This window comes from Rattus rattus, chromosome 5 (genome assembly GCF_011064425.1).
Source record: "Rattus rattus isolate New Zealand chromosome 5, Rrattus_CSIRO_v1, whole genome shotgun sequence".
NCBI lineage: Eukaryota > Metazoa > Chordata > Mammalia > Rodentia > Muridae > Rattus > Rattus rattus.
In genome coordinates this window covers 4,716,390-4,786,591 of record NC_046158.1, presented here as the reverse complement: position 1 = coordinate 4,786,591, position 70,202 = coordinate 4,716,390, and the positions used below count along the sequence as shown (strand labels likewise).

The window sequence follows — 70,202 nt, the reverse complement described above, 5'->3', positions numbered from 1 at the left end:
CAGGGCTGTACAGAGAGCAGGCTGGGAGGCTGCCTCTGGGGTGATTTCTGCTCCCCTTAAACCCAATGCAGCTCCTAAAGACCAGTTCCTTCTGTGGCCTCCTTTAGAACAGCTTTGTGCCCGGCAGAGATACTGACCTCAGGGGAGCACCACACATCCGACAGCTGGGGCCCTCTCTTCCGGGCCAGAGTGGCTCCAACCTGACACTGCTACTCTGCCTGGTTCCTCCCCGAAGTGTTCCCCTGCCCAGCCCACAACAGGCACTGGACTAAGTGTTCATGGTGTGGATGGATGCCCAGGATCTCGGTGTTAAAGGACGAGAGACTTTTAAAGGTCACCTGAGCTCTCTGTTGTAGCAGGGAATGTAAGGCACAGCAAGACGTGACCAGGATGAAAACAACTGACTGCACTCGCCTGGGGCGAGTAGGCCTAGCTGGTGCTCTGTGGGTCTGTCCTGAGCTAAATATCCCATCTGGCTGCTCCTGTCCTAGTCCTCTTTGCTGGATGCTGCTTGTTTACAACATGACACCCCGACCCCAACCTTCTATCTCCTTGGTTCCTTTACTACAGGCTCAGCGGGCCCTGTCCCCAACGCCAAGTTGAAGGCCCTTAATAGAATTGTTGATAAGTGCTGGGCTTGGTGGCACACACCTTTGGTGCCAGCGCTGGGAGCAAAGACAAGCCAGTCTCTGAGTTTGAGGCTTGCTTGGTCTTCTTAGTGAGGCCCTGTCTCAAAACAGATAACACAGACCACAAAACTCTGTGGCTGGTTACTAAGCACAGGATTCAGAGGCAGGGCATTTGAGCCTGCCAAAGGGAAGGGGGCCAGCAGCAGCTGGTACAGTGGACGCACACCACAGGGGAGACCAGGCAGGTCTCTACCACAGTTCTCATCAGAGGGACTCTTAGGAGGAGAAAGTCCGAGGGAATCTGGGAAGCCAGCAGCAGTAGCCAGGAAGCAAGAAGCCCCAGACCAGACTCAATTCAAATCTGTACTGAGCTATGTGTCCTCCTGGGGGTGGGGAGGAGGGTCCCCCCTCTGGAATCTGGGGGCCAGGACTGAGTGTGTAGACAGGCAGGGTAGGAATGGAGGTGAGGAACTGGTACTGAGGAATGTGGGTGATCAGATGGGTAAGGGCGGTGGCTATGTTTGGGTGCACAGGGAGCAGTTGCCAAAGCTGGCTTAAGGTTCCCCGGGAGGATCTCACGAGGTATGGGCCAGTGGCCCTACCGCAGGCTAACCTCTCGGACACTTGAAACAAAGGCCTCACCCCGGCTCCTGTCCCAGCCCTGACAAGGTGATGATGTACAATTTTAAATAAACCGTCCTCCTTAGCTACACATTGTTTGCTGGGAGAAAAATGATGCTGTCCCCATGAAGAGGAGGGAGAAAGGAGGAAGAGGGGGAGGAAGGAAAGGAGGAGGAGGAAGAGGAAAAGGAAATTTCATTAATACAGATTGTTTTATTTAAAAGTCCTCAGGCATTTTCCCTTTGCGGAGATTGTGTTTATGGTCCCGAAAGTGTGGGAGGGATTGGGGGTAAATCAAGGCTCCCAGCAGAAGGACGCGTTAATCTGCATGCCTCAAGAAATTCGAGCAGACCACTAAATCCCACTAAATCGGAGGAAAGGAAAACTGGAGGGATCTCCTCTCGTCTCTTTTCCCGTCCCCCCCCCACTTTAGAAGTCTGTTCTTTGATCGTAAAAAATAGTCATATTTCACCCCCCTCCAAATATCAGCAATCAGGGAACTAAGGAAGTGGAAGCCCTCCGGGAGTTTTCCCCAGATTAGACCTTTGGTTTAATTATTTAGCGCCTGCCTGGATGGGGTAGGCGGGGAATGAGCCCTCCTGGCGAGGGCTCAAGGGTAAGTTACAAATGAGAGGAACAATTATAGCCCCAATTAGCCATCAAGCTGGGAGCCTTGTCCACAGCCTTGCCCCACCAGGCCTCTCTGCACCCCAATTTGATTCCCGGTGCACTGCGGGGCCTCCTCCCAGGCACCTCCTCCCCCCACCACAAGAATAATCATAGCAAGATGTTGGGCCCAGGCAAGATCAGGGTAGAAGACCCCCAGGGCTTCAAGAGGGTCCTGAAAATGTACTACTTAGGAACTCCCTTTCCTGATTCCCTGAAGTCATAGAGGAGGCAAAGTTTGCTAGGAGGGCTAAGAGCTGAGGTGGGGGCTTGATCCCAGGCTTAGCCCTAGTCCCTGGGCACCAGAGTTTGTCTCCTAGAGCCTACCCAAGCTTTATCAGGGTACAGTAGGTGCTCAATAAATCACTGTGGAGTGAGTCACTTGGGCCGTTTTTTCCCTTTCCTCCCTCCCTCCCTCTCTCCCTTCCTCCCTTCATCCTTCCCTTCCTTCCCTCCTGAGAGACTTTGGCTTTTAGGGTTCCTAATGGTCAAGAAAAAAAGGGAAATAACAATGGTTCTCATTATTTGGCTGTTTGATTTATGCACTCATTTGGTTTAAAGGATAATTCTTCAGGAAGAAAATATACATCTCCGCCCTTAAGTTCCCATAGAACCCCTGGCATAGGGGTGTGGCCAAGCATAGGGTGACAGAGCTGAAGCTCTTGGAGCCTTTGTCCTCTGAGGAGGCTGAGGTTAGGGAGTTGTGTGACTTAGAGTAAGGCCCGTATGGTCGAACCCTTGCTACAGTGACTGCATCTTAATCTTCAAATCTGTTTAAAAAGGTACCCTGTCCTCCAGTGTCATGGCCCACAAATGCCCCCTTAGCAGGTGGCCAAGTCCCCTAAACCAATAGTCACATCTGCTTATAAGATTGTGCACACCCACTCTGCCGTAGATGGCAAGGACTCCCTAACGCAACAAAACACTGGGGAATAGTCACAGGAAAAATAGTCTGTACCTTGTTCAACACAATTGTTTTAATTTTTTAAATTTAAATTAATTGTTTTGCAACGGTGTCTTGCTATACGTAGCCTGGGCTCGTCTTGAACTCAAGATGCCTCTGCCGTCTAAATGCTGGGGTCGCAGATGTGTACCAGCATGCCTCACTAGAGATACAACCTCTATCTTTTTGTCTATCTCTCTATCATCTATCTGTCTGTCTATCTATCTACCTATCTGTCTGGCTGTCTATCTATCTGTCTGTCTGTCCATCTGTCTGTCTGTCTGTCTATCTATCTATCTATCTATCTACTATCAATCTATCTATCTACCTATCTATCTACTATCTGTCTGTCTATCTGTCTGTCTGTCTATCGATCTATCTATCTACTATCAATCTATCTATCTACCTATCTATCTACTATCTATCTGTCTATCTGTCTGTCTGTCTGTCTATCTATCTATCTATCTATCTATCTATCTATCTATCATCTATCTATCTATGGGTTGGAGATATAGCTCAGGTGCTAGAGCTCTTACTTTGAAAGAACAGAGCCTTGGGTTCCACCTCTGGCACCACCTCACCAGGCCTGGTGAAGCCCACCTATAATCCCAGAACTTGGGAGGTGAACGCAGGAGGAAGAAGCAGTCAAGGCCGTCTTTGGTGACAGAGCAAGTTGCAAGCCAATCTGGTGTAGGTAAGCCCCCTCTCCCATGTGTGTATCTTCTGATTCCCAGCTGACTGACTCCAGGAGGAAGTGTTGTGCAGATGGAGAGAACTGAGCCCTGGCTACAAACTCAGAGGCTCTCACGGAAGCCAGGGACCCCCCTAGAAATCCCCATGAGAGAAACTGAAGCTCAGAAAGTTCGGGAAAGCAAGCTGGTTGAACGAGAGACAACCATCTCGCCCACTCAGCCTTGCTCCTTGTCTCACAGTGAAGATCAGAGTTTTGGTTGCTCTGAGTGTCCCGCTGTGAGCCCAGCCTGACACAATATTGACAGAGTGCTGTGATCTGTCATGGTCATGCCTGGGCGCATCTCTATGGTGTTTAGGATTCCCCAGATGAGCAGCAGGGAGCAGGGTTCCTTCTGGAAGCTGCTGGGAGCTCTTCCTGCTCAGTGGTCTCTCACCTGCCAGGCTATTGAGGTTTCCAGGTGGAAGAGAGCTGCAGGGACCCACCTGGGACCTCTTCCATTCCCGTCTGCGAATGGAGTTTAATCTTTGAGTGATTGACAGCTAAGTATCTGGAGGAGCCGTTGCCATGGATAAAAAGTAAGATAAACGTAATTTACAAAGGCACAGAACCGAGGTTCCAACTCGGTGACTGCAAACAGTCAAGCAACAGAGGGACACAAAAGGGCTGGGGAGTTCAGGAATCCTCCAGAAGACCCGGTGGGTCCCCAGCACCTACGTTGGTGTCTCAGAGTCACCCACACCTCCAGCACCAGGGATCTGAAACTTTCTTCTGGCCTGCTTGGGCACCTGCAGGCATACAGCGAATGTAAACTCACACAGGCATGCCTGGATATCAAATAAAAGTAAATTAAAGTATACAGCAAATCTTTAAAAAAATGAGTTGAGAGGTGGCTCGGTGGTTGAGAGCACTGGCTGCTTTTCCAAAGGGCCTGGCTCCAAACCCCGGCGCCCACACAGTGAGTGGCTCACAGCTGCCTCTAACCCCAGTTCCAGAGAATCGGATGTGCCCCTCTGGCCTCCTAGGTCACCCTGCATGGTGCACAGACATTCCTGCAGGCAAAACACCCATTATATACATCAACCGAAATAAAAAAAAAAAAAAAAAAGAATTGGAAACTTTTTCCTGGGAAACCTTTGATCCACTGTGTGACTTTTCTGAATTTCCAGTTTTTTTCCCGTTGGTTACTGGAGCGGCTCGTCACCTACTTTCTCCGTTCCTCTGACACAGCTGGTGACAGAGCAGAGTCCAGCCCAGGCTGCACATGAGCTCTCCTACTGAGTCAGACTCGGGCCCAATGGTATTTTCTTTTTTGTATTTTTTTTTTTCTCTGAGACAGGGTTTATCCTTGTAGCCCTGGCTATCCTGGAACTCACTCTGTAGACCAGGCTGGCCTTGACCTCAGAGATCCGCCTGCCTCTGCCTCCTGAGTGCTGGGACTAAACACATGCACTACCACCAGCAGCAACTTGGAGCTGTATTTTCAAACAATGTATTCTTGATAATTTGTAGCTCTGACAGTCAGAATTTTTCTCCTTACCACCTCTACCTTCTGTAGGCTCCCACAGCCCTTGCGGTGGCTGGTCACAGTTCTCCTGCAAAGCCAGAGGCAGCCACATTGACTGTCCTGTCTCTTCCATTTTGGAAGACCCTTTGTGCCTAAGCCCAGATAGATAATCCAGCCCCAACTCCCCAGTTGAAGATCTCCTGGTCAGCAGCCCCCAATCAGCCTCTGCCTGATTTCCTCCATGACATAGCCATGTCATGCTGCCAGCACGTTTGGAAGTCCATTACCTATCTACCATATCCAGCTGTCTTATCTCTAGACATTTTTTAAACATGGATACAGAGCAATAGGGGGAGGTAATACGTAGTTAGGCTCTCATTTAAACTTATGCGGGGGGAGGGGCTGAAGAGGTGGCTCAGCGGTAAAGAGCACTGGCTGCTTTTGCAGAGGACCTGGGTTCAAGTCCCAGCACCTACACAGTGGTTCACAATGGTGTAACTTCAGCCCCAGCGGATCAGATCTCTTCTGACCCCAGTCACCATACAGTGCGTATACATATAAGCAGGCAAAACTCTCACAACATATAAAATAATAACGTGTTTTTAAATTACAGTTAGGGAGGCTCAGGGGATGATGCTTCAGGCTGGGGATGGCTTAGTAGGTAAATGTGCTTTCTGTTCAAGCACGACACAAGCTCAAATCCCCCGCACCCACATAAAATTAAGGTGTGGCTAGGCCGGAACCTCTATCTGTGAAGAACAGGATCAGGAGGATCCAGTTTCAGTGAGAATAAGGTACCCTCCTTTAACCTTTAGATGTACACACGAACACACGCATACGTCATACACACAAAAATGTGCTGTATAAAAATATACATGCGGGGGCTGGAGAGATGGCTCAGTGGTTAAGAACCGACTGCTCTTCCTGAGGTTCTGAGTTCAAATCCCAGCAACCACATGGTGGCTCTCAACCATCTGTAATGGGATCTGATGCCCTCTTCTGGTGTGTCTGAAGACAGCTACAGTATACTCATATATAATAAATAAATAAAATATTTAAAAAATATATACATGCGTGTGCAGACAGATACCCGAGTACTTAAGAGAACTTGGCTCCTAACGCCCATACTGGGTGACTCACAACCGTTTGTAACTCCTGTTCCAGGAGATCTGATGTCCTCTTCTGGCCTCCAAGGGCACCAGACACACACACGGTGCACATACAAGTACGCAAGCGAAGCACTAACACACATAGAGTAAAAATAAATCAAGATTTCCCAATAGGACAGATGTCAGGCGTGGTGGTGCGCGCTGTAATTCCGGCACTCAGGAAGTTGTAGGATTCTGGACCATCCTAGGCTACACTGAGAACCTATTCCCCCCACCCCAACCCCAAAAGGTAGTAGACTAGACTGTTTCCAGATGTAGACAGCAGTTTATCAAACAGTCAGTGCAACACAGATCGGTGTTTGTGACATCTGTGGCAATGTCTCTCCACTTAGCTAGAAATCTAGGTATCAGCTCGAAGGATAGACCTTAAGTTATTTTTGCTCATTTCTTTTTGTGGTGGTTTGAATAAGAACGGTTCCTCATAAGCTTATATATTATGGATGCCTGGTAACCAGAGGTTGGCACTATTTGAAAGGACTAAAATGATTAGGGGGGTATGGCCTTTCTGTAAGAAATATGTCACTTTGGGGGTTCAAAAGCCCATGCCAAGCCCAGAGTCTCCGTCTCAGGCCTGTGGGTCAGGATATAGATTTCCGCTACTGCTCCAGAGCCTGCCTGTGTGCCACCATGCTCCCTGCTGTGACAGTAATTTACTAAACCCCCAAAGCTGTGAGCAGGCTCTCAATTAAGTGCTTTCTTTCATAATAGTTGCCTTGGTCATGGTGTCTCTCCATAGCAATAGAAGAGTCACTAGGATTTTTCTTGTCTTATTGCTTTTTCTAGGCCTTCGACTCAATATTAAATCAGCAGGATTAGTCTCTTCAATCTTCCTCTATTAAACTAACTTTCCTCTGTGAGACATGGTCTCGTTGCATGTTCCAAGTTGGGAACTTGCTGTGTAGCTGAGGCTGGCCCTCATGCTCACAATCCCCCTGCCTCAGCCATCCATGTACTGGCGTGACAGATACAAAGCACCAATGTCTGACCAAGTCAACCTTAAAAATATTTAAAGTAGGGCCTGGCTAGATGGCTCAGCCCTGGGTTCGTTTCCCAGCACCCATATGGTAGCTCAGGCTATCCATAAAGTCAGTTCCAGGGATTCAGTCGGCCTCAGGTGGCCCCAGGCACATTTGTACATAAATGCAAGTGTTGGCTGCTATGGGTCGGGCTTCTTTGCGAATGAGGAAATAGTGATTTTTAATTCTCTTAATTTTACTTCAACTTTAAAACCCTCAGTAGTGGGGCTAGTGAGACGGCCCAGCAGGTAGAAGCACTTGCTGCCAAGTCTGAGGACATGAGCGCCGTTCCTGAAATCCACATGTTGGAAGCAGAGAACCACACCCAGAATAAGTAATATAAAAACAATCAAATAAATGAAATGATTTAATTTTTATTAAAATGATAAAATCAAATCTCACCAATTTGGGGTCTCTCCTGAAGAGAGAAAAGACGCATCTCTCCCTTGACATAGGAGCTTCTGGATGGGAGCCGAGCAGTGCTGTGCCTCAGGGTGAGATCCACAGCCCGGTGCCAACAGAGCCATAGCTACACACAGAACCCAATCTCCCATCCCACCTTCCAATCCCTGTACAGCAGGACTCTGGCCCATTCTCTGTCCTCCCCAGTCCCAAGCATCCCGTGGTCCAGTGGACTGGTTGAGATCCTGTCATTTATTCACTGTGGACTCTGGGCTTAGCATCTAGGATTTGCTCAAATCACTATAGGAACTCGTTTAGCCCATCCCTCTGGGAGGCCAAGTTCCTGAGTTCTGCATTTCTTAGCTTAGGGTGTCCCCTTGTCTGTATTTCCAGGCAGAATCAAATCTGACTTCCTCCGGGACTGAGCTGTGGCTCAGCAGCTGACACTTCTTGTCCCTCTCTGCTACTTTGTACTTACTTCCCAGCCCTCATCCGGAGATTGGCAAGAATGTGACTATTTGGCTCCATCTGCTTCTTCATCAATTTTGCTGATGCTGGAGTGGGGACTACAGGAGGAGAAAGGAATGACTTAAGGCCATAGAACTGTGCAACAGCGCTGAGCTCAGCCAAACCCGAGCCTCCAAGCTCCAGGGTCCAAGATAACAAGATAACACCACCAGCTTGCCTGACTGCTCTGAGTAAGATGTTCCAAAAATAGCAATTGCCCGGCCAGTGAATCAGCTCAGAGGGGTCCCACTTGCCTGCCACTTGCAAGTCCCGGAATTCCATCCCAGAACTGCATGAAACACAGCAAAACGACAAAACCACCTTGGTTGTGGTGGCTCATGACGTGAAGGTTTGCATCCAGGAGGCAGAAGCGGGTGGGTCTCTGAGAGTTCGAGCCTACCCTGGTCTACAGAGCTAGTTCCAGGACAGCCAGGGCTACACAGAGAAGCCCTGTCTTGGACTCTTAGTGTAGATACTGTTAAACCTTACTAGGTGCCAGGTGTCATGCTTTTACTAACTTATTGTTTATTTGATTATCTTGCTATCTATTTATTTATAAAACTATTTAACCTTACGTGTGTGTGTGTGTGTGTGTGTGTGTGTGTGTGTGTGTGTGCATGCCTGAGTGCATGTACGTGCCCCATGGCAGTGAAAGGATGCCTTGGGTCCCTGGAACTAGAGCTATAGATTATTATGAACTGCCGAGTGGGTGTGGGGAATTGAACCCAAGTCTTCTGCACTTTCTGCTCTTAACTGCTGAGCCATCGATCGCTTTAGCTCCATGAACTTAGTTCTAGAACTGATCTCCACGTGTGTATGTCACGTGTGTGCATCTGTGTGTGTGTGGCATGTGTAGATCGGAGGAAAACCGTGGCGACTCTTTGCCTTCGACCTTATTTGAGGCAGGCAGGGTCTCTCTGCAGGAGTGTCCACTAGGCCAGCTGGCCCAAGAGCTTCTGATAGTTTCCTTCTCTGCTTTCCATTTTTAATTTTTAAAATCTTTTTAAAAGTAAGAGTTAGGTCATGTTTAAATACTCCCCGCCCCCACCTCTCTCTCATGCATTCGAGTGCTGGGGCCCGTAGAGTTGAATCCGCCTGCAACTGGAATTACAAGTAGTTGTAAGCTGCCCAGCATGGTTGCTGGGAATCCACTCTGGTCCTCTGTAAGGGCAGCAAGCACTCTAACCACGGGGCCATCTTTCTCTCCTTCTCTGCCTCTTCTCTTGCCATAGGAGCCCTGGGATACAGGTTCCATTGCCATAGGCCTTGACTTGGGTTTTGAATCATCGTGTTCACCCAGCAAGATTTCTGCTAACTGAGCCATCATCTCCCCGGCCCTTGTCTCCACTTCTTTACTCATCTCAATAATTTATTTGGCAATCAAGGAAACTAGGGCCTAAGATACTTGCTCAGGGTCCAAGCATGGTCTTGATTTGAACACAGGAGTCCACGTGGCCACAGCGTCCCCCAGACCCTACTGCGATGAATGTAGGCTCTGGACCTCACTTTGTGCAGCAAAAAACAGCTTGGACAGGGCCACGTCAGTGACTCTCCTGGCACTAAAAGGAGTTTTTAGCCTTTCCTGGTCTGTCCTACAGTGGAACGGAAGCTAGACCATCTCCCAGACTCTGTGTCCTTGGGATGAGACCCAGGGTGTCACAGGGGTGGGTCAGAGTCTCCATGGAGTCCTTCAGGGTGGGTCTCAGAAGGGTTTCCTGCTGTCCGCCCCTGAGAACATGACGACCTCCTGGTGGAGTTCTTTTTGGTGCTATGACTTCATGCCTCTCTGGCAGTAGCAAGGGGACAGAAGGAAGATTTGGGGTAAGACTTGGGGTATGGGTATTTGGAGCACTGAAGAGTCTCCATTCTTCTCAACTCTGTACTTTTCCTCTGGGCTTCCTTGAAAAAGTTACATAAAAGATAGACCTCGTTTGTCTTTCCCTCCGCTGTTACTCATCTGTCACCCTTGCCGAGCACCCCAGGAATCCGGAGACAAGCTCGCCCTTCCCAACTTGGTTTTCCTTAGGAGGACCGCTTCTGGGGACAGGCGCCTAAGTGTCACCCACCACGATATGAGAGAAAAGGCCCAGCGTCCATCCCAGAACCTTCCTTTCAGCATGGAGGGAACAGGGTGGTCCTCGAAAACGTCTGTTTCTTTCCAGCAGGGTGGGAACAATGAGGGAGAAGCTGGGAAGCGTTCAAGGCCGTTCTTGGCTCCGTAGCAAATTCGAGGCTAATCTTCAATATGTGAGACCCTGTCTAAGGAGGAGTGGACTGGAGGGGACAGAATCCGTCAACTTTTTTAAAGTGCCCTACTCCCGATATGCAACCTACAGAGGCGGATTCCCCACTCATCACCTACAGGGACTCTGGTTGGGGGATTTAAAGACCCTCCCCGCGGGATTTGGGCACCCCTAAACTGCATCTGGGAGTCCGAGGACCCCGTCGTGGCCCCGCCTCCTGCCGGACGGCGCAGGACGCGGGGAGGGGAGCCGGGGGCTAGGTCCGCCCCGACAAGGGGCGTGTGGCCTGGGCCGCTGGCTAGCGAGCGGCCCGCCCGTTGGGGAGGGCAGAAAGTTCGGGTCCCCGACCGACTGACTCGAGAGCCGGCGCGGCGAGCAGCGGGAGGCGGCGGCGGCCGGCAGAGGCGCGCCCGGGGCATGGACAGCGCGGCCGCCGCCTTCGCCTTGGACCCGCCAGCGCCCGGCCCGGGGCCCCCTCCCGCACCCGGTGACTGTGCCCAGGCGCGCAAGAACTTCTCGGTGAGCCACCTCCTGGACCTGGAAGAGGTGGCGGCTGCCGGGCGCAGGGCTGCGGGGCCGGTGCCGGGGCCCGAGGCGCGGGAGGGAGCGGCGCGCGAACCGTCCGGGGGCAGCAGCGGCAGCGAGGCGGCGCCGCAGGACGGTGAGTGCGCGGCGTGGGAACCGGGCAGGGGTGGCGGGACTCCGGCTGCGGGACTCGGAGTTGAGAAATCCCTTCCTTAAGGAACTCGGACTGTGGGGTTCACTGGCTGCGGGATCGCTGGCTCTGGAACTCTTGGTGGAGTATTCGGCTTGTGAGACTGTGACTGTGGGACCGGTGGATACTGGGAACCCCACCAACACACACACACACACACACACACACACACACACACACACACACACACACACACACACACACACACACACACAGATGCAAGATCCCAGCTACAGAGACCCTCTGGATCCAGGCTGTGGGATCCCTGGACTGTGGGGGTGGGACACAAGAGTTTGTAAAACTGTAGCTGTGGACCTCAGCTACAGGAACCCCCTAACTGCAGGATCCCAGCTATGGGCACTGGAAGACTGGCTCGTTCACAGCCGGAGCCACAATGCAAGAGACCACAGCCCGGGGTGAGCTGCTGCTGTTTCGAAAGCCCCTCCTTCGGAGGAGACTCTACTTGAATCAGATCCACTTATAGGATGTGTGACTTGGGAAAAGCTGGCTTCCCTTGCGCTCCATACCCACCTACCCTCAGAAGCTGATGCCGTCACTGGTGGGGGAAGCTGAGACTGTGGAGGGGCCAAGCCACTAAGCCGAACTTAGCTTAGGACCTTAGGTCTTCAGGGTTTGTGGAGGTGGAGGTGTCTGCACAACCACACCCTTCAGTCTGGGGTGGTGGGGCTCTCAGAGGACCTCAGCCAGGCCTGTTTCCCCTGCAGAGGTTAAAGGTCATCTGAAAGGGGCTTTAAACACAACCAATCCACCCAAATACATACCATCACCCCCACCCACCCCCACAGGCATACACACACAGACAGACACACATACACACACACTACATACACAGACACACAGACACAGACACACACACAGACACACATACACAGACACACACACAGAGAGACACTCACATACCACAGACACACACAGACACACATATACACACACACCACCACACACAGAAACACACACAGAGACACGCACAGACAGACACACATACACACACACACACATACACACACACACACACACACACAGACACACACACATAGACACACACACAGACACATACACACACAGACACACACACACACACACACACATACACACACACATACACACACACAGACACACAGACACAGACACACAGACACAGACACAGACACACACAGACACACAGACACACAGACACACATATACACATACCACACACACACACAGAGAAACACACACAGAGAGACACACATACACATACACATACACACACACCATACACACACACCACACACCGACATACACAAACACAGACACACACAGACACACACATCACACACAAACACACACAGGATTACAGAGTCCTCAGCTCAACTTTTCAAAGAGGGAGTTGATGGGAAATAAGGATGTAGGGGTGGATCTAGGGGAGAAAAAGTCCCAGTTTGGAGAGTTTTGGTGAAGAGTGGGAGGGCCAGAGTTGCCCAAGATCACCAAGGTGCCTGGGAGGGGTGTCTGGGGCAAACACTTCAGTCCCCTTGCTCTGAGACTATACTGCCCTGCTGGTTGTGCTGAGATACCTGACTGTCTATCTCCAAATAGTGTGTGGAGAGCTGACAGAACAGGGGTATTGCACCCATCTTCCCCCACCCTAAGGACTCCACTTTCTGTGGAGGGTCAGGGTTAGAGGGGTGTTCAAGCAATCTGGGAGCCTCTACTTTTAGACGAAAGGGGGTCCTGAGGCGCCAGAGATGACAGTGGCACTGTCTCGAAGCCAAGCTGTGAGCACATGTGTCCTGGGCCATCCACAGAGAACCTTCTGATAACCCCCATCTGCTGCCAGGCAGGCATTGTCCTCAGCCCCGTGGAGGCCCCTGCCTTCTGTGCTGGTGACCACTTCCCACCATTTGCAGGGGCCTGGCTGCTCTCTTCCCTCGGGTGTCGGGTGATGGATGATGACTGAGCTGACAGCCCTGGGAGTCAGCTTTTAGATCCTTGATGGAAAAGGAGAGGGAAGGGGGCCAGTTCCGGTCAGAGGTAGAGTGAGGTGCCATAGAGCTCCAAGTTCTCTGGTTTCACCTTGATGACTGAGGGTTGTGGGCAGGACAGAGGGAGGAATAAAATGAAGGTGATGGGAGAGAAGGAAGGGGTAGACCAAGGGAGCCAATGGAGAGATCGCTGGATTGATGGTGAGGGAGCAGACAGCACAAGTCTGACCTCTTTGTCATGTAGCTGGTCCCCAAATGGAACCCTCTCACCCCTCCCCCAGTAATCCTAGACAGCAAGTGTTAGTAGGGCAGTGAGTATCCAGATGGTGCCGTTGACAGCCACTAGGAAGCTGGGTGGGTACTGGTGCCCCCTGGAGCCCCAGGATCTGACTCCAGTCCCCGAAGGCCCACGAGAACTGCCAGGCCTTTCCTGGTGTGCAGCTACTTGTACCCCAGGGTGTTTGAGGACAGAGGGTTTGCTGGAAGTAGAGTCAAGCGGGAAATTCAAGGGCAGCTTGGAGAAATCCCTCACCCCCTTGCCCCGTGGCTTGGAAACTACATCCAGAGTTGCCCCTGGGCTAGGGTGGTTCAGTGGCACCACGCCAAGCTTCTCCCTAGACTGGAGTCTACAGGAGGAGGCTGAGGCAGCTTCCTGTTGATGCCTGTTGCCCCTTCTTACCGCCATGGATTGGTGGTTTCACAGTCCCGAGGAATTCCAAAGACAGGGGAGGAGGGACCTGTCTTTTCTACATCCTAGTGAGCCCAGAGCAAACTGCTGGAAAGAGGTACCCGCTGGGGGATGAGCTTAGAGGCTCAGTGTGTACAAAGCCCTGGTTCTGTCCCCAACATAGGAAGGTGGGAGGAAGGGAGGGAGGGTGGGAGGGAGGAAAGGAAGGAGGGAGGGAGGGAGGGAGGGAGGGAGGGAAGGAAGGAAGGAAGGAACGAAAAGAAAGAAAGACAGGCAGGCAGGCAGACAGACTATACTGTCAGCTCCCTAATCCTGAGCCCTCAGTACTTCCAGGGCACAGACGCTCTTGAAAACCAATCTTCCTGTGGCTTCTGCAGAGGTTTTCCCCCCTAATAGATTATTACCCCCTAATAGAAAAATACTGGTTCCTGAGGAGACAAATGAATAAGAACTTTTGTTTTCATCCTGCTAATTAAAACAACAACAACAACACCAAAAGTCCAAGGCCAATAGAACAACCATCACTACCACCAGCAACAAACTAAATTTCTTTTGTTTGTGAAAGCCACCCATAGATCCAGCCCATGTCTGCCAATGACTTTCCAAGGCTTGGCTCCCCCTCCCTGCCCCAAGAACTGACTTTTTAAGCTGTGGCTTTGCTAGTGACTCAGAACAAACCAGGGTCTCGGGTTCCTTCTGAATCAAATGCTGAGCTATGCCAAGCACGTTAGGAAAATAAACCCTTGTTCGCTGCCTTTGCAATGGCATACAACAAAAGAAACCACATTAATAACCTCGAGTTTCTTTAAACCATTCCCTCCTGTGGGCAGGGCGGAAACCAGGCCAGGGACATGCTGGGAAAATAAACATGGTCCCAGGAGCTAGGCAAAGAGGCCTGAGTCAGGACAGGCTGGGCCCTGCTCAGAGTTGGTACCTGTTTGGAGACCCACAGAATGCTGGCTTCCCATGGAGACTAAGTGGATCTCAAGAGGATCCCTGTGTAGATTTTGGGTGCTGGGACACCTGGTATCCCAGGGGAGCTAAGGCCCTTGTGAGCTGAGTGGCAGTTGGTGATTGTCGTGAGCCTAGGTTAGGTGGGAGGATCTGTCCTTTCCCTTTGCTAAACAGGACCGTAGGGCCACCTGGACATGCTGGGAAATCACCGGGTTTCAGAGTTTAGTATGCTTCAACCCATCTACCGTGTGGTCCTTCTGTATCTGGCTTATTTTGTTCAGAAAGCATCTATGCTCATCCATGTCTCATGCGTCCAAACGTTCCACTGGATGGACGCACCATATTTTGTCATTTCTTTCATGAGCAGACATGGGTTATGGGTAGTGCTTCTGTGAACGTGGGTACAGGTTCCAAGGCTTTGAATTCTCTGAGGTTTGTTTTTCTGTGTGGAATTATTAGGTCGTGTGGCGTCAGGGGGAAGACCCAAGGGCAGGTTGGAGAAATCACTCACTCCTTGCCTCTTGCTTTGGAAATGACATCCAGGTTTGTTCCCGGACTAGGGTGGTTCAGTGGCACCATGCCGAGCTACTCTCTAGATTAGAGTCTAAAGGAGGCTGAGGCAGCTTCCTGTTGGTCCCTTTGTTTGGTTGCCTCTTCCCACCTCCATGAATTGGTGGTTTCACAGTCCCAAGGATCCCAAGGTAAGGGAGGAGGGACCTGTCTTTTTCACATCCTGGTGAGCCCAGCCCACATTGCTCCTTTCACTGTGGGTTCTAGAGACCAATATGGACATCAAACTGATCTGAACATCGAACTAAGGTTGTCAGGTTTGCAAGTGAGCACTTTTACACGCTGAGCCACCTTCCCCGCCTGTCACCTGTAGAATGGGACCAAGGATCGTTCCTTATGGAGATGGGGCAAGCCCTAAACAGTTATGTGACACATAGTAGGTGCTCAATACAGAGTTTCTGGACAGCTCTGTGACATACTTAGGGGGCTTATGGTTCTCATAATTTGAAGGCCCAGAGAGGTGGAGCAACTGCCCAAGATCTCACAGCTGGGAACGCCAGGTTGGCTTTGGGACTCCAAGGCCAGGCCTCTCTCCAGCACAGTATCTGGGTGAGACAAGCTAAGAGTAGGAGCTCCCTGGATGCTGGGGAGATGTTAGAGGGTGATGTTAGGGAGGACTTTTCCTGAGGAAGAGATACTAGGGGACTGGGGATGTAACTTAGTGGGTAGAGTGCTTGCTTAGCATGCACAAAACCCAGAATTAATTGCCACCCCCTCCCCGTGCATAGTCTGGAGTGGGGTGCACACCTCTAATCCTAGGAAGGTGATGCAAGCAGATGGAGACTTTAAGGTTGTTTTCAGCTACGTCTTGAGTTCAAAGTCAGCCTGGGCTGCATGAGACCCTGTATCCAAAAGGAGGCAGACTGTTGTTGCTGCTCTGTTGGGAGTGGGGCAGGCAGGATTATGTGGAGATGGGACTGAAGGCAGTGTGAGGCATGCAGGGAGCGTGACTAGGAGGCACCTCAGCCGAGTGCCGTGTCTTCTCTCCAACCCCGTGACTGTGACCATGGGTCCTTTAACTGTAACCCACTTTGTAGAGAGGGAAACTGACAAGTCCCACATGGGATTTCAACGTAGGTATGTCTTGTCCCAAGGCCCAAATGCTCTGTCCCAAGTCATCGGTGGAGCCTTGGAAATATGGAAGTGGCCTGATCAGGGCCGCCTCATACCCTCTGACAGGTGTGGCGGCACTCAGGGAGGGACCATGAGGTGGTCAGGAAAGGGACAGAGAACAGAAGGAATCCAGCCTTGTGCCACAGGCCTGGAGGAGAGTGGGGGGCAGCCTTGGGGGGAGTTAGGGAGGAGAGCGTGAAGGTCCCCTGTCTCTGTCCTTCCCAAGACCTACCTCCAGCCACAGAAGGTATGTGACAGGGCCCCTCCCCCAGCTCCCACTTCCTATCCATCCAGTCGTCTGTCTGTCCACAACTCTAGTCCTTCAGTCTCCTGCCGACCTGCCCTGCTAACCCCTGTCAGGAGCTGGCATAGAGCAGATAGAGTATAGTTTGCCAACAATAGACAGGCTGCCTGTGGCTGTCCTCCCAAAGAGCCACCTTTCCATCTAGGAATGAGCCCTTCCTCACAGTAGAGAAGGTTTCCCAGTTAACAAAACCTCTCCGTTTTCCTCTCTGTCATGGTTTTGGGGTGAAAACGTTGTCATCTGCTAGCATTTGGGGACCACATGATGGGCTGGCTGTCCCGGATTCACAGTCAGAGAATGACACACAGATTCTTGTGCACCTGGTGTGTACACCTGGCGTGTGCATGCTTACACACCCACTGTGGGGCTCCAGCAAGTTTAAATAGTCCTACCAGACTTTGGGGGGCTGGCTCAGGCCCCCAGACAGTGGCAGAGCAGACATACTTGACTCTATGAGCCAAGGGTTAAGTGCTCTTAGGAGGTGTTGAACAGGAGAGAGGTTTCCTGTTCAGAACGAGCTTGGGGGGAGGGCACGTCTCCATATGGTCTTGTGATGGTCAGGGGCACAGACTGGTATCCTCAGCACACACTGAGCCATCAGGGAGGGGCAGGGCTTGTCAGGCTGAGAGGAGCTGAGCTATCTGCTGTCAAGTAAGAAGCCATAACCTCCATGACTTACGGGTCTACCAAGCACAGCAGAGAAACCTGGAGGCCAAGAACATGGCTTCTCTAGTCATCCTGGAGATCAGAACGTTGATGTCCTGCTGGCCCTAAGCTTAGGTCCCTTCCACATCTGTTCGTTCCCTGACCGACTCTCAGGGGGCGGAGGGCTGGTGATGACAGGACACCATCCGCATGGAGCCCTTTATGGGTAATGATATTTTTTATTGTGCCCCTAAAAATAAAGCATGCTCTGGAAGAGATTAGCTTGGGGCTTTAAGATGGATTCTGCTTGCCTGTGTGTGGGATGGGCAGCCAGGACATGTCGGTCTTTGCTGGTAGGGCTGTGGGAGGGTCTAAGAGAGGGGGACCTGAAAGAATGAGCAGTGGCGGGGCCTGAACTGAAGTCTAGGAGGCTGTCTTCAAAGCCTGGTGTAAGATAGCAGAGAACCATTAGGCAGGGACTGGGTGGCCTGGAAGCTTCCACAGAGGGACACTGTTCCCTCCAGCCCTAGAGCAGAATAAACTCCTCAGTAGCTCCAGATGTGGCAGGTGTGAGCGTCCCATCTCTGTGGCATTGCTGCCCAAGAAGATGCTGCAGGAGATGTTTCTATTCAGGGTCAGAGCATCTGAGTTCCCGCTTGCGCTAACCCACCTGAAGCCCACCCAGCCTCTGAGCCTCTGCACCCTGAGGGTGGACTCACATGGCTGGACCACCTGTCTCTGGACATGGTCAGTGAGATCCCAGGGCTCATCTGTGAAGCTGATAGAAATGTATTCCCAGACTCTGGGAAACCGGACTTCCTGATCCAGACCTGGGTACCTGGATATAAAAGTCCCCTCTCTGCAAGTTTTTGTGCTTGTTTAGTTTGATTTAGTTTTTAGAGCCGGGGGTCTTGTGTAGCTCAGGCTGGACTGGAACTCGTTATAAAACCAGGAATGACTTTGTCCTCACACACATCCTCCTGCTTCCACAGCTGAAGTGCTGGGATTACAGGACTGCTGGGCAATGAGCCGGGGGACTCTGTGCAAAGCTCTAGGCAAAGCACTCACCAACTGAGCGACAGCCTCAGCCCCCAGGAGGATTTTACACCCTGCTAATGATCTTGCAGAGCCAACTGCACCCACTGCTGCCCCCTTTTACTCACTGAGAAACAGCCCTCTAGGTTACAGAGCAGTTCCGTAAGGTGCCATGGAAACACAGAGTTAAAGGATCTGGAAGGTGTGACTGCTCCGGCAAGAAGGCCCCAAGGTCTAGACGGATAGCTACTTTCCTCTACCCACTGTGTTTAGCAATGCCCAAGCACCTGCCCTGGACCAGCCCAAGGCTGGTTGGGATGAAACAGAGTCCTGCCTGAATCCTCTGTGTCCTGATCCCACCCCTCCCCCTCCAGGTGTGGCGGCCAGGGTTCCCCTGGGGCTAGGAGCCTCATTATGGAGCTGGGTTCTCTCACCCTGGTTCCTATCATCCCGAGTCCCTCTTCTCTGCTACCCTTTCTTTTCCATCACACCTCCTGTGGCTCCCTTCAAGGGTGACTCCCCCTGGGCATGAGATCCACAGTCCCCAACGGGGTCGTCATTTCTTTCCAGATTCCGTTCATCAGTCCCACCTCCTTCCTGTCTCCCTGGCTTCCCCACCACCGACCCCCTCCTCCAGGACAGCCTCCCTTCTTGCCTTGGGTGAAGCCGTTTACATGCCAGGGATGGCGTTATTAAAAATGACATTTAACCAGGACTGGAATTACCGCGCGGATGGCTGCAAACCTCGGAATCAAAGCAGAGCCGCGGGGCGGGCGCGCCTGGCAGGGGCCTCGCAGCCTCCCCGCCGCCAGAGCTCTGAGAGAAGCCTTCCCACATAAAACCCCCACAGACCATCAAGGTCTTGAAAGCCAGCGCACCTCCTTTCATTAGACTAACAAATAACGAGTAACAGAAAACATCTGTTCACAGCAGCCCTAATGCTCTCAAGATGGGCTCCGGGTAGCTGGTCTAGCCAGTGGGCACCCAGTGTGCGCCCAGTGTCCAGGGTGCAGGTTAGGGCTGCTCCCACCCCAGGCTGGCCTGCAGGCCTCATCCTACACCCCTGAGGCTAAGAGCTGCTTTTTTCTGTGTCTTTCAGGCTTGGCCATTCACTCTCCCTTCTCACTGATAAGGATTTATAATCTGAGGGTCTGTATGCAAGGAGGTGGGGTTACTGGAGGGCGGGCACCATAAACCCAACATTTAGGAGTGATAAGACTAGCAGTCAGAAACCCAGTTTTGAGTCTTGGCCAGGTCCTGGGTCAGCGGTGTGATAAGACTGTATTCCTCAGAAGGTTTCTTGCTATTCCCTACACACACACACACACGCACACACACACACACACACACACACACACACACGCACACGCACACGCACACGCACACGCACACGCACACGCACACGCACACGCACACGGTGAGTTTAGTCTTCAGAGTTAGAGGGACCGTGGCTCTCCTGCCCTTATAGAAGCTAGATGCCCTGTTTAAACCCCTTTACTACAAATCCTGGTCTCCAGAAGCTGGTGAGATCCATTGCCACACACGTTATCAAAGGTGGGGGGGCAGAAGAAGAGTGAGTCTGAGCCCCACAGCTCAAATGTGGACTACGAAGGCCTGTTTCCTGCACCCAGGGGAGAGCTCAGAGCATCTCAGCGCTGACTTCATCCAGGCAACTCGTTTTACTTCCCTTCATGACCAAATCACGCAAAGGATGCCCTGCCTTCCCCGAGAGCCAATGGTGGGAGACTAACTTCTTCCTCTCCTCGACAGCATCAGCTCTGCCTCCTCACTTAAGGAAGTTAGGTGGCACCACCTTATTTGGTCATTATTCATTAGGTACACAGGCACCTTGCTGGGATATACCAGTGACCTGGCCAGACTTTGTCCCTGAGGGCTTGGAGCCCAGCAGGACAGCAGCATAGCCTTCTTGCTTCTCCTTAGCCTGCTGCACTCTACCCAAGGCTAGGTTTGTCCCGACAACCCATGGTGAGGTGGAGCAGTGTCCCGTGTCCCAGCTCAGAAAGCCAGAGTGACTTCTACATGGTTGCCTGGGGAATGTTGCTGGGACTGCTGCAGCCTTGTCACTGGGCATAGCTGCAGATGGCCAGTCCTCTTTCTGTAGGCTGCCGAGGTTGGATTTCTTTCTGCCTGCCCCTTCCCACCAAGAATCTGCTGTGAGAGACTCGCTAGGCCCCTGGCTGGGCCTGTCCCAGGCTGGGGTTGTGCGGTGCTGGAGGAGGGAAGCCGGGTAGCAGGTTTCTTAAAGACATCCTATTTCAATTGGTGGGCCAGCCTCTCCTGCTGAGCTGTTTCTCAGGGTACCACAACTCAGGGAGGGGAGTGTCAGGACTCTCAGTAGGGGAAATGACTGGAGACAAGAAGTAAAAACTGCTACTCTTGTTTCATCCGGAAGAAGAAAGAAAAGATCCAGATCTAATAGCAGCCGAAAGCAGGTTCAGTATTTAAAGAAAACTGTTGCTGGGGCTGCAGATTTGGATCTTGCAGGGGTAGGCGGTGGGGATCTTGAGGCCTCTAGTTTCTATTTCAAGGCATGGGAAGTGAGGGTGGGGTCCCTGTTAACCCTTCCCTTGCTCCTTGCTGGTCTGTTGAGGGTATCACACATGCCAAGCCCGGGCTGGGCTCTGGGGGTGGGGGGCTGCCTGGCTCCTCCCAGAGGGACAACTGAGGAGGGAGGAGGCAGAATCTCAGAAGGGACCTAAAGCTGGAGTGAGGTAGCTAGGGGTTGGGGTACTGGGGGCACTGGGGCAGGAGAGAGAGAGAGAGAGAGAGAGAGAGAGAGAGAGAGAGAGAGAGAGAGAGAGAGAGAGAGAGAGAGAGAGAGAGAGAGAGGGCAGACAGAGGCTTCCAGTAGGAAAGGCCTGTCTGTACCACAAGCAGGAGTGAGAGGCAGGAGATGGCCCAAGAGTGTTCTCTTCAAGATTACCATTATTGCTGGGCAGGGCGGTGCACACCTCCAATCCCAACCCTCGAGAGGCAGAGGCAGGCAAGTCTCCGAGTTTCGAAGCCAGCCTGGTCTACTGAGCAAGTTTCAGGACTGCCAGAGCCACTACACAGAGAAACCCTATCTCAAGAACAACAAAGACTGGATTAGCCATGATTAGAGCCATGCCTGGTGGCCCAGGCCTGTAGTGAAAGCTACTCAGGAGGCTGAGGCAAGAAGGTTTTGAGTTCAAGGTCTGTGTGGGCCATTTTATGAGAGCTTGTGTCAAAAGAAAAAATGCAGAAAAAGGGTTGGGGATATAGCTCCTGGTAGAGCCCTTCCTAACACGAGGGAGGCTGAGGCCCCAAGTTCTACCTTCAGCCCTAAGAGACAGAAGAGATCTCCCATTTTTGTGTGTGTGCACAGGGGCTAATTCCCCACATTTGTGGGTATCTGGAGTGTGAGACAAACAGCTCCCCATCCATGGAGGTGGGGTTCTCACAATCACGGAAAGTCTGTGAGAATTGCTGCTGTCTCAGTTGCCCTGAGCCTTCTGGGCTACTCAGTCTCCAGAGGAGCTGCTCACCGACCCTGCCCAGCCCTGGCTTCTGCTCTAAGATCGGAGCATGGCTGTCCCCACATTAGGAACGTTCCAGAGGAGCTCAGGAGACCTGTCGGCGGGAGCAGGGGTGAGTCTGCAGGCGTGCAGAAACACACCAGCTTACAGTTTGGTTCCTTCTCTCTGATACTCTGAGGAGGGGCAGACACAGTGTAGTCTGGTGGGGGTGGGGTTGAGCAAGGAAAGGTTTCCACGCCCCATGATCTGCCTGCTGGTACCTAACTTCCCAGACCAGTGCTTCCCAACCCACGGGACAGTCCTCGGATCCCTGCCCAACGTGCCCTGTGGCCCAGATCCCCTCAGAAGGGACAGCACCATTGTGTTGAGACCCCTTGCTTGTCTGTGTGGCCATGCTGGTTGCTCCCGTGCAGATGGAGGCATGTTGCTTTCCTCTCTGTGGCATCCACATAACCGTAGATAATTTCATGACAAATCCCATCCCTAAAATACAGCGCAACTATTTTTATAATGTGGTGTTTGGGGTTAGAAATTCAAATTGGAGATTGATTGCTATTTCCAGATCTGTGGATAAGATGGCTTTGGATCGATGTATGTCCCTGGAGCTGCATGAGGTCCCCATCACACGTAGAACATGCATGCCCCATACTTGGAACATGCATGCCCCACACTTAGAACATGCATGCCCCACACTTAGAACATGCATGCCCCACACTTAGAACATGCATGCCCCTACTTGGCCAGGCCTTGGCTGCTGGCAAATTGGTTGGATGTGGTATTTGCATTCATTCTGGCATTGATCAAAACTCTTACTGTCTTCTCTGCCCAGGGTCCAAAGGCCTAAGTGGTGACCAGAGCGGACTCTCCTCTCCAGTGACATAGTAGCTCTAGAGTCTGGGGAGCAAGTGACAGGAGGAAGGAAATACATAGAATGGGAGCATCAAAGAAGGAAGGCTAAGGGCTGGGCGAGCCTCCTCTGCCCAGTGCTTTTGGCTCCCTTGTCTGCCTTCTTCCCAGCAGCCTCCAAATCAGAGCCGGATGTACGTCAGGCCCTGAGGGCAGGATGGATGGTCGAGGCGGGAACTCTTCCAGGGAAGGAGGCACGCCAGGCCAGCCCTGTTCCCAAGACAGTGGATATGGAAAAGAAGGGTCTCCCTTTGTCACGTTGGGGTTATCTCAGAGTCTCCCCACAAGGCTTCTGGGCTCTGAGAGCTCAGTGATAGCTGTCAGGTTTGGGAGCCACCCTGGGGACTGGAAGTGTTCCTCCCTCCACAGACCCAATATCTAAAGATGGATGTGATATGGAGTTAGGTAACCAGATCTTCCTGAGGGCTTGTTGCCATGGCGATTTCTATATGAGTCTAAGCCCCCAGAGGAGGTCCAGGAACCAGGCTGGTGTCACTTGGTTCCTTGGGGCAAGAGGCTTCCCTCTGTGGAACTTAGTGGCTTCACTGGGTAGGCAAGGCACTGGCAACAGCTACCAGAGAGGAGGGTTGTGAGGCAGGAAGTAACCATACCTGCCATTATTATTACTATTACTACTACTACTACTACTACTACTACTACTACTACTACTACTACTATCGTTATTAATTTCATTACTATTATTGGCAGCTCCCACATTGGAAGGAGAGAACTATTTGAGCATTGCAGACATTCCCCTGGCAGCTGCTAGTCCCAAAGGACCCTCATCTCCCCAGCCTAGGCCTGAGGGAGTGTCCCAGTCCAAACTAACTCCATATTAAGGCAGGAAAAAACCCTGTCCCTCCACCCCCAGCCCCCCTGGCGCAGGACAGGGAGAGTAAGGCCTGGTTAGCTGGTGTTTTGCTGGCAGGTTGGGTGTCAAGATGGTGGTGTACAGTGCAGCTGTGACACCACCTCCCAGGAGAGCTCTGCCAGTTCCAAGGGCCGGTTCCAGAGCCTCCAGCCCTGCCTTCAACCTTTGGTGCAGCAGACTGACTGGAAGCCTGGGCAGAGAGCGTGGGCAGGGGTCCACCCTAGGGCTCCTGCTTCAGGTGCAGACCTCAGGCTACTAGCTTTCCGGTCCCCCTAACAGCCCCTGTGACTGCCAGTCTTCTCTGGATGAAATCCGGGTCAGCAGGGAGTCTCGTTGGCACCCTTCTTTGTGACAGTAGTTAATAGTCTCTGTGTCAGGGGCCCCTGCTACCCACTAACACACTGTGCAGGCCTCCCTTTCTCCTTGGGAGGCTGTTTCGGCCTTGCTTCTCCAGCTTCTCCTGAGTGCAGCCAGGCGTCCAATTGGCTTCTTCAAGGCTGCATAGCTATCCCCAGGCAGAGTGGAGACTCAGCTAGCATCCCCCCAGCTGAGGCTGACTGGAGCTCAGGACAGGCTGTGAAGATCAGTGTCCCCTGCATGTACCAGAGGGACTCACCAACTGTAGCACGTGGCAGGGACAGGACTGAGAGCCTGAGAGAAAGCATTCTCAATGTGGGTGCATCCGGCATGGTTCTCGAGGTACAGAAGGTGTCCCAGTGGTGAGGGAATACTGTCCTCACTCTGCCAGGGTGGGGACAAGAGCCTAGGTATGATGGAGCTCGGGTGGTGTCATCTACAGGTGATAGAAATCTGTCTCAAGGGCTGAGTTTGTTTATCTGTTGCCCGGTGCTTTCAGAGCATGCAGAGGCCCTGGGCTCCACCCCAGCACCGCGTAAGCCAAATGTGTTGGTGCACAACTGTAAAGCCAGTACTTGGGAGGTGGGGGCAGGAGAATGACAAGCTCAGGGACACACGCGGGCGTGTGTGACCCATCTCTGTAGGAAAAGGCAGAGCCAGAGACGGGAAAAGCCCACGTCAGAAGTGTGGATCCAGCTGTGCCTAACACCCCACCCACATTTCCTAGTGACTTGCTCTGGTTTAGCCTAAGCTAGCCTGCTCAGATCTCCTCTTTCTCTTTCTGGCTGCAAACTTGCTATCCAGCCGATGCATGGCTCCAGATCAAGGAGAGGAGGAGGAGGAAGATAGCCAGGTCCATGCTAGGAGGCTCATGGCTCGATTTGGGGCTGTGCTAGGTCAACCTTAGGTCAACTGTAGCAGCCGGGCACTCTGTGGGAACCTACAACTGTAGGGCCTACTGGGCAGAGGTCCTGCTCATCTAGAGTCTCAGAACCCCAGTGGCACCCAGCAGTCCCTACTCTATTTGGTTCCAGTCCCTTCCTCTCTGGGAAGATCCCAACATTGATTGTCGAAGAAGGGAGTCTGGGGGTTTCTTACGGAAAGAGGAGCTGGAATTATTAGAGGGTTCAGTTTAGGGGTCAGGCCCCTGAGAGGGCACATGGTGCAAATAAGCTTGATTGGGGACAGGCCCCGGACATCCCTCACATCCACACACACAGCAGCAGAGGGTTTGCTGGAAGGGGCTGAGATTTACCAGGGTTGCACATAGTCTAACCCCCACAGCTCCCCTCCTAGGTGGGTGAGGGGCGCTGGCAGCCCTGTGCAGGGCATTAGATGGCGGGGATTTGACACAGTGGAGATTTCCCTAGGCTTTGGCTCAAGTTCCCCTTTATGACATCAACTTGGGACCTGTCATGGTGGGATACTTGGGGCTCCAGCAATTGAGCAATTCCTTCTAACTTAGTGTCCTTGCTTCTGGGAGATTTGTGTTTTCTTTTCTTTTTTGAATTTAATTTTATTTTTTTACTATTCACTTCACATCCCACTCACTCCCCCACCCACCCCCGTCACCACTATCCTTCCCCCATTCCCCCTCCTCTTTCCCTCTGGATATCCCCCGACCCTAGCACTTCAGATCTCTGTGAGGCTAGGTGCTTCCTCTCCCACTGAGGCCAGACGAGGCAGCCCAGCTAGAAGAACATATCCCACGGACAGGCAACAGCTTTTGGGATAGCCTGTGCTCCAGTTGTTCAGGACCCACATGAAGATTAGTTACAATCTGCTACTTATGAGCCGGGAGGCCTAGTCCAGCCCGTGCACGCTCTTCAGTTGATGGTTCAGACCCTGAGAGCCCCCGGGGTCCAGGTTAGTTGGTCTTCCTGTGGAGTTCCTATCCCCTTCCGGGCCTGCAATCCTTCCTCCTGTTCTTGTATAAGAGTCCCCAGGCTCCATGCACTGCTTGACTGTGGGTGTCTGCATCTGTCTGACCCAGCTGCTGGGTGGAGCCTCTCAGAGGACGACTTGCTGGTGTGGGCAAGCATAGAGTATCACTAATAGTGTCAGGGATTGGTGATTGCCCATGGGATGGGTCTCAAGTTGGGTGGATTTTTGGTTGGTCACTCCCTCAACCTCTGCTCCATCCCCTGGGCCTGCGTTTCTTGCAGGCCGGGTACATTTGGGGTTGAAAGTTTTATGAATGGAATTTTGTTTGAAAAAGAAATTCTCTTTTCCCCTGCTGTACTGGTGCTGGGGTTAGACCCCAGGGCCTCATGCATGCTGGGTAAGTGTTCTACCACTGAGCTTCACTGCCATACAGAGACCTCTTTTCCTCCCCCTTTTAGATGGATCCCCTCCCCCCTTTCCACTTGGAGACAGAGTCTGGGATTACTATTCTGTACCACCACGTCTGCTAAGCAGATTTTTTGTTTTTCTAAAGTAGATTTCCCACAGTCCTCCTGCCTCCTCCCACACCTTCCCTACCTCAATGGACCCTGTCAGGTGACCTCCACAGGGCACACCACCACCAGGTGTCCGCAGTCAGGCGGGACCATCCTGGTGTGGGGCTTTGGTGGGTTGGACAGATGTGTGATGGATGTCTACCACTGTGATGCCACTGTCCTGAAATCCTCTGTGCTTAGGCTCCTCCCACTCCCTTCTCTTTCTCCGGAACCTCCGACCTGTTATAATGCACAGTTTTACATTACGTCACTGGGAAAATTGGATGGGGACGAGATGGCTCCCTTCTCTTCCCGGCATGCGTGTAAGGCTTCGTCTCCATGTCATTGACATCCTCCTCCTCCTTCTCTTCATAAGATTTATTGATTTTATTTATGTGCATGTGCGTTTGTTTGCCTTGCCTGTGTGCATGAGCTCTTGGAAGCCAGGGCTGTTGGACCCGATGAAGCAGGAATTACAGGCCTTGGGAGTCGGTTGCCTCCATGGCTGATGGGAACTGAACTCAGGTCCTCTGCAAGAGCAGTGAGAGCTCTTCACGGCTGAGCCGTCTCTCCAGCCTGAGTCATCTTCTTTTTTGAGACAGGTCTTGCTGTGCAACCCTGGCCGACCTCAAACTTGTGGTGACCCCCACCCCCGCCTCCAGCTCCTGCATGCTCTGATTACAAGCATTCATCACCATGACCGGCTTTTGAATTTTTAAAATATTATTATTGTGTGTGTGTGTGCCTCCAGCAAGAGTATGAAGGCCAGAAGACACGTCTGTGGAGTTGCTTCTTGCCCCCTTCCACCTTTGAGGCTAGCCTAAGCTAGCCTAGAATGCACTCACTGTCTAGCCCAGGATGACCATTGGCCTCTGATCCTTTCTTTGCCTTAGCGCAGGGGTTGTGGGTGCACCCCACAACGCTGGGAGAAACAGCACCTCCTTTTCAGTGTGAGTGACAGCCCTGCGTCACGGGTTGTCCAAAGACTTATTGAAGGACGTCTCAGTGGCCCCTCTCTCGTGACACTGTGAATATGAGTGCTGTGGGCGTGCAGGCATTGGTACTCACAGACACTTCAACTGGGAGTCCATCTTGCCTAGGGTGATGGCTGAATTTGGCAGCATAGAGTTCAGAGAGAACCTTGCAGGCTGGGAGTTCGGCTGCTGCCCCACCCCCTCCACACTATTGTAGTTCTCTTACAGTCTGCCTGATAAATTTGTCTTTTGTAGACTGAAGGAAGGGGGGGGGCAAGGATAGGCAAACATGGAAATGCAGGCTGTGATTTCAGCACTTGGAAGTCTGAGGCAGGAGGATTCTTGGGAGTTGGGGGCTGGCCTGTCTGCATAGTGAGTATCAAGGCAACTGGGCAAAGCCCTGTCTCAAAATAGACAAAAAGAGGAGAGGGAAGGGGAGGAGAGGAGGGGAGACAAAGGCCTGGATGTAGCAGGCTCTGTTGGTATCAGGAAGGGAGTCCTGGGCTCATCCCAGCAACCATGGGCTGGGTGAGGTGGGGCTTACCTGTAAGTAACCTCAGCACTCAAGTGGGAAAGACAGGAGGACTAGAAGTTCAAGGTCATCTTCAGCTACATGGGGGAGTTTGAGGCTAGCCTGGGTTACTTGAGACCCCCTTCTCCAAAAAAAAGAAGTGAGGGGGCATGGAGGAAGAAGGAAGGAAGGAAGAACCAAGGCGTACTGGGCCAGGCTCTTTTCTAAAGCGGGGACACCGTTTCACCTCCCAGCAGCAGTGACTAGGCTGCCACCACCCTCTGCTTGCCTGCACTTGGTGATGTCAAGTTCTGCGTTTGGTCCTTTGTGGCTGGTGTATCCCGGCCTCCTGGTTTTCTGTGCTTTGCTTAAGCATCCAAGAGTCCTTCCTTCCTTCCTTCCTTCCTTCCTTCCTTCCTTCCTTCCTTCCTTCCTTCCTTCCTGCTTACAGCGCGTCTTACATCTTCCTTCATGAGGTGTCTGCAGGCCTCCCCCATCCCCCTTGTTTCTCAATCAAATTGTTTAAAAATTGTCTATGTTGGCCTTAGGACATAATCCTAGCACTGGGTGGGGCAGGTGTGTGTGTGTGTGTGTGTGTGTGTGTGTGTGTGTGTGTGTGTGTGTGAGAGAGAGAGAGAGAGAGAGAGAGAGAGAGAGAGAGAGAGAGAGAGAGAGAGAGACTCTGTCTTGGAAAACAAAGCAAAAAAATGTTTATTACATATGTGAATGTGGACACACGCATGCCTCAGCAGACAGTGGAGGTCAGAGAACTGTCAGTAGTCCATCCCCTCCTTCAACTGGGGAGGGTTTGTCTTGTCTTCTCAGCACCCAGGCTGGCTGGTCCATGAGGGTCCCAATGACTCTGCCCTCCATCTGGGTTACAGACATGCGCTAGTGCCTGTGGGGTTTTGTTTTGTTTTTGTTTTTTTTTAATGTGAATTCTAGGGATGGAACTGATGTGGTCACACTTGTGCAGCAAACAGTCTTACCTGTAAAATCATCTCCCTGAGCCCAATTATCGTTTAATTTAAAAAAAAATTTAAATTTAAAAATTATTGCTATTATTGTCTGTGGGGGGTGGGGTGGGGGTGATGGGAGCATATCCAGGCTAGCTCAGAGAGATCTAAGGTAGGGCCACAGCACCCACAGTGAAACTTTTGGGGTGACCCTGCATCCCACGGAGATGCTCAACACTCCAGCAGGAGGTCAGGCCCAACTCAGGCCAGAACTCACGAGGACCCAAAGTTTCTCTGTGAGTCTCAAGGGGTGGTCTCAGCCCTTCAGTTGAGAAAGGACGCTAGCCATAGGCACACCCTTCACATCTAAGAGGCATGGCGTGGAAGCCTGGCAAAGCCACTGGGTTCAGTTCAGTGGTCAGAATCCGCCACAGGCCCTCTACAGTGCAGAAGGTTAAATGTTCGCCGCACAAGCTTGACCACTTGAGTTCAGTCCCCAGAAACCACATAAAGTGACCTTTCTGGAGAGCCAGGAGGAGGAGGTGACAGATAAGTTGATAAATGGTCCTGGCTGTAAATTCCCCGATGGCCAGCTGCCCCAGCCTGTCACACACACACATACACACACACACACACACACACACACACACTCACACACACTCACACACTCACACACACTCACACAGTCACACACACACACACACACACACACACACACACTCACACACACACACACACACACACACACACACTCACACACACACACACAGTCACACACACACAGTCACACACACTCACACACACACTCACATACATACACACACACACACATTCTCACACACACACACACACACACACACACACACACACACACACACACAAAAACCCCACCTTCCACACCCCTCCCAGCCCCACATAGCTCATCACCTGCAGGAGAAAGTAAAAAAGGTCTCTGTGCATACTGGTCTCAAGACAGGGGACTAAGCCACCATTGGTGAGTAGCTTACCTGCTCAGAAGTCTGCAAATTGGTTTTACCCTACAATCCAGACTTTCTCATCCCTGGGTGAACGAGCACTCCAAGTGGATTTGGGGTGAATGAATGGGACCGGGTTCTTCTGTTCTGCCAGTATGCAGCTCAGAAAAAGGTGAGTGCTGGCTTTGATGTGGCCCTACGTCCTCATAAAGCCCCTCTGCAGAAAGATTGCAGGACCCAGAGCCAAGAAACCGTCTGCAAACACATATGTGCAGCTGTGTGGAGCCAGAGGCGCCAGGACTGCCACTCAGTAGCCCACAAGCTCACTGCAATCTATCACCAGATACTGGAGTGCGAGGGACTGCCCCTAAAGACTACAGTCTCCTCTACAGACCAACAAGGCTCTTTCTTGGACGGCCAGAAAGGCCTTTGTAGGGCTGGGCAGCTCTCAGGAACACCAATGACCCTGGTTGTGCTCTGGGGCCCTGCTGGAGAATGGATGGCGTTTGGTCACCCATGATCCTGGAGCATCCCACGAAATCTGACATCATCTAGGCACAGAGGCTAAGAGTCCCCGAGTAGGGGCTTCATGGCTGCTCCTTTAGGGTGACTGGGTGTTTCACAGCCGAGGATGGAGTCTATTCCAGTGCCTTCTCTCCTGTGCCTTTTCTCCATATGGTCTCTCTCCCAGCCTCAGTTTCCCTTCCCGGGCCGTGGTGGGGGGTGGGGATGGTGACGGTAGTACCCAAGATGCGACAGGGCGTGGCGCGCCAGGCTGTTAACGGTGTCTGGGCCGCGGGGCTGCGGCGAGGCCGGCGCCAGGGCCGCGCCTGGAACCAGATGTGGCGGCGCCGCCCTGGCCGCCCCGGCGGCTCGCACGCTCGGCCTGGCGCGCACATGGCAGGCGTCTGGGGGCGCGGTCCCCCGGGTACTGCGACCCCAGGCCAGAGTGGCGATGACTGGACCCAGGACCTGCTGAGGGAAAGGGCGACCCAAATGCCAGGCTACAACCGGTCCTGCTACTCGCGGGCTGGGGACCCTCCCGCCCCCAGAGTTTGTTTGCTTAAGTCCTACATAAGCTGTTTCAAAGTTGAGTCATCTTAGGGGCTGCCAGTTGAGAAGGGGAGGAGAGGAAGGGGTGCGGCTTTGAAACCCCGATTCTGCCATGAGCTTGTCTGTCATCCACCAGACCAGAACAAGGGGTCTCATTGAAGCCTGGCCCAGCGACACATCTGTGGCCCTAATCCGACTCTAATGTCCCCATACCACCGTTGGGATGGTGGTCTCTGGGCTCCCAGGGCTCCCAAGTGTGACCTGCTGGGATACTATGTCCTAGGTTGGTAAAGAAGAGAAGAAAACTTAATGTGGGTAAGACTCATCTCCGGGGAGGCCAGGCCAGTCCAGTTTGGCTACGGTGGTTTGCATCCCTTTCCAGTGAGTGGTCAGGAAAGAGTGGTCCAGTCCTGAGCAGACTTCAGGCTTCCTGGTTCTGATGTGAGAGGGGAAGGAGAAGTGCCAGCCTCAACCTAATAAGCCACTTACTTTTTGATGCTGGTGCGTGGGGACACCCCAGGCATTTGCAGGGACCAAGCATCCAGGGCTGGGGACAGTCTGAATTCCAGGAACTCCAGCAACCCCTATAACCTCTTCCAAAACCTTAGAGGGCTTATAGGCCTGCTTCCCAGATACACTGGGGCCAAAGAGCTGAGATGGTGGAAGCAGAGAAGGAACAATGGTTAGAGATGGAATCCAGTTTGTGTCCGGAGGGAACTTCAGGAAATCAGTTAAGCTGGTGGACTCAATCTGTGTATGTGCATGTGTATGTATGTGCAAGTATGTTTGCGAGAATGCACATGTATGCATGTGTGTATGTGTACATCATGTGTGTCTGTGTGCACATGTATGCACGTGTGTCTATGTGTATATGTGCGCATGTATGTGTATATATGTATGTGTATGTAAGCATCACATACATGCATGCACACATACATGCATGCATGTGCATGTGTGTATGTGCATGTGTGTATGTGAGCATGCACATGTAAGCGTGTGTGTGTGTGTGTGTGTGTGTATGAGTGTGTGTTCCTGCACTTCCACTCCTTTGGCCATGAAGTGTCATGGGAAGGAGAGAGCTGATCTCTGAGATCTAAGAGTCACCTAGGAGTGAGACCTCTGTGCTCCTGGCCCTTTCCTCCACAAATACCAAGTTAGAAACAGTCATTTAGAGAGAGCAGTTAAAGTAACATACCAAAAGTTTGCACAGGCATGGTGAGTGTGGGTGTTTCTGGAATTTCTTCCCTGGGGAGATGTAAGCAACACCCATCCCTTCCTCATAAGAGTGTCAAACCAAAGTTCACTGTGGGGAGTCAGTGAGTATACTGGGTTCACTTACAGAGCATTGCGAGAGGTTGCTTATGGGAGTGCGGGGGACCCCAAAACAGCCACACTGGAAAGTCTTCACCCAGCAAGGATGATGGCTTCCCATAGCTCCATAGATGAGGACACACACACTTAGCCTCCTTCAACCCATGTGCTCTCTGACCTTTTGGAACCCCCGCCCCAGGGCCATGTGCTGTTACTGTAAAATTGCATACAAATGGCTGGGACAAAAGGCTGGACCACTCAGGTGAGGGTCCAGTGACCTTCTTCCTCCTGTGAGGCACTGTCAACAGCCAAGAGACCCAGCCTCCCCCCTTGTAAGATGGTGGCTGTTTAACTTGGAGGAGCAGTGACATTTGAGTGGTTCACAACATCTTCAGATAAATAAATGTGCTGACCAGAGACTTCCGTGTCCCGGGCACTGTTTTAAAAACAGTGAGTATATTAATTCATCCCTTTTCATGGGGGGGTGTCAGATGGAGGGATTCCGGCCGTCCTCTTTGCTAGGCTGAAGCTCAGAACACTCACTCCTGGTCTCCCGGCAGTGGGATTTGAACCCCACAGCTTAGCCCAAGAATCTAGCATTTTTCTCCAGTGAGCTTGGTGAATCCTCCTCAGACTTCTGTGGGCTAGGTCGCTCTGAACAGCTGGCCATAAGAAAATGCTGGAGGTAGGGATGTGAATGGAAGGCCTCCAATCAGCTGGTCTTGACCAGCCAGCGGAAGAGAGAAGGGATGGAATGCTTCTCACTGTACACGAGAGAAAAATCTGGAAGCAGCCTGAGTGTCCGTGGAGAGGGAATGAGCTGTTTAAGCAAATATGGCGTCTCCACTGGGAGTGATGCCATTGTTCAGGGGTTGCAAAGAGGCAGCTGTGGGGTGGGGTTGAGTGTCAGACACCTGGGTGGGCTTAGCTCCATGCCGCTTGCTTTGAGAAGCCTGATGTCCCTCTTGTCACCTTGAATCAACTCCATGAGATGTTAAGATAAAAATTGACTATGCTACCCCAGCACTCCAAAGCCAGGACTTGAAGGCAGCCATTGAACTTGGCATGTGGTACCCACCGCATGGCTCCAGGGTAAGCCTCTGGGTACGACAGTCCTGGAGTCGTGCAGCTCACAGTCTGAGCATCTTGTCTCCTTGGTATGTCTGCTCTAACCTGATAACCAAAGTGGGGGGGTTCTGATATATGTGGTAAGGAGATTGGTGATATCTGTGTAGCAAGGGACACAAGACAGCAAGCATACAAAACAATTACAAATATTTACTGTGGCCAGGGAGGCACTGCTATGGTCCACTGTTTCTTTTCCTTACAAAGAGCGTCTGGTCTTTTCTCTTTGGAAACTTCTTTCTCTATCCTGCACAAACCTAGGCACAGGTGGCTGCTAAGGCCCTGAGACATGGCCTGTTTGGAAGCAGAGGAATGAGGTTTGCACTCTTTGTTTTTAATTAATAATTAACCCGTTGAAATGTATCAGGCTTATTCGTTTTAAATGTGAGTATTTTGCCTGTGTGTATGTACGTCCATGTTCATGCTTGAGGACCAGAAGATGGCACTGGATCTCCTAGAAACTGGAGAATGGTTGAGACGCCATGTAGGTGCTGGGACTTGAACCCAGGTTCTCTGCAAGCAAGAGTAACAAGTGCTCTTAACTGCTGAGCCATCCCTCTCACCCAGACTGGGAGAGGGCATGGGATCCCTGGGCCTGTGAATTGCCAGTGGGTGCTAGGAACCAAATTCTGGAAGAACAGTGAACACCAGTAGTAGACAAGCCATAGTTTGTTTTGTCTTGAGATAGTTCTTCATATAGCCCAGGTTGGCCCCAAAACCCCTATGTCACTGAGGATGACCTCAAACTCCTAATTCTCCTGCCTCCACCTCCTGAGTTCTGAGAATTCATCTTTCATCCTTCTCTTGAATCCGTTAGAATTCATCCTCCAAGCCCCAAGATCCTCCTATCTCTGCCCTGTACAGCCCTGGGGTGACAGCCATGAGAGACCACTTGCAGCTTTCTACCTGGGGTACTGTGATCTGAACTTAAGTTCTCATGCTTGGCACAGCGGTCATTTTCCCCACTGAGCTGTCTCTCCAGCCCCAGTGGTTGCTGCTGCTACTGCTTCCTCCTCTTCCTCTTCCTCCTCCTCTCCCTCCTTCTTCCTCCTCCTCTTCCTCTTTCTCCTCCTTCTTCTTCCTCCTCCTTCCTCCTCCTCCTTCTTTTTGTTTTGTTTTTGGTCTTTAAGGTACTGTCTCTCTGTGTAGCCTTGGCTGTCCTGGAACTCACTCTATAGATCAGGCTGGCCTCGAACTCATAACTCATAGAAATCTGCCTACCTCTGCCTTCTGAGTGCGGGACTAAAGGGGTGCACCACCACACTCTGCTCAAGGGTTTTTGTTTTTGTTCTTTTGACAAGGAAAACAGCACTGGTAGAACCCAATGCTGTGGGTGCCACTTGGAAGAATCTGAAAGATTTAATATGAGCCCTGCTGAGGAAGGCCTGGGTCACAGCTGGAAAAGGGGCTTTAAGAGTAGACAGAGTCAGACCTGGGATATAGCTCAGTTGGGAGAGTGCTAGCCGGACACTCACAAAGCCCTAATCCATCTGCAGCTCCACATTAACGCAATTCCCGCACAGGGGAGGTGCAGACAGGAGTGCCAGAAGTTCCAGGTCATCTGCTGCAGAGCATCTTGGGCCACATCCTGCCTCTAACAGGAAGAGTGAATCCAGTGTGGAGGTGCACCCCTTTAATCCCAGCACTCAAGAGGCAGAGGCAGGAGGATCTTGTCATTTGAGGCCAGCCTGGTCTACATAGTGAGTTCTAGGACAGCCAGGGCTACATAATGAGATTCAGTTTCAAAGGGTGAACAAGATTTTCTTGGGAAGCAGAGTGCCCTGCTCCTGTGCCTCGAATCATAAACCCGGTATTCCTAGGAGGTCCCACGAGGCAATGGACCAGGGGGGACATTCCCTTGAGTGAGGGGTGGCTGTCTTGTGAGGCTGTGACTGGGAACAAGTTAGAGATGTTGGTGCAGATTCCGTGCATCCTCCATGCAGGTGCCGGGGTCCTGGATCGGACAAGTACCCAGCCCTGCTGGCACCGAGCAGGGAGCAGGCATAGCTAGGCCTTCTGGGTTGGTAAGTGGTGGAACTGCCTGTGAGCAACAGAAATCACACTGTGCCTGCCCACCCGGTGTGCTGGGGTCCGCGTGTGTGCTACTTGCTGGCTTCATGCAGGAGAGAGGGGCCAGCAGAGTGGCATTCTCTCCCTCAATCTAGCAAGGGTGAACTTCTTCAGGGACACAAGTCCTTTGGTCACTAGTCGCTCCGTGTACAGAAACGCTGAATAAGATCCCAGTGCTGTGTGGCCTGGGTTCGTTATGTTACCTCTCTGACCCTCGCTGTCCATACTGCAAACTGGGTTTAAGAGTGAGGCCTTCCACATTTTAGGAAAGGCTCATAACGCAGCCTCCAGAGTGCAGTGAGACTGGAGGAGGTGAGAGCTGAGAAAACAGGACTGGGGAAAAGTCCAATCCTGACCACAGGCCCCCTGCTGTGGAAGCAGGGGCACAGAGTCTTGCTGGAGACAGCCCTTGGAGCCTGGCCTAGCAGGGCTGGGCCGAGCTTGCAAAGCAAATTTTCCGCCTCGCAGGGACTCACAACTGGGTCATGGAAACCTCCAGCCCTGCTTTGGGGCTTGGCCTCGGAGAGGGCAGGGCTGTCCAGCGGTCAGAGTCACAGCAGGTCCCACCGGTCAGGGATGGGAGGACAGAGCTGGGTGGGCATGCCATAGCTGGGGCAGGTCCAGAAGGATGGGGTCCTGGGGCCAGAACCTGGGTGTGGGGATTGGGTCCTGGGAGGATCTGGGTGGGGTCTTCCTAGGGAAAGGGAAGTGGGGGAGGGGATCTTGGCTGTATCCCTACACTCAGCAAGCTTCCTGGGTGCCTGAGAAGAAGGTGGGGACACTGCTTGCCCCAGAGGACAGGAAGAATACAGGACCTTCGAAGGGTATTCTCTCCGCCCAGGGCACTCAATGGCCAATTTTTCTCCTTCTTGGATGCCCTGGAAGGGAGCAACATTTATTATCTTGGTGGCTGCCGGGCCCTGGCCCAGTTGCCTGGCCATAACCCTGCCACCCACCCAGGAATCCCTGGCATAGAGATTGGGGATGGTATAGTTTTGTGTCCTTGAGTGTCTAGAAAAACATAGTTCGGGACCCCACTCTCTTAGGGACAATTCTTGGTCAAGCCATGCTTCAGTTTCCCCATCTGCAGATAAGGGGCTTTGCCGCTGACCTCTAAGACCGCTTTGGACTCAGAGTCCTTTAGAAGATGAATTGTGGAATAGGGGCCCCAGAGCTGGCTTGGGATTTGCCCAAACCAAGCCTAGCCAGGTATACGGCTTGTGCCTGTAATCCCTGAGTGAGGCAGGAGGATTGCCACGAGTTTGAGGTCAGTCTGAGCTATAGAGAGAGAGACTGTTCTCAAAAGAAAAGAAAAGCAAACCACTGGGCTGGAGAGATGGCCTAGCGGTTAGTGCTCACTGCTCTCCCAGAGGACCTGAGTTCGGTTCCAGCAACCACACTCATTGGTTCACAACATCCTGGAATTCCAGCTCCAAGGATTCAGACACCTTCATCTGGTCTCTTCAGGCACACACACACACACACACACACACACACACACACACACACACACACACACCTTTAAAGGTAAAATAGATACTAACAAAACAACTGAAGCTGGACATAGGAGGTGCACGTTTTCATGTTTTTAATCCCAGCCCTTGCAAGGCAGAGGCAGGCAGATTTTTGAGTTCAAGGCCAGCCTGGTCTACAGGGTGAGTTCCAGGGCAGCCAGGGCTACACCATGAGATCCTCTCTCAAAAGCAAACAGACAGACAAACTGAAAAGGCTGGATGTGGTGGCTCACAGGTTTGTAATTCCAGCCCTCATTGCAAACTGAGTTTGAGGCCATCCGGACTACCGGAGACCCTACACCAAACAGGCAAACTGAGAAAAACAACAAAAGCCAACATGAAATTAGATAGCCCTGGTGTCTGGTCCAGCTCCCAGCTCACCCTCCTGCTGTCTGTAATCTGGAGAGGCTCCAGGCCTCATGGGGAAAGGAAAGCCCCCAGGGCCCCCTCGGGCCTCTGTCCTGGTCTGGAGGCAGTTAGCAGGCAATGCCAGCCCTTGTTAAAATGTAGGTCCTTTGCTCACTTGGCAACTGGCCATCAGCCTTAGAGTAAAACCAGACCAAAGCCATGAGCTCCTTCTCAGACTGGATTTGGAGCTGGGGCAGCCCCACCCCCCCACCCCCCACTCCGCCGCAGCCTCAGTTCCCCCATGTACTTCAGATGCTGCCCGGTGCCTCACCTTCCCCGGCTTAGGATTGGGGGCAGGGTCACAGAAATGGAGACTAAGTTGCCCATCTGTGTGGCCAGGAACACTTGGCCCTGGTGTGCTAAGGTCTGAGCAATCATAGGCCTAGGGGACCAGAGGGACTGTCGCCACTGGTGCCTCGCAGGAAGCCCCGAACCTGCTCTTTTTTTTTTTTTTTTTTTTTTGTGCTAGAGAATAGCACGCACATGTTCTCTGCCAAGAGCTGCATCCCTGTCCCCTCAGGCCTCACAACCTTATCTCTCAGAAGCTTTGGCCTTGATTTTGACCTATTGCTTAGCCCACCATGCCTCGGGTTCCCCACACGTAACAGTGCACCATGAGCCACCATTGAAGGGCAGCTGTGGGGTTTAAAGGAGTTGACCTGTTGTCCCCACTTTGTAGCTGCTACTCCTGGGGCAGGGAGTGGTTGAAAGGCATGCATGGCCAAACCACAGGCTAGTGATGGGCCGGAGACCTAGCCCAGGAGTCCCCTTCCTCCTTGGCCAACAGTCCTTTCTTCTCTCATTATTATGATATTTGAGTTTTTTGAGATGAAGAGTCACTCGATCCAGGCTGGCCCCAAACTAACTCTGTAGCCCAGGATGACTTTGAATTTCTGACCCTCCAACCTCTCCTTTCCTGATGCTGGGATGGCCCGAGTGTGCAACCACACTGGGTTTTAATGGTAGTGGGGGGCGGACCCCATGGCTTCACCTGTGCTAAGTAACACGGCTTTGAGCCACGCCCAGCTCGCTAGCCCTCTGCCTGCTAACGGAGCATTCTCCCTTTCTGCTCAATTCGTAGCACCCAGGACGAAGCATGTGGCTTTCTTCTTTAGGGGCCTTTCAAAGGAACCCTGGTCTCTACCAACAACTCCTGAAGCCTCAACCAAGTCCCACACTCTCTGGCACCCCCAGGCCCTGCTTGCTCTATCCTTGGCTGTCATACCTACTACTAACTATTCCTGTAGCCCCCACCCCCTCCTCTGAGAAAGGCCTCGTGCTAATTTGTTAAATCCGAGTCAAGGTCCCAGGGACCTGTGGTTTATTTTTCTGATCATGTTGGCAGAGATCACGGGGGACGGAGCCTTTTTGGTTAGAACGAATGCTAATTAATAAAAGTTATTTATTTGAGTTGGAGCTCGCCACAGCCCAGGGGTCAGGCACAAATGACTGTTTGCAGTGTCCATGGCTCTTGAGAAAGGATGGATGGACGGGCTGAGTTTATTTGTCTTCTGAAGAATTCTCAGCTAATTCCCTCCAGGCTGTTTAGACCTTTAAATTTCACGGAATAAGAAAAGCCACGGGCATGCAAAGGGGAGAGGGACACTTGAATGTTTGGCAGCGAGCACGGCTTTTAAATGCCTTTGGGTCTTAGTTGGCCAAATAAATGCCATGTGCGCCCATCACTGTGTCATTGGGATGTCATTGGGAACATTGTCACTTCAGTTATAAGAGACCAAAACCCCCAGCAAGCCTCCCATCTCAAGGTTCCAACCCAGTCCCACAGAGCAGCAGAGCAATGGTGCTGATGGGAGCTGTTGGGGCTTTGTAGATTTTCTGTTTGCACACTCTTTTGCTTTTATCTCATTGTCTGCTCTTGGGGGTGAAACCAGGGCCTGTTCGAGCATGCAGTCCAACAGAGCCTCATCCTAAACCCCTTACGTCTCCTTTAGAGTCGGGCTTCTCACCAACTTGCCCAGGCTGATCTTGAACTCGCTCTATAGCCGAGGCCGGCTTTGAATTTGTGGTCTTTAGTAATGATCTTTAAACACGCCCATCACATGGGATAACAGGCCCAGCCATTGCCTTTCTAGTTAATGGGAGGGGGTGCAGAGAGTGGTCTGGGAACCAAAGGAGACTGCACAGTGCTCCCCTGGGATGCAGGCCACCCAGTGTGCACCAGCCACAGAGAGGGCACCGGGGTGAGGCACGACCTTCGAACAAATGACCTGCGGCTTAGAGAACATTTATTCTCCAAATACTTGAAGCCAAGCTTGGAGCCCAGAGGGAATCTCTGTTCTCAGGAGGCAGAGCAGGAACCTGTAACAAGCAGGAGAAGCAGCAGCCCTCACTGGGCCAGAGCTGTGGGCTCAGGGCTGTGACCTCTGGAGGCTGCTGTCTGGGCTCGGCAGTGGCTGAGTCCCAGGTCCCTCCACCACTGTACTAGAGAGGACCAGAGGACCAGGCTGTCACACAGAGCAAGAGGGCTCTTTTTTTTTTGAGCAATGGCTGCTTATGCTCTTGCACTGAGAACTCACGTCAACTTGTGTCCTAGAGCGAGCCACTGTCCCCAAGCTCTCACTACGAAGACTTCCTTTAGCAAGGCACTGCTCAAGTCTGTCCTGGAGGCTCTGAGAGCTGGACCAGACAGTGTCACTAAACCCGGGAGTGAGACTGCTATGGGAGTGGACCCCAGAAGGATGGACACACAGCCTTGAGACAGCCTAGAGCCTCAGTTTCCCCATGTATGAAGTGGTTCGCACCTCACAGCCATACCGGGCTTCCGTGCGTGAGAGGTTCTAGGATCATTTCTGGCTTAGACCGGTTTTTCTGGAGTGTTCTGCATCCAACTATCCTGCTGTTGTGACACTGGGGACAATTGCTCACCCCTTGGAGAACCCCTACTGGCATCCGGGAAGAGCTGGGGCCTTGAGAGTCTTTGTTGCAGGTCACTGCCAGCCTATCTGGCCCTGAGAGCTGCTGTTTCTTCCCACAGCCGCTCAGTGAGGCGAAACCTGCAAAAAAATGGTTTTCATTTAAACACCCCCAGTTTCCAATGGCTCAGAAACTTCCCGAAAAAACTCTCCTTTTTTGGCTGAAATGCCTCCTGCGTTGGGTGTGTGCCCAAGTGGTGTTGCCTGAAAGAGGGTGGGAGTCAGCTCTAGGGATGGCTCCTGTTCCAGAGGATTCCGTCCCTACTTTTGGGCTCTTTTTCACCACCTGACTTTCAGCACCCGATCTCAGTTGTTTTGGTTTGGGTTTTCTTTCCCGGCATGGGGTGGAGTGGGGGAGGGGAGGGGTGAAGGGAGGGTGGGGGTGGGGACATTCCCAGGCACCAGGCACACTCATCCATCTTATCCTTTTCTCCTAAGACCAGACGGGTGTGGAGTGACAAGGGAGCAGGAGGAGGGGACAGGTAACAAGGCCAGCTTGCACCAGCCCTACTGCGGTTCCCGGATGCTGCCTCTCCCCTTGCATTTGGCTCCCATTTGCAAATCTTTCCCAATGGGGGAAACTCTGAGTGTAACTCCCACTCGTCTGATGTGCCGGGGTCCCTCAGCCTAGCTGCTGCTATTTTAAAACAGAAATGCCAGGACATGGGACACGGGGATGGAGGGGCAGGCTGGCGGGTATGCTGGAGCACACTGTCCCTAACTCTTAGTGTTAGTCCAAGTCCCAGCAGTGGGGGGCGGGGGGAGTCTGCAGGGCTGGGCAGTAGCTCAGTGGTCAGTAGTAGCTCGAGGCCTTGGTTCCATCCCCAGGACTGAAAATAAATAAATCGAAAGTGGGATCTGGGGTCAGGAGTAGGGGTGTGCTTTAGCACCTGTCTTTAATCCCAACACTCAGGTGGATCTCTGTGAGTTCAAAGTCAGCCTGGTCTACAGAGTGAGTTCCAGGACAGCCAGGACTACACAGAGAAACCTGCCCTCTATCTATGTCTATGTCTATGTCTGTGTGTCTGTGTCTGTGTCTATGTCTATGTCTATGTCTGTGTGTCTGTGTCTGTGTCTGTGTCTGTGTCTGTGTCTGTGTCTGTGTCTATGTCTGTGTGTCCGTGTCTGTGTCTATGTCTGTGTCTATGTCTGTGTGTCTGTGTCTGTGTCTATGTCTGTGTGTCTGTGTCTGTCTATGTCTGTGTGTCTCTCTCCATATATATATGTGCATATATATATATATAGTGAGGGGTGGGGGCAGGCGGGTTCACAGTGAGTCTGGTGGAGGTCAGAGGGCATCTTTCAGGGAGGCAGCTCTCTCCTTCCACCATGTGGTTCTGGGGATTGAACTCAGGGTTGTCTGCAGGTCCCCTTAGCCACCGAGCTATCTTGCTGACCCCTCGTTCTTCATTTCCTTCTCCCCCAACTAACGCCCTCTCTTCTGTGGTGTTAGGGACAAAACCCAGGGTCTTCTCTATGCTAGGCATGTGCTCTGCCCCTAAATCACAGGGTTTTGGAAGCAACACGAGGTATGGATTAGAACTCCAAAGATGGCCTGATGACAGGCTCTGACGGCCGAGGAACAGACACGCGGCCTCTGGAGCAGCAGTGGAGGGGCCACATCTCACACTCATTGGCCAGAACTCCCAGCTCTAGGAATCCACAGCAAATGTGCTCAGCAAAAAACCCGAAGCTCCCGTTTACAATGGGCCAATTTATCGGATATTCTTTTAGCTTCCAAAGACTCGAAACACACCAAGTGTCTACCAGGAGGGCCCTTTAACAGTCTGCAGCACAGTTGTGTAGGGACTGAGCGCTAGGTCCCGTCCGCCAACTAAATAAATGAGCCCTGGAAGGCTTGTTACACGGGGAGAAACATGGATAGCACAAACGACGCCCTTAGATGAGAGAGGAAGTACTACGCACATTATATTATTCTTGAAAAAACAATACTGGGGGGCTAGAGCAAAAATTAATTTGAAAACTGGTTTTTGCAGCTAGAGGGAGGGTTAGGAGGGAAGGCAGAGTTAAGTGTGCAGACCGGAGAGGGAAGGCTCCAGAATGTTGATAAGTAAAACAGACCAGAGCACGCAGAGCCGCATCGCACAGGGCATGGCTGCATGCTTGCAGTCTGTCCCTGCAGACAGGGCACTGCAAGGGACCACGGGGCATGGGACAGGGGAAGCTGGGGCCTTTGCTCTGTTTCATACTTTCCCATGTCTCCTGGACACGGCACCATGGCAGTGATGTGTCTCGGCTATTAAAGCACACACTTTAGAAGCCGGGAATTGGCTCAGTGGGTACAGTCCCTGCTGTGCAAGCATCTGAGTTCAGACCCACACCAACCATGTGAAAAGCCAGGTACCTGTAACTGTAGCACGGGTCTGGGTAGAGACGGGCAGATCCTAGGGATTTGGGGGCCACAAAGTCTGTCTAGCTCTAGTTCAGAGAAAGAAAGACACTGACTCAAATGAATGAATAGTGGATGGATGGATGGATGGATGGATGGATGGATGGATGGATGGATGGACAGATGGATGGATGGATGGGTGGATGGATGGACAGACGGACAGATGGATGGATAGATGGACGGACGGGTGGGTGGATGGGTGGATGGATGGATGGATGGTCAGGTGGGTGGTTGGGTGGGTGGATGGATGGACAGGTGGGTGGACAGATGGGTGGATGGATGGATGGATGGGTGGGTGGTTGGGTGGGTGGGTGGATGGGGTGGGATGGGTGGGTGGATGGGGGGGTGGGTGGGGGATGGGTGGATGGTGGGGGGTGGGTGGGTGGGTGGATGGATGGGTGGATGGGTGGGTGGGTGGGTGGATGGGTGGATGGATGGGTGGATGGGTGGGTGGATTGATGAATTGATGGATGTATGGAAAGGTAGGTGGATGGATAGATGGATGGATGGATGATATATGGTGGACGGATACTTGGATGGGTGGACAGATGAGCAGGTGGGTGAGAAGATGGACAGACATAGGCCAAAGATAGCAGGAGAGCTAAGAGGACATGTTCCAATGTGTAGGTCCTGCAGAAAGAGACTCAAGAAAGCCAGTATAAGGGTAGCTGATGGCTAATGTCCCTGGACAGGGCCACGGGGATCCCATGTGGCACAGGGCACCTTGTGTTCACAGAGCAGCCACATTACTGACTCTCCATCTTTCCTCAGGTGACTGTCCCAGCCCCGGCCATGGCAGTGCCACCAAACGGAAGAAGAAGCAGCGTCGGAATCGAACCACATTCAACAGCAGCCAGCTGCAGGCGCTGGAGCGTGTATTTGAGCGCACACACTACCCCGACGCCTTTGTGCGTGAAGAGCTAGCCCGCCGTGTCAACCTCAGTGAGGCACGTGTCCAAGTAAGTGGGGTCCATCCAGAGGCTCCCGGGGATCCCACATCTAGGCTGGTGGCCACCGTTGACCCAGGGACAGGCCCTTGCCCGTGGAGACGGTTAGCTCAGAGCACCTGGAGCCAGGAGATGGAAACCTGACGAAGCTAGGGTCTAACCCTGAAATGAGTAGATGCGTCTGCGTCTACGCGCAGGCAATGCTATGATTCAGGGAGCTAACGCTTAGGTAAAAGTGTAGAACAGGGGTGGGAAGGCGGCCCAGTGGTAAGTGCTTGCCACAGAGGGAAGACCTGAGTTCAGAACCCCAGCCCCCATGTAAGAGGCAGAGGGAGGCACTGTGTACCCGCAGTGCTGGGGAGGTGCAGACAAGAGGATCCTGGGAGATCCTTGGCAGCCAGTCTAGAACGGGCAGTCTCCAGACTCAGTGAGACTCTTCCTCAATAAACAAACAAAGCAAAGCAAACAAATAAATAGAAAGAAAAAGACAATTGGGGTGCAAAATAAAGGTGCACACACCCATGTATGTGAATGCGTGCACATGAATACATGTGCATGCACACACCACAAACACACACAGCTAGCACCTTAGAGCAGGACTGTGTGGGAAGCTTTTGGGAGAGCCCTGCCCTGGGTGCCCCCTCCCCTTGTAACCACAGGACCGAAGGGCTCACCTGTTCCTTAGGTTGTTTGTTTGTTTGTTTGTTTGTTTGCTTTCCTCGCATGTCGTACTTCCCAGCACGTAACGCAGGCAGTGTTGGTCATCCCTATTCTAAAGGAAGAGTCAAGAGAAGGTCAGAAAATGAAGCCACCAGCTCAGGTCTGGGGTACCACAAGTGTGTACCCAGATCTACAAGGATGTAGATCCCCTCACTCAAAGTCCTCCAAACCCTGCTTGCCACGTTCTTCCTCCCAGGTCTGGTTCCAGAACCGCCGTGCCAAGTTTCGCCGGAACGAACGTGCCATGCTGGCTACCCGCTCTGCCTCGCTGCTCAAGTCTTATGGCCAGGAGGCAGCCATTGAGCAGCCTGTGGCCCCCCGACCTACCACACTGAGCCCAGATTATCTCTCCTGGCCAGCATCGTCCCCCTACAGGTGAGAGTGGGGGCCTCCTTTCTATCAACAGGTGCAGCTAGTCACCCATGGGATCCTTAAGGCCACCTCTCTGGGGAACTGAAGAGAGCTGGATGGTGTGTGGGTGAGTGTGTGTGTACATGACAGTATGTGTGTGTGGGGGGGTGGTTTAGGAGCCTGCATGTGAGCGCTCACATATGCATGGGATCATAAGCGTGTGTATGTCCATATAAGCATTGATATGCTTGTCTGTAGGCACACACATGTAGAGATGGGGGGAAGCCAGGCCTGCCATGGAGTGGGCTCCACACTGAGATAATTAGAAGGCTGCAGGAAGTTTCAAGCTGGACCCAGTTCTCTGTTCATCCTACATACGGGAAACAGAGTCTGGGAGTCCTGAGGACAAGTCTTTCTGTCCTGTGACCCTGGCAAGGTTCAGAGCCATGAAGAGTGGCATTGTTGAGACAGACAGACAGACAGACAGACAGACAGACGGACGATAGATGGGTGGATGGATGGATGGATAGATAGATAGATAGATAGATAGATAGATAGATAGATAGATAGATAGATAGAATAAAAAGCTCCTTCCTTGGGCCGGAGAGATGGCTCAGCAGTTAAGAGCACTGACTGCTCTTGCAGAGGATCCATGTTCCACTCCCAGAAACCACATAGCTGTTCAGAATTGTCCAGAGGATCTGACACTCTCCATAAGGACCAGGCACTCACATGGTATACTGACATACATGTAGGCAGACAATCATACGCATAAGTAAAGCATAAGATAAATCTTTAAAAAGATTTCCTGGCTTCCTCCAAGATGGCCAGGAGGGAAGGAGGGGATGCTAGTTGGGCCACCATGTCTTACAGCTCCAGGAGTTCCATGTCCTCCCATGAGCCTCTGGGAGCAGGTATTGTAAGGCCCGTAGGTCTCCAACTTCCTTCCCTGACCTATCCTCACCTAGAAGCGTTTGGGCACAGAGCAGTACTAGGGGACAGGGCACATGTCCCACTCTCAGGAGGGTCACAATCCAGAGAGGAATGCCAATAAATAAAAGGTGAACATCTTACAGTGTAGCTTAGGCCGTCCTCCTGCCTCAGCACCTGAGGTGTTGGGATTATAGTGGTGTGGGCTGGGGAGGCTACCCCTGGATGCTTGTCTCCTCCCTCAACCCTGAAACCCTGGTCAAGGCTACCCTGAGCTCATCAGGGGAAGTAGGACTAGCCAGATTCACCAATGGAGTCCTGTGTTTCCTGTCTCCGCAGCTCGGTGCCTCCCTACAGCCCCGGAGGTTCAAGTCCTGCAACTCCTGGAGTCAACATGGCCAACAGCATCGCCAGCCTTCGCCTCAAGGCCAAAGAGTTCAGCTTACACCACAGCCAGGTGCCCACAGTGAACTGACAATGTGCACTGGGCCCAGCCTCCTTCCTGGCCCAATGGCAGACCGCAGCAAAGGAAGTAGCCTTGTCCGTCCCTGTCCTCAGACAAACTGGGCAGCCTCTCCTGTGCCTTTTTCTCCATCGCAGCTCTCTGAGTCCCAGAGGCCTGTTGGGTACTGGAAGCAGCAGTTAAACAGGTCACTGCTATGGTGGCTGAGATTGTGGCCTAAGGCCCCTGGGGTGGCCTGGCCAGAAGGCGGAGCTGGAGTCCGCCAAGGAACTCACTTACTTATGTATTAAAACCAAAAAGCTTTTCTCTTTAAGGAATAAAACCATTTTTCTTAAGCTCCATGAGACTTCAGAAGGGCAAGACGGGTGCTCCCAGAGGGTGCCAGGACCTCGGTGGCCTGAATTATAGCTGTCCTGGTAGGTAGATGTCTAATGGCAACGCCTGGCCTGGGCTGGCTCATGCGGCAGCCTCAGTGGGGCTCACTGCCTGCACACCTGTATAGAGCTTTAAGTGTGGTCCTCAGGTGGGAGGAGGGGCAGGAGGCAGAACCATTCTGAGCCCCACTGGGACACCTAGAGGAGTTTGCTGGATGGTGGCCAGGGCACATCTCTTTCACTCCATGGGGATGTAGGGGAGGGATGACCATTCCTAGAAGGTGGAGAGGGGCTCAGGGATTATATTGTTGCTGCTGAGCATGTGGAAGTGTGGCATCCGTGGGAGGTACCCTAATTTCTTTTCAGTTGCGGGGATAAAATACGCTGGCAAAAAGCAACTAAGGGGAGAAAGGATTTATATTAGCTTATAACACCAGGAGACAGCCAGCACTGTGAAGAAGTCAAGGTGCCAGGATCTTGAAGCAGCTGGTTATTTCTGTAGTTAAGAGCAGAGAGACTGAACCCTGCCCCCCTCCAAGCGTAGGGAATGGTGCCGCCCACAATGGTGGGTCTTCTCACATCGTTTAATGTAATCAAGACAACCAGTTTGCCACAGTCTGCCATAGCCGACTTGATCTGGACAACCCCTCATGAGACTTTTCCTTCTAGATGATTCCATATTATATCAGGTTGATGATTTAAACTAAACACCACATGGCTGGAAAGATGGCTCTGAGGTTAGGAGCACTTGCTGCTCTTCCAGAGAAGCTGAGTTCAAATACCGGCACACATAGTGAGCGGCTCACAAACTTCCATGACCTCCAGGAGGCCCAATGCCCTCTTCACCCTTCTGTGGGTACCTGTATGCATTTGGCAAATGCAAAGAGATACACAGTCTTTTTAAATTATTTTATTTACATTCTAGTCATTGATGCCCTCCCAATCCCCCCTCCCACAGTTCCTCATCCCATTTCTCCTCCCCGCTTGCCTCCAAGAGGGTGCTCCCCATCCAGGCCTCCCTCTTCCCTGGGGCCTCAAGCCTCTGGAGGATCAAGCCCATCTTCTCCCACTGAAGCAAGACCAGGCAGTCCTCTGCTACATATGCACCAGGGCCTTGGACCAGTCCCTGTATACTCCTGGTTGATGGCTGGTCTCTGGAAGCTCCCTGGGGTCTGTGTTAGTTGAAACTGTTGATTTTCCTATGGGGTCACTTTCCCCTTCAGCTTCTTCAGTTCTCCCCCTAATTCAATCATAGGGGACCCCAACTTCAGTCCAGTGGTTGGGTGTCAGTATCTGCCTCTGTCTCAGTCAGCTGCTGTTAGTACTTCTCAGAGAAAAGCCATGCCAGGCTCCAGTCTGGCAAAACATGGCCTCAGTAGTAGTGTCAGGCCGTGGTGCCCCCTCATAGGGCCAGTCATTGGACTGCCTTTCCTTCAGTCTCTTCTTGTCCCTGAAGTTCTTTTAGAAAGGAACAATTCTGGGTTAGTAACACTGTTCCTCACTTGAGGCCTTATCTGTCTACTTGAGGTGGGCTCTTCGAGTTGCCTCTCCCCAGTTTAGGCATTTTGGCTAAGGTCACCCCCATTGAGTCCTGAGTGTCTCTTACCCCCCTGGTCTCTGGTACTTTCTAGAGAGTCTCCCCACCTCCCCTCCCTAGGCTGCTTTTTTCCATTCATTGTCTTAACCCTCTGGGCTTCTCTCCTATCCCACCCCCCATGCCTGATCCTGTTCCCCCTTTTCCCTCCTCCTTCCCTCTTCTACCCAGGCCCCTCCCCCCCCTGCCTCCTGTGATTATTTTCTTCCCCCTTCTAAGTGGGACTGAAGTCTCCTCACGTGGGCCTTTCTGCTTGTTACACTTCTTTTTTTTTTTTTTTAAAGATTTTTTCATTTATTATATATGAGTACACTGTAGCTGTCTTCAGACACACCAGAAGAGGGCATCAGATCTCTTTACAGATGGTTGTGAGCCACCATGTGGTTTCTGGGAATTGAACTCATGACCTCTGGAAGAGCAGTCAGTGCTCTTAACCGCTGAGCCATCTCTCCAGCCCTTGTTACACTTCTTATGGTCCGTAGGTTGTACTCTGTACTTTTTGGCTAATATCCATTTATCAGTGAGTACATACCATGCATGTCCTTTTGGGCCTGAGTCACCTCACTCAGGGTGACATTTTCTAGTTCCATCCATTTGCCTACAAAATTCATAATGCCCTCGTTTTTAATAGCTGTTTGAATGAACCACATTCTCTGGTTTTATTTTTTTTAAAGATTTATTCATTTATATATAAGTACACTGTAGCTGTCTTCAGACACACTAGAAGAGGGCATCGGATCCATTACAGATGGTTGTGAGCCACCATGTGGTTGCTGGGAATTGAACTCAGGACCTCTAGAAGAGTAGTCGGGTGCTCTTAACCACTGAGCCATCTCTCCAGCCCGAACCACATTCTCTGTATCCATTCTTCAGTTGGGGGAGATCTAGGTTGTTTCCAGCTTCCGGCTATCACAAATAAGGCTGCAATGAACATGGGGCATGTGTCCTTATGGTACGCTGGGACATCTTTTGGGTATATGTCCAAAAGTGGTATAGCTAGGTCTTCAGTTAGAACCATTTTCAATTTTCTGAGGAACCACCAGATTGATCTCCAGAGTGGCAGTACCAGTTTGCAATCCCACCAGCAACGGAGGAGTGGTTCGTTCTCTCTCTCTCTCTCTCTCTCTCTCTCTCTCTCTCTCTCTCTCTCTCTCTCTCTCTCTCTCTCTCTCTCTCTCTCCTGTGTGTATACACGTGTGGCCACATGTGAGTGTAGTGCCCAAAGAGGCCAGAGGAGGGCATCAGATCCCCAGGCATTGGAGTTATATGCAGCGAGCTGCCTGATTCTGTGCAGGGAACCGAACTCACATCCTCTGAAAGAGCAGCACGCACTCGACCACTGAGGCATCTCCTCATCCCCGGGCGTCGGTGTCTCTTCAGAAGGTATTGGAAGGTTGGGGTGTAGCTCTGTTGGTAGATTGCTTGCCCAGCACACACGTCACCCTACACCACCTAAAAGTAGACACAGTAGTGGACCCTCCATCTTTCTATTTCAATTTTTTTTCAAATCTATTTTTATTTATATGCATTGTATGTTGCCTGCTTGTCTGTGTGTGCACGGTGGAGCTGCAGGTGCCTGTGGAGGCCACAAGAGGGCATCAGTTCCCCCCTGAAACTGGAGTTCTAGGCAGATGCATGCTACCTGATGATGGGGGGGGGGGGGGGTGGGGGGCTGGGAACCTGAGTTCTCTGCAAGAGCAGCAAACGACTTTAACTGCTGAGCCATCTCTCCGCCCCACCCTACTCCCAAGCTTGCCAACTTTCTACTTTATAGTCCCCAGAGACAAAATACCACAAAAAAAATCCCTGAAGGTTGGCTTGTCTGCCCTAGACATGGGGTCCCACTTAGTGGGGGCCCGCAAGGAGGGCCCCAGACATGCCAGCTTTGGAAAATGCTGGAGGCCCTGTTCCCACAGATGACCAGGAGGACGTCAATGTCACTTCCACTCTGGCACTCTAGAAAAAATAAACTGACTTAATAGTTTGCACATGCTGCTCTGGGAAGCTGAGGGAGGGGCCTGCCGCCCTCTCTGCAAAGCCGAAACTATTTAAACACTGCTGTCCCCGCTGTGCCTGGCTGCAGATCTGTGTGGGCAGCTTCCTGGGCACCCGTCCCAGGCTATCGTCTTTCTATAAAGTCAAGGTACCTGAGGCCCCAGCCCAGCCCAGGAGGACTTGGACTCCATTCTCCCTGGCTTTGCCTATTTTACCAACGAAAGAGGACATTGTGTCTGCTTTTATTTCTTATAGTAGACAAAGGAGGGAGGGAGGAACAGAGTGAGAGAAAGATTCTAGAAGGAGGAGGAGGAGAGAGAGAGACAGACAGACAGACAGACAGACAAACAGACAGACTAGTAAAAGACCACAGCGTGTTGCTCAGTTTTGCTCAGGGCCTTGGGCAGAGCACTTCATGCCCCATCATACCTGGCCTAAGTGATGCTGGGGTGGATCCTAGCGCTGTGCATGCTCGCTAGACAAGCTCTCTACCAATTGAGCTGCACATCCAGCAGCTGTTACTGTGGCGGAGCACAGGGTGAGAGGTAGACACTGAGAAAGTCAAAATCCTCCCTCCGTGGGGATGCAGAGACAATGTGGTAGTTAAGAGTGTATGTGGCTCTTACACAGGACCCCGTTCAGTTCCAGCACCAGACTCCGGCTCCAGGGGAGCCACTGCTCTCAAACACTGTGCGTGGAGAGAGAGAGAGAGAGAGAGAGAGAGAGAGAGAGAGAGAGAGAGAGAGAGAGAGAGAGAGAGAAGAGAGTGATTTTGAGAAGACAGGGTTTCTCTGTGTAGCTCTGGCTGTCTGGGAACTTGTTCTGTAGACCAGTCTGGCCTCAACTCAGAGATTCACCTGCCTCTGCTTCCCCAGTTAAAAGGGGATGTGTCAACACTCCCAGCCAGGTGTATATTTAACACTGCCTTTTCTTCCTGAGGACCTGGATTCAGTTCCCAGCACCCACATGGCAGCTCCTATCTGTGACTCTTGTCCAGGGCCACAAGGAGAGAGAGCTCATTCTGTTGTTCTCTTCTGGCTTCTGTGGGCCGTGCACACACATGGCACACAGACACATATGCAGGTGAGTGTGCATAGATAAAATAAAATAAGCCTCGAAAAATATTCCCTCCCACCAGGCAGGGGAGCCTTTAATCCCAGCACTTGGAAGACAGAGGCAGGCAGATCTCTGGTCTACATAATGAATTTCAAGTCAACCAGACTATAGAGCGTTCCTGTCTCAAAGGGAGGCTGGCTAGATGCTGTGAGTGGGCAAGGAAATGAGCCCTCCCTGTTCAGAGAGTGCTGCTCACCACATCTGGTTTGGAGGTGGTGGACATTTTTATGAAGAGGAAGAAGAGGAGGAGGAAGAGGGGGTAGAAGAGGAGGAGGAGGAGGGAGAGGAGAAGGAATAAGAGGAGGAGGAAGAGGAGGAGGAGGGAGAGGAGGAGGAGGAAGAAGAGGAGGAGGGAGAGGAGGAGGAGGAGAGGAAGAGGAGGAGGAAGAGGAGGAGGAGGGGGAGGAGGAGGAGGAGGAGGAGGAGGGAGAGGAAGAGGAGGAGGAGGGAGAGGAGCAGGAAGAAGAAAGGGGGAAGAGGAAGGGGAAAGAAGAAAAGAGTGGGAAGGTGGAGGTGCACCTGGGAAGAGTTAGGTGACGTAGTAGGAGATCGAACATGATCCAAACACATCCAAATTTTTAAATTCTTAATAAACTAGTGTGTCCAAACAAACAAACAGTCAAGTTCTAGACTGCCAACATATTGAACAAAAATAGAAGACAGAACGATTCTGAACTCTAAGTTTCTGTCTGGTGAACAGGAAGAGAAACCGCCCTGTTTTGCTTTCTCCCTCTGTGATAAACATGGTGACCACGAGAGGCTTGGGGAGAAAAGGGTTTGCCTCATCTCCCAGCCTACAGTCCACCGGGACGGGAAGTCAGGGCAGGAACTGAAGGCAGGAACCTGGAGGCAGGAGCTGATGCAGACACCGTTGGCTGGCTCCCCGTGGCTGGCTCCCCGTGGCTGACCCAGCCTGCTTTCACATACCGCCCAGGACAACCTGCCCACCCGCAGTGGGCTAGACGACCCCCCCATGCCCATCAGAAGTCAAGAAAATTGCAGACAAGAACTGCAGCCAGCCTGCAGGCAATTTTTTCCTACTGAGATTCTCAGATGGCCCTCACTTTTAGTCAAGTTGACAAAAATAACCCACATAACCCACAGACTCCCTAATTTCCTCATTCAAACTTGCAAAGTGAAGTAGGTCAGACCTGTGGCTGGTGCAGGCGCATCCCACATCCCACCAGCACTGCATGCCCTGCACGCAGCTGTCTCCTGGGAGAAAAGAAAGCCCGCCAAAGGGAGCCTGTGCTTTAAGGAGAGTAGATCGGACCCCAAGCCTATGCCACTGTGACATCAGACCCCAAGCCTATGCCACTGTGTCGCACAGCATATGTCTGTTATATTGCTGCCTCCTGGGTGCTGGGATTAAAGGTGTGTGCCACCATGTCTGACTGTTTGATTTTCGAGACAGTCTTAAATAGTTCACAGACCCCTCAAAATCTATAAAACTGGAGTTAACATTGAAACCTCTAATCCTCCTGTCTCCTCTGAGCCCTGGGATTACAGGTATGAAACTAAAAATAATGGCTGTGAGACCAGTGAGATCCAGCACTAGAGAGCAGGGGCATTGCTTTGAATTTGAGGCAGCCTGGCCTATATCGAGTTCCAGGCCTGCCTATGGAACATGGTGAGTTACAGGCTACCCTGGGCTACAAGATGGACTACGTGTGAGCTGGTGTGGTGGCCTGTAATTCCAGTAGGGATTGATGCGTGACTATGCCTGGCTAAGCACACACCATGCATCCTGGGAAATTAATTACCCGACAACTTGACTGAATAAATGTCCGGGTCCAGGAATGGCTAGGCAATTCTCAACTTAATGCCATTGGCCCGTGTCTGCCATCTCAGCTCTCAGGATGGGTGCGGTTGCTTTGCCAGAGTGCGGTCCACAGATTATACTGGCCAGGAAGATAACTCAGCAGGTAAAGGCACTCGCTCCCATGCCTAAGGACCTCGGTTCAGTCTCTCAGCTCATGAGATGGAAGGACAGAACTGACCCGTCTCTCCAGCGTTCTCTGACCTCCACATATCTACCATGATATTATGATAATATGTGTACACACACACACACACACACACACACACACACACACACACCCTACATGCAGACAGACAGCCTGACTACTGGCCCTTGGGTTCGTACGGACACCAACTCACTCAGAGGTTAGGACATGTCCCCAAGACACTGGGCACTAAGTAGGGACAGCTGTGGCTTCCCAGGTTCTTAGAGGCCCATCCTCGCCCAGCTCCTATGTATGGGACTCTAGGGCTTCAGGCTGTTGCTCAATCCACTCCACCCTGGGGCCCCATGAGCCCAGCCACACCAGTGTCTGATCCTAGGGTTGGGGTAGGATTTCTATTGCTGTGAGCAGACACCATAACCACAACAACTCTTATTAGGACAGCATTTAATTGGGGCTGGCCTACAGGTTCAGAGGTTCAGTCCATTGTTGTCATGGTGAGAAGCGCGGCGGCATGAAGGCAGACGTGGAGACGGAGCTGAGAGTTCTACATCTCGTTCCGAAGGCTGCAGGAAACTGCCCTGCCAGGATGTGAGACCCCAAAGCCCGCTTCCACAGTGACACACTTCCTCCAACCAGGCCACACCTCTTAACGGTGCCACTGTCTACAGGCTAAGCATTCAAACCCATGAGTCTATTGGGGGCCATTCCTAGTCAAACCACCACAGATGGCCTCAGACCAGGTCAGAAAAATAGGAAGCAAGGGATGCTGGTGTGGAACCAGCGCTTGAGGGCTGCGGGTGCTGTGTGAGCTTCTGGTAGGATCGGCAGGAGGGACCAGCCAAGCTGCCTCCCCGGACACTGCTGTGCCCTGTGCTGTGGGCTGGAGCCCAGATTTGCAGCCAGGAGAACACTCCCTGAATTCCCTACCATGAGGGCTGGGCCAGAACAGGTCACTGGGTCCTGCCTCTGTTCCTGCCAGCTGCCCCATGACACCCAGCTGAAGCCACCGTCCCCACCTCTCGCCCACTTTGAACATAGCAAGGATACCCCTGACCACCTTAATGGTCCTCTTACCCCAGTTTCCCACCCCATCCAATGCCAACTTCATACCATAGCACACCAGTGCTGACTTCTTTGTTTTTGAGACAAGGGCTCACTGTGTAGACCAGGCTGGCTTCCAACTCAGACATCCACCTGTCTGTCGTCTCCCGTGTGCTGGATTAAAGGTGTGCACACTTGAATCTCTTTACACTTCCTGGGCTGCATCAGCAGGATTCCCTCCCCATTAGACAGCCCAGCAGGGATCAGAGGACCGAGACTTCTTACCCCACATGAGGCTATCACAGTCCCTTGTTTGCTGCCTTTCCCACTGCAGTGCCAGGGGATGGGCAAGAACAGACACATGAGTAGACCCTCCGAGGGGCCCTTGGCCTCCATCTCGCAGTCCTCGCAGCACGCAGACATCGTGAGTGAGGCGTCTTCTGAAGCAGGCAACTAGCAGGTTCTTACTAGAACACCTAGCCCTAACAATCCTACCTTCTTGAGAGGGAAACACTGAAATAAATATTTATCTGCCTTGCATAGAGAGGGAAACACTGAATTAAATATTTATCTGCCCTGCACGAACCTCTCCAGCCCCTATCTCTCCTGGGCCCCCCTTGCAGAGTTCTCTCCTGTCCTAGCCCAGGAATTCAGGACAAGTCTTCTTGGACCCTTGAATCCCTCATCTAAAACACTAAAATGGATCTGGAGAGGTGGCTCAGTGGTTAAGAGCACTGGCTGCTCTTCAAAGGATCCCGGGTCAATTCCCAGCACCCACACGATGGCTCACAACTGTAACTTCAGATCCAACACCCTCTTCTGGCCTCCATGGGCACCAGGTACACATATGATACAGACATAAACTCATACAAAACACCCATCTACATAAAATTAAAATGCAGAAGTCTTTTGCCCAAATGCACCTGATCATATCTAGAATGCAGAAATGCCTCCTTTAAATTATTTTTAAGTATTAATTGAGGCGGGGGGGAGGGGCAGTGACAGATGAAGGTCACATCCAGCCTAGTGTTCCGGGGACAGCTGGTACCTATCTACAGTTTTTGTTTTCTCAGCTGAGCACTCCAAGGGCAAAGGCTTCATCTCACCACCAGAGGGCAGTGCTGTTCCCTCCTAGAACACTGTAGCTGTTTGAGGCTGAAACCGAGGCTAACTTTCCAGTAACAATCTCTCTCCCAACCCCATTAGAGCAGGTCTGGGGCACAGGGCTTGTCCCACTAGGAGGAGAGGTAGTATAGCTAGGCAGCAGCCTTGGGTGGGAAGCCCGAATGTCCCAGGTTCTGGAGCAGACCCTACCCCTTGAGGTGGTCACTTCTGTCTCCATCTGCAGAGCAGAAAACCAGCATGCTACTAGGTTGGCAGAGCTACAGGAAGAGTCCCGACTTGGCAGGCAGGATTTAGACATCTCTGGATCCCAAGGCAAACACCATCTTGTCAGGGAGCTCCTTGCTGAAGAAGGACTTCCCTGGAACAGCCTGGTGCAGTGATTTCTACCCAGACGTCGCCTGCGCCTGCGCTGGCTTGACACGTGGTATTGCAGGCCTGTAATCCCAGCACTTAGGAGGTACAGGTAGGCTGTTAGCTCAAGGTTGTCCTGGCTGCACAGTAAGTTTGAGGCCAAACCTGGGCTAAGTGAGACCTTGCCTCACAAAAGTAAAACATAGGCACCCCAGAACCTGAAAATTCCCAGTAGGCACTGGGCCATCTGGGACAGCACGAGGCTTAGACACGGAACGTTCACAGGTCACACTCTGCTGTTTAATGACTAAGCCTGAACCGGTCTCAGGAGGACCCTGGAGGAGCACTGCACACACACAGGTGAGATTTTTCACAGGAGTAGACGTTTGGCATCTTCAAACCTCACAGGTGCACTTTTTAGCAGTTGGTCAAAGCCCATCCTTGACTTTCAGTCTTTGGAGGAGCCAAGGCCATGCAGGAGCAGGCTGAGCTGGGAACATTCGCCTCACCCTGAGCCTGTGCTAGCTAAGGCAGGACAGAGAGGTATCAACAGGGGACAGGGAAGCTCTGACCTGCCCTCCTCTGAAAACATGGCACCCTACCTCCACTGGGAGCTGGCCACTGCTGGGCCTCTTGTGAGGATGTCCTGAGACACATACCAGCCAGGTGTCTCTCCTCCGGCTGTGGCAGAATTACAGGTAGGTCTGAGAAGCCCTCATCTTTAACCCTATATGGCATGATGGCTCTGTTGGACAATCTTCTGTCCTTTGCTTTATGGGTAAGAGGAAGTTTAAGGCATTTGTGAGGTGAAGGACGTTCTGTCAATCTGTAAGTGGTTCACATCGGACACATCACCCAGGGTCCCAAAAGGCTAAGACACACATTTGCACATTGGGCTCAGAGATCCACACACCTAGCTTAGCCAGGAACCCTGGACCTGAGCCCATCCCTATTCTAGAAGGGGCACCAAGTCCTCTGGTTCAGCCTTCATGGCTCCGTCCCCCATTGTGGTATCTGAGGAGGCTTCAGCTGCTGGTCACAGATGGTGGGCCACTTCCCAGAGGATCTGTAGGGCCATGGAGAAACAGGCGAACTGGGCCAGAACATAGGCCCCGGAGCGAATGCGTGGGTTCATTTTGCCCAGGTAGGCCACGGTGTGTACCACACGGCCTGTGAGGACCACGAGGAAATGTATCCAGGCGATGAGAGGGTTGGGTCCCAGGAATGAGTAGACGAAACCGAGGAAGAGGAAGGGGTAGATCGTCTCCATGTCGTTGCGGTGGGCTCTGGGGAGCAGAGGGTGACAGCAGGCTTAGTGCTGGGCCTAGCTTTTCCCATACCCCGCACAGTCCCTTCTGTCCCTTAGACACCAGGCAGAAAAAGGCGGACTCAGAGAACTGGGGTCAGAGGCGAGTGACACTCTCTGAAGGCGATTTTGAGCCGTGTCTCCTGCTGGTCTCTGTCTCTTTCCACCCCTAAAGCTGACCAAGCAACATCTTTGCAGAGATAACTGTAGGATTCTTCCACTTATCAACCCAGCCAAGCACAGGACTCTGGCGAACCTTCCCTTCCTTCTCGAATGCTATCTGACTCTTTTGGGAACAGGCGCGGCAGGAGGCCTATGTACAACCCTACCATAAAAAACAGCCCACGGAGAGAACTCCAACAGCCGCCATTCAGTTTCCAGGTTCTCCTTTGGACTGTCACCTCTCTCTAGGATGAAACAGGCAATCAAACCACCCTCATCTGGAGAAGTGAATGCCCAGAGCCACCGATGAACGCTAAGATAAACATGAACCCAGTGACCGAGCCATGACCTTTCCCAGGACCGGTCCCAGTTCTGTGAGCAGCCAGTTCCAGCTGCAGTGCATCCAACCAGCAGCGCTGGCCAAAGGGCCAACCCAACCTGGCCCCAGCCCTCTCGTGGTGACCCATTTCAGCGGCCTCTGCTTGTTTCCTGTTGGAAAAATGAGTCTTAGCAAGGAGCCACCAACTTTTTACCGAGTGTGAAGAAGTAGGCAGAACCAAGTAGGGGCCTGGAGCACCCAGCACCCCAATGCTGCAGGGGGACTGGGGCAGTAGTCAGGGGGTGGAGATGTGTCCCAGACTAAATGATGCTAAACCAGCCAGGAAGGGGAAGGATCTTCTTGGGATGTACCCAGCATGTGCAAAGGTCCTGTGGTAGGAACAGCACAGAATTCAAAGTTGACCTGTTTGCCCCAGTAAAGCACACAAGAGGGAAGTGGGTGGGGGTGGGGTACCAGGCAACATGAGGAAAATGAAATTCATCCAAGGGCATACGAAATCCTCAGGTGGGGATGTGCTCCTCCCGAGCTCTACTTGACAGGGTGTGCTGGAAAATGACTACAAGCAAGAGTTCAAGGTCAGGGCCTGGAGAGAAGCTTGATAATGAGGAGCACTTGTTGCTCTCATGGAGGACCCAGGTTCAGAACCCAGCACCCCTATGGTGAGTCACAACCATCTGTAACTCCAGTTCCAAGGGATCTGACACCCTCCTCTGGTCTCTGAAGGTACCGGGCACACACGCGGTATACACATACAAACATGCAAGCAACACATATAATAAGAATGTAAATAAATCTTGAGTCATACTCCGCTGCATAGTAAGTCGAGGCAGGCCTGGGCTATATAGAAGACTTTCTTTCTTTAAAAAAATGAAATAAAAAAGGCCCAGTGGGTAAAGGGATTACTGCACAATCGTGAGGACCAGAGTTCAAATCCCCACTAATCATATTTTAAAACAAGACAAATGCTGGGTGTAACTACAAACACTTATAACCCTAGCGGGAAAGAGGATGGAGATGGGGTATTGCTCCCCATTCAGTGAGAGACCTTACCTTCAGGAGTCTGATCTCTGCACACCATGCCTCCCTCTCAGTCTCTCACACAACACACACACACACACACACACACACACACACACTACAGAAACACTGACACATACATACATACACACCACACACACACATATACAGACAAAAACCACACCACAGACACACACACATCAAGACACACTGACACATGCATACACAAACACACCACACTCACACAGACACACAGACACACAGGCAGACAGACAGACAGACAGACAGACAGACAGACACTCCCACACTTCCGGCAGGGCCTGGAACTTTCCCAGGTATTGCATTCAGCCTCCATCTTCCTGAGACACATCCATGTGACTCTTCCTTCTCCTTTCCCCCCCGGATCATGACCTCGTGACACAGACACAGGGCAAACCTGGTTAGGGCAGCGCTCAGCTGTTGTGGGGGATACCACAGTGGCCCATGACACAGGGTGACGGGTCTGGATGGACTCTAGGGATCTGACCACAGGGAAAGGCAGGAGACCTAAGAGCTGAGGCCGTTATGACTCCCCACACGAGCCGGTCTGGGAACACGCTTGAAAACCCATCCCAGAAAACTAACCTGTCTCAGATGAGCTCTGCCCGCCACAGGGAGCTATGAGTAGACGATCATGTGAAAGTTTTGGGGAAAGCACGGGGAGGGGGAGGGGCTCAGTTGCCAGACAATCTCCTCCTTAATCTAAGGGGTCTGAGGGCTGGGGAGACGCTACCCTCTGTAAAGTGTCCAGTGAAGAAATGAGTTTAAACCCATGTGCTCTTGGGTCTCCCTGTAATCCCAGATCACAGGAAATGAGACAGGGAGCTCCCTTAGATGCATAGGCTGGCCAGCCTGGCCTAGCTCCAAGTTAGGAAGTCCTGTCTCGGAACACAGTGGGACAGTACAAGAGAGACAGCAGCCCAGGCTGGCCCCTGGGCTCGCACGGATGTGCAAGCACACCTCTACCAAGGGGCGCTAAAAGTGAGAGTCTGGAGCCAGGTGTGCTAGCTCACACCTGTATTCTAGGCCCTTGGAAGGCTTAGAGGTTCAAAGCCAGCCTTGACTACACAGCAGCTCTGTGGTTAGCCTGGGCTACGTGAGACTCCAACTCAGAAACCAATTGAGAACAGATGTGAGCAGAAAATCCGTAGACCATAGACTGGGTCGGGAAGTTTGGGATGCGGGTAGGAGAAGGGGGTCCCCTAGTCTGTACAGCAGGCCCCCAGTTGGGGACGAGGGCCTCCCAGAGAAAACACACTTCCCTGGTTCCTCTCCAGGCAGCAGAGGGGTGAGCCTGAGGGAGAGGTGGCTGGGAACGGGTAGAGCTCTGCCCCGGCACCTCCCTCCCTCTCTGTCTAAAACCACAAGGGAGCCCCCACAAAGCCACAGTGGTGCAGGGAGCAGGGAGGAATGGGGAAACCAGGATGTTGAAAAAACAAAAAGTTCACCTGCCACAGGATCCAAACAGAGACATGGAGGGAGTCACGTACAGAGAAACGGAGCCGTGTGTCTCGCCAATAACCACTATTTGGAGTGAGGAAAAAGTCGCCCAAAGCCAGTTCCCACCAGAGGAGACTTGCGCAGTCCCTCACCTCCACCCCCCACCCCAGCCCCGTGGCATCAGGCCTGCCCCGCACCCTCAGCAGGCTTTGGGAACAGGGCTGCTTGACTGCAGCAGCAAGCGTCAGCACAGGGGAGAGCCCTCTAGCGACCCCAGGCCAGGGCGATGGCAGCAGCTGGTTACAGTGCTCAGCAACATGTCTCTGCCAGCTCGCCCCGAGCTGCACGCACGCACGTGAACGTGAGCTCAGGGTTCCAGGAGGATGGGGCTTGGTGCCAAAAGGGGAGGTGCAGGAAGGGACTTGGCAAAGGGTAGGGCTGAGGCAATGGGGTGCGGTTGAGGCATGGGGTGCTGAGGTTTAGCCCTCCTGCAAGACCGGGTTACAGCTCCAGGGTCAGACCTTGGCAAGCCACTTTCATTCCTACAGATAACATCACTCTCCTCAATGCTGGGGTGCTGTGTGTGTTGGTACCCAGAGAATATAGAAAAGTAGAATGCAAGGCCCTGTCACCACCGCCTCCCATCATGGCTACTTCCAAATCACTAGCCCCGGTCTGGACATTGCTAGACCAGTGGTTGCTCCTCCTTCTCCTCCAGCTGATAACCTGCCACAGGCCCTCACCCACCCTAGTGAGAAACGGGGGTTCCACCAGGGGCCACCAGCTCTGACTGTCAACAGGAGCCCTCAGGCCACGGGCAGGTGTCTGTTCCTCTCTGAGCCTGTGTCCATTGCTGATAAATAGATAGACACACTGTCCTTTGAGGAGCAGAGGCGGCCCAATTTCCTGGCAAACTGCTTTCCTCAGACTAAAAGCCCCAACAGTGAGAAACAGGAGGAACAGGGTCAGGTGTTCCCCCTGGGGAAACAGCCCTGTGTTAGAATTTCCCACACAGCTGCAGGCAAAAACATCCCCATCTGTAAATGCAGACAAGTCCTGGGAGGAAAAGGTGGCAGGTACACGTCCTGGAAGGCTGGGGCTTGCTCTGACTGGGAGAGAGAGAGAATGACTGACAGAACAGACCTGCTTACAGGAAAGCTGGGGTTGGTGGGCTGTGCTCTCCTTCAGGAGTTTATTGTGTACAGAACAGGGGGTGGGGGTTCAGGAGGTCTTTGTAGGAGAGCAGGTCTCCAACTGGAAGCAGGTCAGGCTTCAGTTTCTAGTTCTTACCCAGCCTGCCCCTTTGGGACCTGGGGAAGGCTTTGCCGCCCCCGTGGATATGAAGCTTTTAGTCTTTGGCATGGCCGTGCATATGTCAACGATACACACTCAGGACTTCACTGCTCCTTACACATCCACACAAGGCCTCGTCGTTCCCCACAGCTGCCTCACGGAGTGGTCCGTGCAAGCCTCTGCTGCCACACTGTGCGGCTAAGGCTGGCTTTGAACTCCCGCTGCTGATATTCCCCCAGGCCAGAATTCCAGGCGCAGCGAGGGAGGACCACTCCAGGCGGTCTCTGCTCCGTTCGTCTTTTTAATCTTAAAACAATTTTAGGCCAGCTTGCACCTTCGATTCTAGCACGAGGGAGGCAAAGGCAGGCAGATCTCTGTGACCTGGAAGGCAGTTAGGGCTACACAGAAAAGCCCTGTCTCGGAAAAACAAAAAACAACAGAATTAAATTATTCTATTTTATTACCTGTGTGAGTTTTCTGCTGCGTGTACGTATGTGTACCACATGTGTACCTAGTGCCTGAGGAGGTCAGAAAAGGGCACCATGTGGGTGCTGGGAATTGAACCTGAGTCCTCAACAAAAGCAACGAGTGCTCTTAGCCACTGTACCCTGTCCTGCCACTCCGGCTCCATTCTCTAAACCTGGCCCCCGATGGCCCCCAGAGCCAGGCTGGTTTGTCTTCCAGCATGTGCTACTCTGCCAAGCGCATTTATAATCCAAGATCCAGCCTTTGTGCTTCCTGTGCTCACAGCAGGGTGGGCCATGGGCCCCGCCCTGGTTCTAATTGTTTAACTGTCCCCACCCCACCTCCTCTCCATCCAGTGCCCAGTGGTGGGGAGCAGGCGTGATTCTCAGTTCTGCACTTCGGCTAATACACTTTCTTCTTAGAGTCAGGGCCTCACTGCACAGTTCTGGTTGGCTTGGGACTCACTGTGTAGATAAGGCTGGACCCAAATTCACAGAGATCCTCCTGCCTCTGCTTCCCAAGTAGTGGGATTAAAAAAAATTGCTACCACTCTCTTCCTTCCTCCCTTCCTTCTTCCCTTCCTTCCTTTCAGAAGATAGGGTCTCATTTAGCCCAGGCTAGCCTCCAACTCTATTTTATACACACACTCTACCAACCAGAACTTCATCTCCAAATCGCAACTTCCTGTGATGTGTGAGGAGTCAGCAGGGTTCCTGAGCTACCCAGGTGCCCAGTCCACCAGCCCAAGTACCTAGTAAGTCCTAAAAAGAAGCTTCACCGGGGGGTTGGGGATTTAGCTCAGTGGTAGGCGCTTGCCTAGCAAGCACAAGGCCCTGGTTCAGTCCCCAGCTCAAAAAAAAAAAAAAAAAAAAAAAAAAAAAAAAAAAAGAAGCTTCACCAAGTGGATCTCTACATCCTTGGGGTGGGGAACGTTCAGAAAATGCTAGATTAATGCCAACCATTTAAGCTGCAGTTCTAGAGAGGATATGAAATAAAATTCTGGCTAGAGAGATGGCTCGGGGATTTTTTTTTTGGTTTTTTTTTTCCTTCGGAGCTGGGGACCGAACCCAGGGCCTTGCGCTTCCTAGGCAAGCGCTCTACCACTGAGCTAAATCCCCAACCCCTTGGCTCAGGGATTAAGAGCACTTATTCCTCTTGAGGAAGACCACTGAGATCAATTCCTGGACCCATATGGAGGCTTACAGCCATCTGTAACCACAGTTCCAAGGGGTCCAACAGGCACATGTGTCCTACACACACACACACACACACACACACACACACACACACACACACACACGTTGTTGACTGGCTGGGATCACTGTCTGGATTCCTTCTCTCAGTGGCTCAGAATTGCCCAGACAATCAAGTAAGGTCATGATTGGGCAAGGCCGTTTATCCATGAAACCAGCCAGTGCCTAGTACCAGTGTCTGCCGCATAGTAGGTGCTCACTAAACGACGCATGGACAGCGCCAGATGGAACGCATACAGATTAGCCAATCTCTCTGCTAGAAAGCCTGGAGTTTCACTTCCTATGACACGTTGCTGTCATTTTTTTTTTAAAAACCACAAGTGTGTACATTGCTGTCAATGGCTAAGAAAAACATAAGGAAAGCCTCTGGGAGTTTGTTTTCAGAGGGGAATTCTGTTAGGGAAGCAACAGCATTCCACCCATGTCTGCCTGTGAGGCAGGGGTTATGCTGGGAGCTGTGTGTGCTGGTCTGTTTCACATCTCACCGGGTCCAGCTGCCCATCTTCCTTGCCTACATCACCCCAGTAGCCCCTCTTCACTCTGGATTACCAACAAGATTACAGCAAAGAAATGTTCCCAAACCCCAATACTGAGCCAGCTGCTAAAAATCGGCATTGAGTCTCTAGGGGAAGTTTACACAGCTTTGCTTCATGAGGCTGCGCTTTAACCTCTCGCTTATGCCAGCCTGGAACTCAGGGAAATTCTCCCGCCTCAGCCTCCAAAACGTTGCTGTCATGGGTATGTGTCACAATACCTAGGCTTAAGACTACCTTTAAAAATGATTTTTACATCTGGACACTCGCAGTGCTCAGGAGGGAGAAGCAGGCAGATCTCTGAGTTCGAGGTCAGCCTGGTCTACGTGACCTCAAGGACAGCCAGGGCTACGCAGAGAAACCCTGTCTCTAAAACAAAACAAAACCAAACAAAACCAAAATACAAAAACCAAAACCAAACAAACAAATATTTGGGAATGTCGGTGCATGCCTTTAAACCCATCACTTGGAAGGCAGAGGCCAGTCTAGCCTACAAAGTGAGTTCCAGGAGAACCAAGCCTGTTACACATAGAAACCTGTCTTAAAAAACCAAAATAATAATAACTACTATTAATTATTATTATTATCGTTATTATTATTACATTTAGAAATAGAGAGATAGAGAAAGAAGATGTGTGTGTGTGTGTGTGTGTGTGTGTGTGTGTGCATGCACATACAAGTTGGAGACCCAGCTGTGGAAGTTGGTTCTCTACTTGTAGCAGAGGTTGTCTTAATTCCTGGTCTTCCTGCCTGAACCTCCCAAATTCTGGGATCCCAGGTGCAAGCCACAGCATCTCACTTGTATTTCTTTTTCTGTTTGTTTGCTTGGTCTCACGCTGCAGGGTGCTGGAGAGGTGGCTCAGTGGTTAAGAACACTGACTGCTCTTCCAGAGGTCCTGAGTTCAATTCCCAGCACCCACACGGTGGCTCACAACCATCTGTAATGGGATCTGATGCCCTCTGCTGGTGTGTGTGAAGACAGCTACAGTGTACTCAGTACATAAAATAAATAAATACATCTTTTTTAAAAAATGGTTTCATTCTGTAGTTGGCCTAGAACCGGGATCGAGAGTCCTCCTTCCACTTCCCAGACGTTGGGCTTTCAGACACGCATCACCAACCTTGAACTTTGTAATTCCAGATCGTGAGAACTTGCTTGCTCCAAGACAAGCGTAATGAGTAAACTGTAGTAGTCTGAGAGGAGAAATCAGGCCCAAAGAGACCCTTAGACACTCAGAGGACTCTCATGTCCCCGGTTGCGAAACTCTGCAAGGACAGGTGCCAGTCCTAAACACTGACAGGTACTCACCTGAGGCAGCGCTCCACATCTGGGTCACTCCTGCAGTACTGGAGACCTCCACGTTTCAACGCGTCCTCGGGGTTGGCAAAAGCCTGAAACACAGTAGCTGAGGATCACCACCCTGAGGAGGTTCCTGCCTCAGGATAGGGCTTAGGGGACAGCCACAGGGTCTACCAACTGTTCACCCTGCTCCCCCCAAACCTCTTCTCTGTGCCACAGAACGGAAGCTCATGGTAAGGAAGCTCAAGGGCGCCTCCCGCCCATGTCTTGGACTCAGAGGTTATGAGAGACCATCCGCCTGGAGCTCACTGTGTTAGTCTAGAATATACACAAGAGGGACACAGGTTCTGTGTTTGCCTAGCATGAGTGAGTCCCTCCCTAGGTTCGATTACCAGAACCTCAAAAAGTAAATTATAACAAGATAAATAGTAGGGCAGAGTGGCTCTCGCCTTTAATCCCAGCCCTCTAGAGGCAGAGGTAAGTGGATCTCTGTGAGTTCGAGGGCAGCCTGGCCCACGTAGTGAGACCCCATTTGGAAAGATGAAAACAAACAGCTAGGTAGGAACTCTTAGGGCACTCAGGAGCCTGGTCAAAAGCTAGGCCCCTCACTGCCCACCAGGCCCTGAAGCTCTCTGCTCTCCAACAGCCTTGTCTACAGACTCAGGACGACTTGGAGCACCTGGGCATCACTGGGAAAGCAGGGGCAGCCAAAGGAGGGCCTAGTATCTCTATGGAAAAGAGAGCAGAGGCCTGAGGTCATACCCGTCTTTGAGGGTCTCTGTTCACGACTGACTTGCAGCTCTCCGGCAAAGCTCCCCCATCAACTCCGGTGATATCTGAATCAACCTGTCTAACTGTGAGGAGAAAGAAGCCCACAGAGCTTCACTTGGGACTGTCCTGGGAGCCCCAGCTAGTAGATGAGCCTGCTCCAGCCCTGCCTGAGAAAAATGTAAAACGGCACAGAGAGGCCAGGATCTCCCACCCTGAATTCCTCCCTCCTGGCTCCGAAGCCCCCAACTCTGAGGACCCAGCTTTGCCACCAATGGAGTTCCTGTAATCAGGTGTCAGGCTGCCACCTCTAGTCACCAAGGGTCACTCAGCATGCACTTCCAGGAAGGGCCTGCGGCGGCTGCTGTGCACAGCAGATTCCAGTAGGAACCAGTCTTAAGGACCAGCATGGGTGGTGTGTTCGACATTCCAGTCTCCAGGTTCCCTGAGAGGGACACCGAGCTTTCTCTCAACTGCCTACCCCTCCAGGCTGCTGGGGAGAGGATCCGGAACGGGCTCCCATCCTCTCTACAGAGAGGGTAACCCTGGTCCCTCTTGCCAGCCTCAGAGGGGCCCCAGGGCCCAAAGCAGAGGAGACATCCCTCCACCCCTGCATCATTGGTCACGGGAGAGGAGCCCAGGAGGAAGTCAGGCTCTGGAGTCAGAAAGTTAACTTCCAAGGGAGTGGAAGGAGCCCACAGTAGGCAGGCATTTCCTAAGCCCAAGCTTCTCAACCAAGGTGAACCAACTCTCACTGCCTTTCCTGGTGGTAACTTAGTGCTCAACCTTGGGGGCCCTACAGAGGGGACAAGAACAGAATGTAGTTATCTCTCCCTGGCATCTGTTGTCCCAGGACTAACCAAAACAGAAGAGCCAGAGACAGTATGTGGCGGCTCTGCAGTTATTCCTGTCAGTACCTGCCCCAGGGCTGAACCTGGCTGGAAGGCAAGAGGCCCAACCTGCTCCCACCCCGTCCTCCATGACCCTCGCCTTTGGGCTGGACAAATGTTGCTTTAGGGAAAAGTGCACGTAAAGAACAGATGCCTTACGTGGTTCTGTTTTCTAGCAACTTCCAATGGACCCCTGGAAGGGGTCCGGGAGTCCTGGCCACTCCCACCAGCTCTGTGTAGGTTCGGGACTGGGACCAGAGAATGTCGCCTATAGTCCTTCGAGGCTAGAGGGTGCCACGAGTGTATGCGGCGTGCATGGGGAGTGGGAATTTCCACGGAAAGCCTTCTTAGGCTCCTGCTTTGTCGGTTCCACCCAGATATGAAATCTCCTTGCCTGCCGGGGAAACTGCCATGTCCGGAGACCTCTCGCTGTCAGAGTCCTTGTGCTCCACTCGCGAGGGAAACCCCCCCACTCCTCCACCCCGCCACCCGGAGTGCTCTCATACCAAGAAGGTTCAGGAGCTGAAGGCCAAGCCAGCTTCCAGAAGGGCTGCGGTGGCAGCAGCCTTGAAACTGCTCCCACTGTACGCCGAGATAACATCTCTGTCACGTTTTTCAGTCCCCAGACTTTCTTGCATGGAAAAGCCAGGAGAGTGCTGATCTCCTTCTCCTCCCTCCCCACCCCTACCAGCGCACGCACCTTCTTCCGCAGCCTGACTTGGCCTGTGATGACAGCCACCGCGTACATCTTGATGACCAGCAGTGTGCTGCAGAGCAGAAAGGCGGGGAGCACCTGGCTGTTCTCCATCACCAAGCCCAGGGAAGTCATCTCAGCTAGCCAGCCTGGACTCCGGGACACCGGGACTGAGAGTGAGACTGTCCCCCAAGGCGGTTTATGGAAAGGAGGAGGCGGGGCAAACCCTGAGTAGGCGGTCGCCCCCGCCTACTCCCCGCCCACCCTGATCAGCGCCGCAGGCCCCCTGCTCAAGTCAAGAAGGAAACCAGAGACTTCTGCTTCGAGTGCTGGGGGAAGCAGAGGAATGGAGGTGTCCCATGCCGTCCTTGGCTCAGGACCCTTGTTCTTTTGCAAAGACTCAGACTACATAGTCTGTTTTCTCACTTAACATCATCAGGTCGCCGACCCCAGTCTGCAATATCACTGACCCATGCCCACCTTCCGAAAGAGCAGGGCAGGTAGAGGGCGTGAGAACCAGGCCATTTATGCTAATATGCTGCCTCAGTGATGCTAGAAACACAGCCATGGAGGCGGGTTGTCTGTGCAAGTTGGAAGGTGAGGAGACCCATCCTTCTGCCATCCTCTAGCAGGACACAGACCCCAATTACCAATTTGTGCGTTCGTGCGTGCATGCGCGCGCGCGCGCGCGCGTGTGTGTGTGTGTGTGTGTGTGTGTGTGTGTGTGTGTTATTCATTTGGGTGTGTACATTTGCATATGGGTGGGGATAATCACATGTATGCACCTTTGTGTGGAAGCCAGTAGCTGCTGTCACATGACTTTCTCAATTGCCTGGCTTATCTTTTTAGTTTCCTTTAAAACCCATTAATTTATTTATTTATGTATTGTACGCTATAGTACCTGTATGAAAGTCAGAGAACAACTTGCTAGAGCTGGTTTTGTTTTGCCATGTGAGTCACAGGGATAGGATTCAGGTCTCACTGGTCCAAGCACCTTACTTTTTTTTTTAAGAGAGAGAGAGAGAGAGAGAGAGAGATCTCACAGAAAGTTACCTGCTTCTGTCTCCTGAGTGCTGGAATTAAAGGCATGTGCTACCACCCCTAACCCCAAATTCCTTGGGTTTTTTGTTTGTTTGTTTGTTTTTTGTTTTTGAGAAAGGGTTTCTCTGAATAGCTCTGGCTGTCCTGAAACTTGCTCTGAAGACCAAGCTGAATCCAGAGACCCCCCTGCCTTCCCCTCAAGTTCTGGGATTAAGAGTGCGCACCACCACATCCTGATCCTTCCCTGATCCCAGAGCTCATTGCTCTGCTGGCCTGAAAGGCCCATGAGCTCCGGACATCCACCTGCCTCTGCTACACGAATTACAAATACACATCTTCCTGTCTGAATTTGTAAGTGGGTTCTGAGGATCGATGGGGGGTGTTTTCCTCTTCCTTTCCCCTCCCCCCACCCTTCTTCATTATTCTTTCCTGACACTATCCAACAAGCTGGGCTCAAACTCACTACTTAGTCAAGTGTGACACATCCTCCTGCCTCTGCCTCTGCAGCCCTGAGGTGACTGGCTTGCACCGCCACCAGGCTCTGCTCTCCAACGTCAGCTTCGAAGCCCCTGGGTTTTGTTTCACATCACTGTGTGAAGTCACTTCGGCAGCAGTGGGAAGTGGGTGTATTTGTTCCGATGTCTTCCTTAGAGTCCCCCCTACTTTTCTGGGAGACCCTTTCTAGCAAAGAGTCTGATTCATAAAGGCCCTTGATCCCCTTGCCTGTTGTGTCTCACCCTTGGCTCCTGTTCATTTCACTGGCTCTTGGGAGCATGGTCTGAAAAAGCTAATCTTCCTGCCCCCTCCACTCCCCAGTCAAGTAGATCATAAAAGGACAGTAATCTGGCCGAAGGGACATCAGCATCAGCCTGGCCATGCTTCAAAGCAACGCAGATCTAGGGGCAACTGGCCTGAACCCCACTCAGAAGGTAAACTTAGCCAGTCCTTAGAACACCGATGAGGCTGGAGATGCTTTCCCCGCTGACCCAATTTCCCTAGCTATAAAATTAAGCTGACTATCTCGTCAGCCCTCCCAGCCCATGGCAGTTGCTGGAACTGAAAAATCTTGGCTGGAGATGTATGTCCTGTATTCCAGTGACCCCAGCACTCTAGGTGTGGAGGCCAGACCAGGAGTTCAAGGCCACCTTTGGCTACATAGTAAATTTGAGGCCAGCCTGGAATGTATTAAACCCTACTCAAAAGTAAGGACTGAAACGTTCTGTACAAAATATTTTATTTTGTAATTTTTTTGTTGGTTATTTTATTTATTTACATTTCAAATGTTGTTCCCCTTCCCAGTCTCCTCTCGAAAAATCCCCATCCCATCCCCACGCCCATTTGCTTCTAAGAGGATTGTCCACCCACCCACTCATGTCTCACTGCTCTAGCATCCCCCTATGCTGGGACATCAAACCTCCACAGGACCAAAGGGCCTCTCCTTCCACTGATGACAGATAAAGCCACCTTCTGTTACATCTGCGGCTGATGTCGTGGGATCCCTCCATGTGTACTCTTTGGTTGGTAGTTTAGTCCCTGAGAGCTCTGGAGGATCTGGTTAGCTGGTATTGTTGTTCTTCCTATGGGGTTACGATCCTCTTCAGCTCCTTCAGTCCTTCCCCTAAACTCCTCCAATGGAGTTCCTGTGCTCAGTCTGATGGTTGGCTCTAATGACCTGCATCTGTATTGGTCAGGCTCTGGCAGAGCCTCTTGGGGGACCACTATACCAAGCTCTGGTCGGAAATCACTTCTTAGAATCAGCAAAGGTGTCAGTATTTGGTGTCTGCAGATCATTGGATGGATCCCTGGGTGGGGTGGTCTCTGGATGGCTCTTCCTTCAGTCTCTGATCAACCTTTTGTCCCTGCATTAAAAATCCTGAGATGGGTGGGTGGCCCTGTCCCTCAAATGGGGGCTGTGGCCCCATCTGCTGGAGGTGGTCTCTAGGTTCTATCTCCCC

General features: G+C 52.1%; 2 protein-coding genes across 3 annotated transcripts; one reads left to right on the top strand and one right to left on the bottom strand.

Moving 5' to 3' along the window:
* The first annotated feature begins 10,663 nt into the window (after window positions 1–10,663).
* Window positions 10,664–46,478, top strand: Prrx2 (paired related homeobox 2). 2 transcript variants are annotated; one of them, XM_032901848.1, is made up of 4 exons: window positions 10,664–11,068; window positions 43,517–43,691; window positions 44,596–44,774; window positions 46,020–46,478. In XM_032901848.1, exons 1-4 carry the CDS (start codon window positions 10,812–10,814, stop codon window positions 46,153–46,155), a joined length of 747 nt encoding a protein of 248 aa, XP_032757739.1. In that variant the 5' UTR covers window positions 10,664–10,811; the 3' UTR covers window positions 46,156–46,478. The 2 variants fall into 2 exon arrangements, with proteins under 2 accessions (XP_032757739.1, XP_032757738.1); XM_032901847.1 differs by having other exon boundaries at window positions 10,812–11,055; window positions 43,504–43,691.
* A 9,506-nt stretch (window positions 46,479–55,984) lies between these two features.
* Ptges (prostaglandin E synthase) lies at window positions 55,985–67,375 on the bottom strand. Its single transcript, XM_032901846.1, has 3 exons — window positions 67,213–67,375; window positions 64,864–64,946; window positions 55,985–56,992 (listed from the first exon to the last, which is right to left on the bottom strand). The coding sequence occupies exons 1-3, from the start codon at window positions 67,339–67,341 to the stop codon at window positions 56,743–56,745; spliced, it is 462 nt and encodes a 153-aa protein (XP_032757737.1). The 5' UTR covers window positions 67,342–67,375; the 3' UTR covers window positions 55,985–56,742.
* Window positions 67,376–70,202: the final 2,827 nt, after the last annotated feature.

What these genes read in the sequence shown, in the direction of transcription:
- Ptges (XM_032901846.1), bottom strand. Translation starts at nt 67,341, where the DNA reads ATGACTTCCCTGGGCTTGGTGATGGAGAACAGCCAGGTGCTCCCCGCC. An exon ending in AAGTCAGGCTGCGGAAGAAG is followed by an intron (nt 64,947 to 67,212) that starts GTGCGTGCGCTG and finishes ACTGTGTTTCAG; the next exon opens with GCTTTTGCCAACCCCGAGGA. An exon ending in GATGTGGAGCGCTGCCTCAG is followed by an intron (nt 56,993 to 64,863) that starts GTGAGTACCTGT and finishes TCTGCTCCCCAG; the next exon opens with AGCCCACCGCAACGACATGG.
- Prrx2 (XM_032901848.1), top strand. Translation starts at nt 10,812, where the DNA reads ATGGACAGCGCGGCCGCCGCCTTCGCCTTGGACCCGCCAGCGCCCGGC. An exon ending in CAGGACGGTGAGTGCGCGGC is followed by an intron (nt 11,069 to 43,516) that starts GTGGGAACCGGG and finishes TGACTGTCCCAG; the next exon opens with CCCCGGCCATGGCAGTGCCA. An exon ending in CCAGCATCGTCCCCCTACAG is followed by an intron (nt 44,775 to 46,019) that starts GTGAGAGTGGGG and finishes CTGTCTCCGCAG; the next exon opens with CTCGGTGCCTCCCTACAGCC.